The sequence below is a fragment of the Nuphar pumila genome, chromosome 15 (assembly GCF_984573655.1).
Source record: "Nuphar pumila chromosome 15, dmNupPumi1.hap1.1, whole genome shotgun sequence".
NCBI lineage: Eukaryota > Viridiplantae > Streptophyta > Magnoliopsida > Nymphaeales > Nymphaeaceae > Nuphar > Nuphar pumila.
The window spans coordinates 10,389,660-10,461,748 of NC_143263.1; the positions used below are offsets into that span (position 1 = coordinate 10,389,660).

The window sequence follows — 72,089 nt, forward strand, 5'->3', positions numbered from 1 at the left end:
CAAATATTTTCCAATATTCAAATCAAACATCATGTTTTCAAATATGCATTTTCAAAAATTGATAGCACATGCCTGATTCTTTATGCATTTAGGAAATAGAACATGATTTAGACAAGTTGAGCAAAGTTAATCATACAATTGATCCTTGGTTCAATTACCCTTGGTAAAGGTGCCAGGAACGGTTGAACCTCGTACCGACAGGCGAGTCCCATTCTTCGGAATTTTCCCGCATTTTAAAACGGAGGCGAGTTATTTTCAAAATCTTTTTCAAATGTTAGTTTGACTCGCAAAAGTAAAAAAAATTTGCGATGATAACAAGTGGTTCCTCAACCATGATAACTTGACCCAACACCATCCTGTGCCTCATCATCTGCATCTATGAGGACACAACCCAAACCCTTAAATGACCCCAAACGACGTCCAATCACTGACTTTCTATAGAATTTCAATTCGATAATCCATGTTATGTCCTCCAACATAATTGTCATCTTAATGTATTTAAAGACGGACCCCAAAACTATACAATAGAATCTACGAGACTGTGGTGGATGTTTCATGGGGTAATTTTCAAGAATTTTTGAAAATGCATCCGATCCGACAAATCCTTATGGGACTCCATCAGTGCTAAAAACCGCGAGTGTGCTTTGTCTCAGAAGAATTAGTGCATGTGGATTTAGAGAGGCTGATACGACTGCAATTACACATGCATATACTCAATAATTATAACATTTTCACTATTTGAAATGCAAGTACATAAACACACAAATAAAGAGATGACTATATATATATATATATAAACACAAAAATACTTTTTTTGTTTATGTTTTTGAAAGATGACTCGAAGATGTTTTAGACATTATGTTCATGAATGTAGACAAATACTTGTCCCTCGACACCATACTGTTGTTGTGACCTCCTACTCAAAACATGCACTCTCGCTGAAGAAGGGAGATAAAGAACTTTTTGTGCACTATTTGGCATCACGTTGCTCTCCTCTACCTCCAGACCCTCACTATGCTATACCTTCAGGCCATAATCACATCTTCTGCTTGAGGACTCTCTATAATTGCCCCAACCCCAGCTTCACCGTCGTTCACGTCTAGGCAACTACTCTCCAAATTGGAGACATTCTGAAGAACTGAGTCCATCTCCATCTCACCGCTACCGCTAAAAGTGGTAATGTCTTTATCTTGTTTAAGTTGGGTATCGAGGTTAGCAAACCTCACGGTGAGACAATGACTTAAATTGCTTTACCAATGAGTCTCTCTATCCCTTTCGCAGTACTTGTGGGCTAGTCTAAAAATTTTAGCAGTTTATTAGTTAGAACTGCATATGCCTGCAAGGATGAGCACAGATTTCTACATTGCAGATCAATATTTTTGGTAAAGAAGATCTGATAACCAATTTGTTTGTGCTAAAGCAGGATTCCTCGCTATCGGAGTGGCAAGCCTATTGTATGTGTCAAGATATGTTTATTAAACACTACATAATAGTCAAATGCTACAAGTCCTTCATGATGATTCTGCCTGTTAGGCCAATTCTGCTTAGTGTTATTTTTCTTCTTTGTGCTAACATGTGTAACTTGCATGTTTTCTCTTCTTCAGTGTCATCATAATAAAAAACTTAATTCCTATGATAATAATAATAAACTGGATAATATACATGCAAAAACCAAAAAAAAACTTGGTTGGCCTTACCGATGATAACAAGATAATATACATGCAACAAACTTTGTTTCCATCTCATAATAAAAAATGATAACAATAAGAAAAATATGTTTTTATCAGAAAAACAATAGTGAAAAACTATTTCACCGAAAACCTAGTCTTTGTTAACATTATCAGAAAAAATCTCAGTTAAGGGACACTGATGAAGTCATTGTCTATGATTTTAACCAAATATTCACAGAAGATTCACTGAAAAACTTGCTGGAGGTGGGCCAAAATTTGAGGATTTTCGATGCTGGTGAATCATTGTCGATGAGCTGCAACCGATGATGGATTTTTGCATAGTTGCTGCCTCACAAAATAGTCAACTAAATATTGTCGGAATGTCACCGAAAGGATTGTGGACCATTGGTTGGGCACCACAAGAATACTAAGTATTGCAAAAACAGGACATTCAGAAGAAAAAAGGGGTTGAGAAACAAACGATCATTTATATAAGACAAAATTTTGCAAGAAGAAGTAATTTCACAATATCAAACTTTTGTAATTTTTCATAATTTCTTAATACTTCATGCGATAATCATCAACAATTTCATAATGATCAAACTTCCACAATTTTTATGATTTTCGTTGGTGATCGCAAGAAACTCATCACGAGTATCGCAAATTATTTAGAACTTCGCAAATTTATTTGTAATATCGCAACTTTTGATGTGATTTTGTTGATGAGTTTCATCAATGTATTATTATTTTAGCATCATGACATGCAAAAATAAAAAATTTGCACCCGTGAGAGGTAAAACTGACAATAAAAAAATTGGTAACCTGCGATATTGTCCATTCGACAAATTTGATAAATTGCGGAGCATTTTAGAAAACATGCCATTTTTGCCTCACGGTACTATCATTTTTCCACAAAACAAGCATTGCACGTTAGGAGTGTCTTTAGTTGAAGGAGGTGCACAGAGACATGTTGGGTTTGATTTTATTATATTCAAATTTCATAAGAATAATAAAATGTTCCTATATTTTCTTCACTTTCTTATCGTTTAGTTATATAGCATACATCAACATAAAATAATAAAAAAAGTAAAGAATGTGGTCATGCTCAATTGCATGTAACAACTGTCGTATTTTAATTTAAAACCAAGTAAAGCATGTGAAGTCATTCTCACTTGAATGTGATATGTTATGACATGTTTATACAGACGATAGGTACTAATAGTGCGTTGAGATTATTTGAAAAATGCATTCTGAGACAAGCAGTTGAAATGCAATTTCATGCTTAGTAGTGTTGGGATCAGCTGCAATCACATTGTACAAGTGCCTCATTAAGTAGATTTTCTAGGGGAGGCAAAGGGTTCCACATCATAAAAAAAATCTTCGCAACTAGCTCAAAGAATGTAGTGTTAATTTTCTTGCAGAAGAGGAAGATAAATTCACTGTGGATTCTTCTTCACTCTCTGATAGTGTAGATCTTTTTGTCAATGTCAGGTAATCGAATTGGCCTCTTACTTGCAGAAGTATGTCTTTTATATGCTTATCTTTCTTATCATCCTTTGGCCATCATAAAAATGCTCTTTCTACCATAGATATCTCTAGAAGATATTTATCATGTTGGTGGTTGTGCATTTCAACCAGAGTTACATGAAGCGCTTATGCCTTAGGGGAAGCACGCTTCCCTGATACTCGCTTCCCTGATACGCACTTTGGAAGCACAAAATGCGGTGCTTTCAAAATGCACGGGGAAGCGAACGCTTATATCAGGAAGCACGTACCTCTTTAAAGGGGGTACGCGTAACCTATTTTACTATTTGGCCCTTTTGAAAAAAAAAGAGTTTTTTTATTAAGGGTAAAATAAGAATTTTAAAAAACTCATGAAAACAAAACTCAAAAGAGGGCGTTAGGGTTTTTTTCATGCCTCTTCCGAGTCTCTCTTCCTCCCTCTCTCTCAGGATTTTGGCCACCGACCGGCGACCTTCAGATCTTCCGGCGACCTTTTTCGACGTCCGGCGACCTCCACCGACCGGAGATGAGAATATTCAGGTACTCGTATCTCTTTTCCCTCCATCTCTTCTCTCCTCTCTTCTCTCCATCTCGCCCACGAGATGCAAATTCACCGTTCACGATTGTGAGCGTGCATCTTCTCTCCCAGTCACGCCCCGATGACTACTGCCATTACCTACAACTCCAACCTTTTCGTACCAGCTAAATCCCCCACCAGTCTCCTTCTCGATGACTGCTGCACATACTAAACGTGTGAACTCACCTGTTTTTCAATTTTTTTGCTGTGTAGGGAGTAGATACTTCTTATAATGGACCACCTTGCAGTGGTTGGAACCTTTCTGTTCTACTCCTAAAATGAAATTGGGGATTTTAAAGCCTGAATATGATTATTTGAAATAATGTTCAGGTTACGCAAGCCCCAACATGCATATAAGTAATCTCCCTGTAAAAAATTGCGGCACATTGGCTACTTAATCAATGTTCATCTTACGTTTATTTGGTCAGTCTGGCTTTCATGAATGCCTGTATTTCTTTCTGGGGTTTGGTTCTTTTCTTGGATAATCCAAGAGAAACCCACCTTCCCCATCACCGATTGCCACCTGAGGGTTTCCAACTTGTGACATTCACAAGTCGCCCTTAGCAGATGAGTGGGGCCCTTGTAGGCCTGGGGATTTGATTCTTGTCTATCATTTCTACTGTACATGGGGAGGATGCCAATCAGATAGAAACGTACTACTGTACATTAATATGAAAAAATCCTTCTCCCTGCTTGTTCAAATTTTTTTGCGATGCTTCTATAACTTTGGATGTGGCTGTGATGATAGATTTCATTTTATACTGATCTGAAATGCTTGTGGATATGAAACAATTCTTTACATTCATATCTACAGATGACGACCTATTTGTGCATGTCTGAGCCACTTTATTTAAGAGGCTATTGGGAGTTCTGGTTTCTGCATCCTATCTTTTTTTGTTTGTGATTCTGTGAAAGTTTCAAGTCTTTGGAACAGTTAGGCTCTGTTTGGGAGCTGGTGTTGGGGGAGGAGATGAGAGGGGTGATGGGAGCCAAGAAGAAAATGGGAGATGAGATTGGATTTCTCAACATCCTTATGAGGATGTAGTTGAAATTGGCAGATATCCATTCCAAACACCGTTTTCTTCGCACAAAACAGGATTCCTAAGCACCTGCAGGAGTAGGTGGTATTTATTAAATCCTCATTTACTTTATGAGAAGAGTGGGGGCAAATAGTATGTTGCAGCTAGTTGTTTAAAATTTTAAATAAATATCATTATTGCTAGAAACAGTTGGCCAATATGAATTTTGTCTTTCTTCATTGTTATGTTGCCTTTCTTTAACATTTTTCATAAATGCAAACTTTTGAAAGAACTTCCTTTTTTTTTTATATTGTCTGCTTCATCATAGTATATTATAGAATCATAGATGATAGATCTTTCACCTCCTTGCATGATGCTTATTTAAAGTGTTTTAGGCTGATTCCTATACTTTTATGATGCAGGTATATTTGTTTGTTCTTTGCTTCGTTAATGACCATCACAAACTACGATCACGACAATTATGATGACGATGATGATTTTTTTTGCAATTTGGAGCATGAATCGTCTAGTGGTGTTGGGAAAGACAATGCAAGAAAGGGCCAAGGGGTCTTTTGATTGTTCATATCAGTTTGAGGACAGAAAACAAAATTGTTTTGATGAGTAAGATGAAGAAGAATATGACTTGGATGACTACTATTTTGAAGATAACCAAGATGATGAACCACCCAGCATGAATAAAACAACAGTGCTATGACGCCATGTATTGAAACAAAAGAAGAGTGGGCAAGAAAAACAATGTGAAACTCAGGTTTTTATGTGCAGGCACTGCAAAAATATTTATCATGGGTCATATACTCGAGTTTTTGCACATCTCATGGGATCTCCAAAGGGACAAAGTATTGGGATTGCCTTTTGCCCTATAGTTGCAAAAAATGCAGAATTGGCAAGAAAAATTAAGAGGCAAGTTCGCCGAGTGGAGGTTTCATCAAGTGCATTTGAGTTTAGGAGATCAAGAATTGATAATCCGAAGAAGCCTATTACTATGACTACATCATCTAGTGGAAGCCGAAAAACAGTTGATATTCGTGATACCTTTAAAAAGGTAGAAAGAGATGATATAGATCACAAAATTATCAGATTTTTGTGTGCAAATGGCATACCTTTCAATGTGCTTCGATCACCATATTGGGAAGAGATGATATCTGCAGTTAGTAAAGTGTCTGGATATAAACCCCCATTATATGAAAAAGTGCGAACAACGTTGTATGACAGTGAGAAAGAGTGTTCACAGAGAGTTAAATGAATTTCGCGAAAAGTTTGAGGAGTTTGGAGTTTCCATTGACTCCGACGGTTGGACAAATATCAAGAACAAACACTTGATAAATATACTTGCATCAAACTGTTTTAGCTCGATGTTCTTATATGCAAGCGGTTTTTCTAATGTGCAACAGTCAGCTGCAAACATTGTCGAGTTTTTGAAGACAGGATATAAACTTGTGTGACCTTCTAATGTAGTGCAGGTGATTACAGACAATGCAGCAAATTGCAAGTTAGCAGATGAAGAATTAAAACAAACGTATAAGTATATTTTTTTGTCACCTTGTATTGTGCACACACTTAATTAGATCTTTAAGGATTTGGCACATGAGTTTCATTGGTTGGGAGAAACATATTTGTAGGGTAAAGAAATTGTGAAATATATCACAAATCATTCAAAAGCACTAGTAATCTTTAGAAGCAATGAAAAATTAAAGCAAATAAAGATTGCAAAAACAAGGTTTGCTTCACATTATACTACTTTGAAGCGCTTGCTTGATGTGAGAGAGAGTTTGATGCTCATAGTAATTTCAGCTAGATGGAGCGTGTGAAAGCAATCATGCATGAATGAAACTATAAAAAAGGGCTGTTACAACATAAACAACTATTCTTGATGAAAAATATTGGGATTCTGTATGTTTAGCATTATTTATTACAAACCCATATATAAGATGATTAAATTTTGTGATCAGGAAGGCCCTATAATTGGTGAAGTGTATAAAGGCATGGACAATATGTTGGGGGAAATCAAAGATAATCTAAAAGGACAACCAGATTTGTAAGAAAATATTCATAAGATTGTCTTAAATAGATATGATAGAATGAATGTGCCTTTCCATAGTTTAGCCCACATGCTTACTCCAAAATATTACGAGTCAGAGTATTTCAAGATCCCAACAGCAGGAGGGGTCAAACATGTTTCTCCTGGTAAAAATTTTATTCTATCTATTTAATAAAATTTAAAGTTTAATGATTTAATTATTTAATTATTTCATTTGCATTTTCTTGTTATAGTTGTTAAACATTTTTTTTCTGTAGAAAAGGATAATGATATCTTAGATGGTGCAATGCTCGCGCTTGAAGTCATATCTGTTGGAAATGAAGAGCTCTCTACACTTTATATGTCACAACTTGTAGCTTTTGCATCAAGAAGTAAAAGATTTAGCCGAAATGCAGCAAGAATAGATGCATTAAATCCTACAATGACAGTCCTTAATTGATGACATTTTTATGGTGGTGATACACTTGAGTTGAGATCATTAGCCATTAAGGTTTTATCTCAACCTATTAGCACATCTTTCTGCAGAAAGAGTGTGGAACACCTATAGTTATATTCACAATGTTAAAAGAAATAGGCTCAATGGAGATCGTGGTGATACCTTGATGTATATTCATTCCAATCTTCGATTGATTGACATGTATAATTAAAGTGTTATACTTTTGTTTTGGTATTTTCTTTTTTTCTTTTTCTATCATTGGTTATTTATTAGCATTCATATTTTATATTCTTGTTATAAAAAAATGCAACAATCGCTACAAAGAAGGACCTAGTCGAAAATGAGATATCAATCCGAAACTTTCTATTGTAGAAGAAAATACGTTGAGATTAAAATTTAAAAGACATGCATTGGAGAGATTTGGATGATAGTGCACAACAATCAAGCACTATTTTCAAATCCAAACCCAAAGATACGCAACCAAGAGCTCCATTGCCTTAAATAATCATACGTACAAATGAGGTTGAAGAGGATACAAATCAATCCAACAGAGCTAGTAGAACTAGTGTATGTATATAAAAACGACGATCAGTTTCTCAAGGCCGGATTGATCGTTTCTTTAGCAGGAGACCTAGGCAAGGTATGTTGATCTTGTGTTTTTTATTTTTACTTTTTTCTATATATGTATTTTTTATATTTTAAATTAAGTTTTTTGAACATTTTAGTTTTTTAACATATTCATTATAGGAAACGAAGGAAGAAGAAGAATACATGGTCGTGGAGGACAAGAAGGACGTGATGATGCATAAAGTTCTTGATCTATTGCTGACCTGAAGGGAAAGAGAAATATGACAGATTATTGATTGTTGACAATGAAATAAACTATTGAATTCTTAATTATTCTTTTGATAATGTAGTTGGAGTAGTCAAACTTAGAAACTTTTATGTTATTTTTTTTGTCATGTTCTTGTAATATTTTGTTGGTTTGATATGTACTTTTTATTTTGAAGCTTGCATGATGAAGTGAAGTAGTGAATTATGTTAATTTTAAGTTTACACTTTACAATTTTGAACTTTATAGTTTATAGTGTAAGACTTTATAGTTTAAAAATTTAACCATATCTCTATATAATCTTTGAGTTTATTGATTTTTTATTTTCTATATTATAGAGTTTACAAGATTTACAATAATCAAGTCATTTGATTCATTCGTTGTAAAATGTACGCTTTTTAATCAAATTTATTAGTTTTCTTAATGCATTATTTAGTGCTTGCATGCATTTCTTAAATGGTTGTAACGTGAATGTGAATTATGATCTTCTCTTGATGTATTATTTTTTAAATGCCTGAAAGTTGCAATATGATGCATTTGTTAGATAATTGCAACTTATATTATTTATTGTCTTAGATACATGTTTAATTTTGTTAATGATGACATAAATCTTATTTTTTGATAAAAAAATATATAATTATATTTTCGCTTCTCTTTCGATTCTTATTCGCTTCCCTTTCGCTTCCCACTCGAATCCTAGGTCGCCTCCTTCTTCGCTTCCTAGGTCGCTTCGGAGACACTTCTTGGTTCGCTCCTACGCCATCTCGTGCTTTTCGCTTCCTAAAATTTTAGAAGTGCCTCACTTCCCGCTTTCGCTTTTCGTATTGCTTTCCGTTCCTGCTTCCTTGACTGACAACTCTGATTTCAACATCTAATTGTAGTTTTCTCTGTTGATTTAGAGGGTCTGGAATCATCCTTTGTTAGGGATTCTCCTTCGGTACATTTTCATTCTGAATTTTTGCATTTTGCAGGCACAACTATTAGCCAAGAGGATGATGGTTCTGTCGGTGCTTCAAGTAGAAGCCAGGGTAATGAATCTTCAAGCAGCTTTCAAATGAATGGTGATGATTCAATAGTCAATGATGAGACAACTTTACGGAAAATGCTATCTGATATTCTCATCGACAATGCTAGACAAAGGAAGTGTAATACCCAACCAGGTGGGTTCAAACCCACCTGGTTTGATGAGTGTAAAGAGGTGGGACCCACCCCCTCTCCCTTTAAATGGGTAGTGGGGAGAGGGAGGGACTCCACCTCCTCTCTCCAATTAAGAGGAGAAACCCCTTCTCTTCCTCAATTTTTGGTAGTGGGAGAGAGAGGGGAAATCACTTTCTCTCTTTGTCCATTTTGCCGTGAGAGACAGAGGGGACAGAGAAAGAGAGAGAGATTGAGAGAAAGAAGGAAGAGGCAGGAGAGAAGAAGCAGCAGTAAGGAGAGCGTCACCGCTAGGTAAGTCAACTTTTCTCTCCCTTTTTAAAAACAAAACAAAGCTGGCAGCAACAGTGGTAGCCGACACCAATGGAAGAGCCCTGTCAAGGGGACAAGGGCAGGTACAGGGATCGACCCTGTCCTTGCCACCCTCAATGGGGAGGCATAGACGAGATCGCCCCTGTGTCCTTACCGTCGACAACACAGTTGTTACGCACCCAAGGAGCTGACCAAGCGAATGGTGCGCCTTTGACTTGCTAAAGAGAGCCCCCCTTTTGTAAAAAGTGTTTTTTGTCATTTTCGTTTTTTTTAAAGCAAAACTTGTAATTGTACAACCCTGCGAAGGTTCCAGAGTTCGGGATCTGAACGCGTGCGACAGTGCCCCGGGCTTTGCGCAACCCGTTTATCCAGGCACTCGAGTACTTAAGTCAGACTGATTTGACAGTCTAACATGAATGAATAAACCTTGGGATTAAGATGCATTTGCGCTTTCTCTCTCTCTCTCTCTCTCTTCTCTCCCCCTTTCCTCTCTTCTCCCACCAACCTCGGGCTTCTTCCTTTTTCTCTACAACTTTCGTCGGATGTGGTTCCTTCTGACAACCCCCTTTGTTGGGCGTGGTTCTCCCGACGAGACAACAACTGGACGTAGATCGGATAAAGCATTCGAGCGTGGCATGGCATTGGCCTTTCCTTCCTCCCTTCCCTCTCCGGTGATGGAGCAGGAGCAAGGGGCACCCTGGTCCACCTGAGCAAGCTCGAACACAGCTCAACCTTGGAAGACTGGTAGGCCTTCCTTACTCCGGTTGCCCTGTAAACCTTCGATCGCCCTCTTTCTCAAGAGATCCTCTCTTAATCCGTAATATTAGTTTACAAGCACCATGAGAGGCTTAGTAAGTTGTTCCAATGCATAAGGGTCGAGCCCAGAGTTGCCAGTCGAGGAAGCGGGTGCAGGAAGCGGGAAGCGAAGCACTTTTAAAATTTTAGGAAACGGGAAGCGAGACTTTTAAAATTTTAGGAAGCGGGAAGCGCGAGACGACTTAGGAGCGAACTGGGAAGCATCTCGGAAGCGACCTAAGAAGCAACCTAAGAAGCGAATCGGAAGCGACCTAAGAAGCGAAGAAGGAAGTGACATAGGATTCGAATGAGAAGCGAATAAGAATCGAAAGGGAAGCGAAAATGTAATTATATATTTTTATTTTATCAAAAAATAAGATTTATCTCATCATTGACAAAATAAAACATGTATCTAAGACAATAAATAATATAAGTTGCAATTATCTAACAAATGCATCATTTGCAACTTTCAAGGATTTTAAAAAAAATACATCAAGAGAAGATCATAATTCACATTTCTGTTGCAACTATTTAACAAATGCATGCAAGCACTAAATAATGCATTAAAAAAACTAATAAATTTGATTAAAAAACATACATTTTTCAATAAAAGAATTAAATGACTTGATTGTTGTAAATCTTGTGATCTCTGCAACATAGAAAATGAGAAATCAATAAACTCAAAGATTACATAAAAATATGGTTAAATTTTTAAGCTATAAAGTTCTAAACTGTAAATTATAAGCTATAAAGTTCTAAACTATAAACTTAAAATTAACACAATCCACTACTTCACTTCATTATGCAAAGTTCAAAATAAAAGTACATATCAAATCAACAAAATATTACAAGACCATGACAAAAAAAGTAACATAAGAGTTTATAAGTTGGACTACTCCAACTACATCATCAAAAGCTTAATTAAAAATTTAAGAGTTCATTCATCTGTCATCTTTCTCTTAACCTTCAAGTCAACAATGTATCGAGAACTTTCTGCATCATCACGTGCTTCTTGTCCTCCACGACCATGCCTTCTGCTCCTTCCTTCATTTCCTATAATGAATATGTTAAAAAATAAAAATGTTCAAAAACCTTAATCTAAAATATAAAAAATACATATATAGAAGAAAGTAAAAATAAAAAACACAAAATCAACATACCTTGCCTAGGTCTCCTGCTAAAGAAATGATCAATCCGACCTTGAGGAACTGATGAATGCTCTTGTATATCTGCAGTTCTACTAGCTCTGTTGGATTGATTTGTATCATCTTTAACTTCATTTGTACGTATGGTTATTGGAGGTAATTGAGCTCTTGGCTGTGCATCTTTGGATTTAAATTTGAAAATAGTGCTTGATTGTTGTGCACTATCATCCAAATCTCTCCATCGCATGTCCTCTAATCTTAATGTATTTTCTTCTACAATAGGAAGTTCTGGATTGATATCCAATTTTTGACTCGGTCCATCTTTGTAGCGATTGTTGCACATTTTATAACTAGAACATAAAATATGAATGCTAATAAACAATCAATCGAAGATTGTAATGAATATACACCAAGGTATACTTGTCAATCAAACAATCAATAGAAAAAGAGAGAAAAAATACCAAAACAAAAGTACAACACAGTTTAATTATACTTGTCAATCAATCGAAGATTGTAATGAATATACACCAAGGTATCAACACGATCTTCATTGAGCCTATTTCTTTTAACATTGTGAATATAACTATAGGTGCTTCACTCTTTTTGCAGAAGATGTGTTAATAGGTTGAGATAAAACTTTAATGGTTAATGCTCTCAACTCAGGTGTATCACCACCATAAAAATGCCATCGATTAAGCACCGACATTGTAGGATTCAATGCATCTATTCTTGCTGCATTTCGGCTGAATCTTTCACTTCTTGATGCAAAAGCCACAAGTTATGACCTATAAAGTGTAGATAGCTCTTCATTTCCAGTAGATATACTTCAAGCGCGAGCATTGCACCGTCTAAGATATCATTATCATTTTCTAAAAAAAAATGTTTAATAACTATAACAAAAAAATGCAAATGAAATAATAAAATAATTAAATCATTAAACTTTAAACTTTATTAAATAGATAAAATAAAATTTTTACTAAGAGAAACTCGTTTGACTCCTGCTGCTGCTGGGATCTTGAGATACTTCGACTCGTAATATTTTGGAGTAAGCATGTGGGCTAGACTATGCAGAGGCATATTCATTCTATCTCATCTATTTGAGACAATCTGATGAATCTTTTCATATAAATCTGCTTGTTCTTTTAAATTGTCTTTGATTTCCCTCGACATGTTGTCCATGCCTTCATACACTTCACCAATTATAGGGCCTTCTTGATCACAAAATTTAATGATCTTATATATGAGTTTTGTAATAAATAATGCTAAACATACAAAATCCCAATATTCTTCATCAAGAATAGTTGTTTATGTTGTAACAACCCTTTTTTTCATAGTTTCATCCGTGCATGATTGTTTTCACTCGCTCCATCTAGCTGAAATTACTGTGAACATCAAGTTCTCCCTCACATCAAGCAAGCGCTTCAAAGTAGTATAATGTGAAACAAACCTTGTTTTTGCAATCTTTATTTGCTCTAATTTTTCATTGCTTCTAAAGATTACTAGTGCTTTTGAATGATTTGTGATATATTTTACAATTTCTTTACCCTGCAAATATGTTTCTCCCAACCAATGAAACTCATTTGCCAAATCCTTAAAGATCTAATTAAGTGTGTGCACAATACAAGGTGACAAAAAAATATACTTATACGTTTGTTTTAATTCTTCACCTGCTAACTTGCAATTTGCTGCATTGTCTGTAATCACCTGCACTACGTTAGAAGGCCACACAAGTTTATATCCAGTTTTCAAAAACTCGACAATGTTTGCAGCTGACTGTTGCACATTAGAAAAATCGCTTGCATATAAGAACATCGAGCTAAAACAGTTTGATGCAAGTATATTTATCAAGTGTTTGTTCTTGATATTTGTCCAACCGTCGGAGTCAATGGAAACTCCAAACTCCTCAAACTTTTCGCGAAATTCTTTTAACTCTCTGTGAACACTCTTTCTCATTGTCAAACAACGTTGTTCGCACTTTTTCATATAATGGGGGTTTATATCCAGGCACTTTACTAACCGCAGATATCATCTCTTCCCAATATGGTGATTGAAGCACATTGAAAGGTATGCCATTTGCACACAAAAATCTGATAATTTTGTGATCTATATCATCTCTTTCTACCTTTTTAAAGGTATCACGAATATCAACTGTTTTTCGGCTTCCACTAGATGATGTAGTCATATTAATAGGCTTCTTCAGATTATCAATTCTTGATCTCCTCAACTCAAATGCACTTGTTGAAACCTCCACTCGGCGAACTTGCCTCTTAATTTTTATTGCCAATTCTGCATTTTTTGCAACTACAGGGCCAAAGGCAATCCCAACACTTTGTCCCTTTGGAGATCCCTTGTGATGTGCAAAAACTCGAGTATATAACCCATGATAAATATTTTTGCAGTGCCTGCAAATAAAAACCTGAGTTTTCCCTTGCTTTTCTTGCCCACTCTTCTTTTGTTTCAATACATGGCGTCATAGCACTGTTGTTTTATGCATGCTTGGTGGTTCATGATCTTGGTCATCTTCAGAGTTGTAGTCATCCAGTTCATATTCTTCTTTATCTTTCTCATCAAAAAATTTTCATTTCTGTCCTCAAATTGATATGGACAATCAGAAGACCTCTTGCCCTTTCTTGCATTGTCCTTCCAACACCACTAGACGATTCATACTACAAATTGTACAAAGAATCATCATCGTCATCATAATTATCGTGATCATAGTCTGTGATGGTCATTAATGAAGCAAAGAACATGCAAATATACCTGCATCATAAAAGTATAGGAATCATTTTAGAACACTTTATCCTTGTGTGTGACTCAATATCAATATAGTAAAATATGCATAAATCTGCACCCAAAACTCAAAATTGAGTGAGGTTTTGTGTGTTGGGTTAGTATCGTAGAAAGGAATATGTTTGTCTTATAGTTTTGACCAAACTAAAGACACAAAGTTCGAGGTATGACAAACCAACTTAAGAAGGGTATTTTTGTAATTTTAACAAACATATATAAAAAATATATGTTTGTTAATATATACATACTTGTGTGATGATTAAATTCTACTATTAGAGTTACATCAAACTCGACTACGACTAGAGTGCAGCGTTTGCATTTGAGGTAAGAGAAATTATAAGCATTTTAGTTAATAAAACATTATATGCAGACATATTTATGAATTAAACTACATGAAATCATGTTTGCTTGAGATTATAGTTGTATCCTAAAGAGTTTGCAACTACATGCTAGAAATACACTTTCCTAGTGATTAGAGAATGACTGCATGTTAATTAGTCCGAAATGCCATAAATGATTTCATGTATGTGTGACACTTCAACATGAGTTGCATGTATTAAATCATTGTATGTTGAATGAAATGCATACTTGAGTTTTGAAGAACTTAAAAATACATGCACGATAATAGAATTCTTGAGATGAGTTTTGTGTCCCATAGTACTTATAGATGTGTTACCATGACTTGAAATACCTTGCATGCTGAAAACCCCATAAATTATTGAGGAAGATGGTGGAAATGGCCACTTGATGGTCGTCAGTGTGAGAGCCACCATTGTTGGGGTCCTCAGAATTTATAAATGTAAAGAGACTACATCTTTGCATGCTTAGAGAATTGGTGAATCTTAGAACTTTAGGATTGTCCTTTGAGAATAATTGAATAAGAATATCCCTTCAGTACACTTGTCAGGAGACAGTGGAAAAGAACTCGAGTGAGAGTTCATGTGAATGCATGAGATGCATATGTCCTAAGGAATCATAGAGATTTCACTGAGAGATTTGGGATTGTAGAGTTAGATTAAGATGTAGCATGAACCATAAAAAATCTTAGGGCATGTATGACTTTAGATTACTGACTTGTCGGTTGGCTACTAGGAGTCCTGCACTACAATGAACAGAGGGAGTGGTTTATAGTCTGGCCAACACCATAAAATTGAGGTATTATACATGAGTTGCTACGCCTACAGTAGGTTATTACCAGTATACCCAATATAGATGGTGGTTGGCATCAAGAGTATGTTAACTTGTGAGAATCGAGTGAGAAACTAGAAAAAATTAAAAGACACAAACCTGTGTGTGATGTGTGATCGAGAACTAAAATAAGACTAGGGGCTTAGATCCCACTACAGTTGTAATTTGAGCTTATTTTGCTTGTAATTTAATCCTTACTGAGTTTTACGCTCACCCCTTTTTAATTATCTGGGTAACTTGTGAGACATGACTTTGTGTATGATGTTGTCAGCCTTCTGCAAGACGTAGGTGTCCTCATCTTCAGGCAAAGCAGTCTTTTCTTTTTTTATTTATTAATCTTGAAAGGCGAAACTTCATTTAAATGATGTAGCCTTTGTGGTTTATGTGGATTTGTTATTTTAAATTTAAATAATAATATTTATTTTAAAAAAGTTGGTGCCATGTTTTTCTGCACTACGGTATTTTCCTCTAAGAACTAATACCTACAAACCCAGACTCCAGAGGTCCTGAGGTGTTACAATATATGCCCTAATTGGATAATATTTTTCTTCATGTACTGCAGCTACTCTTCTTTTGTCTTCTCTTTCTTTTTTAATCTGCTCTCGCACTTTTAGACCTATTTTGAGGAGAGCCAGGTGATCTGCTCTCCTAAAATGAGCTGGACATTAGGCTATAAGGGCTCTCTTTAAGGTTAAAATGCTAAAAAGAAAGTCAATAATCAAAGTCAAACCAAACGGAGGGCAATGCCTTTAAAGTCGCATATACTCTATATAAGCCAATGTTTTAGAACCCAGTGACTTGACAATGCCCGACTGATGGCTCAGCGGACCAACTTGGTGACTCGATCTGGCCATGTTAACTTTTAAATATACTGAGTGAATTGAAATAGGTAATTACATATATAAATGTATATGATATACAATTATATAAGTATAGATACATATATATCACACATGATACCTACTAGTACAACCTGAACATCTTACAATATCTAGTTTCATTTGTTTTCTTCTTATATGGTCAAGTTTGAAAAATCAATTTTAAAATAATTAAGTACAATAAAATGTTGTTACCTAAAAACCTCTTAGGCTTTAGTCACATAGTCAGCTTGGGCTCTTTCAATATTGATGAATTGATTGATAGCTCAAACTTACCAAGTGCCACAATGGACATGAAGAACATAAAAAGCCCATTGCATTTTTTATGTTAGTGAGAATGGGCAAGATGTAAGGGTAACAAAAGACATGAATAGCAGAGGTAATGCCATTTATGGGAGTGTTTATATTTGGTACTAATGAAAGTACACAACTATTGATCTTGAAATCATATGTTCACTCTCTCTCTCTCTCTCTATATATATATATATGAGTGATATGTAGATGCTTAAATACCTACTTGATGTTGCAGAGTGTCCATCGAGTGCATGGGCGCTCGGTCTTTTTTACGCAAAAATGTGCAAAAATGGATGAAAAAGGGCATTAGCAGCACATTTACAGTGCCGCTAAAACCTTTTTCAAAATATTGTATCCCTGTAGACCATTTAGTAGTGTTTTTATGCGCCGCTAAAGCCTTATTTGGTGCAAAAAGTCATTTTTATTAAACATTTTTTACCTTTTTTCGTGCTGACCGTTCCATCACGGGCGTGCGATGGACGGTCAGCATGATTAAGCATGGGTTAAGCACCTATTCGTCGAGTACCTATACATTTTCCTATATATATATCAAGTCAATTAACTGCATAAATGTGTTTAACATAGTTGGTGCTAAGATTAAAAAATGAATCATGTTTCTTCGATGTAAAAATATGGATTTATGAGTCATGACTAGTACAAAATGAATCACGAAAATTCTGTCCAGATAATCTTGTCTAGTTGAAAATCTATATGCTGCTCACCCCTGTACATTCTAACTAGAGACCGACGAGCACACTCATGACGTGCATGCACATGCACACACAAACATGGATGGGCCTTGGTCAACAAGGGCACATATCCAAGCTATGAAGAAAATGTGTTTGCTTATGCATCTCAATTCAAACTGGATCCAGAAATATAAGTTTGGATCCAAGTTTGATCACAACAATGCAATACAGAAAGCTCGTCATAACAAATTTTGTTGTACGACTTGGTTCATGGCCAAGTAAGTTTCTCCCTTGAGAAAAACATAAATGAGTCAGACACAAGATTGGATCCATATAGGTGATATGGACATGATTATGGGCCCTGGCTCGATGTGATCTGACAAGGCAGATACGGGTCTAAAGAATACTTTCACTGGCGCGCTGATAGCATGACGCCAGAAAGGGTGTGGTTTCACTGGTGTAGGTTTGCTGAAAAGTTTTTTTACTGGTGCGATTTCGAGTTGCACCAAATATTGTAGTCCTAAAATTTTGCGGGACGTGAAATCATTTTATCTTCCTATCATTTTTCCATTTTCACCCAGAAATCTCTGCCCTCTCCCTCTCTCACGCTGCTACTCTGCTTGCTGGATGAAGCCATTCACCATAGCTACCTCTACCCGTGCCGGAGACCGACCACCTGAGCTGCTCCTACACAGCATCGGAGCGGCCCCATTTTTTTTTGAGATATGCTTAGACTTTAGGGGTGTTGTATTTTAATCCCTATTTTTGCAAATTTTGAGATGAATGCTTGCTAAATTCGATTTTTTTTTCAAGTATACTTAGATTTTAGGAGTTTTGTTTTTAAATCCATGTTTTTGTAGTTTATTCGGTGAATGTATGCTAAATCTTTTTTTTTGTGTGCTTAGATTTTAGAGGTTTTATATTTTAATCCTTATTTTTTCAATTTTTTGGATGAATCCATACTAAATCTATTTTTTTAGTGTATGCTTACACTTTAGGGATTTTGTATTTTAATCCCTATTTTTGCAATTTTTTGGATGAATGCATGCTAAATCCATTTTTTTTCCAGGTATGCTTAGTCTTTAGTGGTTTTGTATTTTAATCTCTATTTTTTGCAATTTTTGAGATGAATGCATGCTAAATCCGAATGGTTTTCAAATATACTTAGATTTTAGAGGTTTTGTATTTTAATCCATGTTTTTGTAGTTTATTGGGTGAATGCATGCTAAATGCTTCTTTTTTTTATGCTTAGATTTTAGAGATTTTATATTTTAATCCTTATTTTTTTTTTGTATGCTTAGATTTTTTGTTTTAGATTGATTTGCATTTCTTCTTCTTCTTCGGTTAAGTGTGTCTATATGTCTTTCTTTGGCATAAAGTTTGATGAATTTTGGGTTATTATAATTATTTTATCTTTGAAAATTTGATGATCAGGTTATCAATCTTTTCTTGGGTTTTCATTCTAGCAGTGTCACGGATTCCCGGCTACCAATGTCAATGGTCATAACCCTTATTGAAGTTATACTTGATAAATTTGTCCAATAAATATGTTTTTCTATTGTCTTTTCTACCCATAACCTGCCTCACATTATATCATGTTGACTGGAACAGGTCATTCATGATTCTGTGGGCGCTCTCATGGTTTCCTATAAAAGGATGAGTCTGCTCTGTGTACCTTCAACAAGGACCAGCTAATTTCTCAATTTTGGGTGTAATCTATGCAATTGAGATGGTCTGCTTGTTTTCAACTTCAGGGTTGGATGGGGCCTTATTCAATTTCAACTACCTGTGCCACAAACAACTTTTGCATACTGAGTGCAGCTAACCACATTATACGAGGTGAAGCTGTAAGTTTCAGGCTTCACAATCCCTTCCCCCTCTCTTTACCCATCTGAACAAGTTTGGCATTCTTTATGGTCAGTCAGGAATCAGAAGTACAAAATAGATATATCTCATTCAAGAACATTTATAATGATTTTCAGGATGTTATGATAGCTGGTGGCAGTAAGGGGAATATACCCCCATTGGTATCCATTCCTCCTATAAAAGATGCCCCCTAACTTCTGCATGACTTTGTTTATTTTTCCTCCATTATATTTTTTCCCCATATTTTGATCTAGATGTAATGCTATTGCTTACCTCAGCATGTTTCTGTTTCTTGGAGTAGGGGTTGGAGGTTTCATTGCATGCATAACGTCATCTCAGAGGAATGGTGACCCTGTAAGAGCATCTTGTCCATGAGACACTGTACAATCCTAGCTCTCACTTTAAGCTTTTTCATCAGTAGAACCAATACATGTTATTTTGTTGTTGATGTATTGAGTCCGCATAAGTATCTTATATTGCGATGCTCTAAAATCTATGAAAATTTCGACCAAACTTTTTTTTAAATGATATTTTAAATAATATCGAAAATCAGCGGAAGGAAACTTGGTTTGTGTTAATCGAATCAAAAGAAAACATCCTCAACATTTAACTGAACTCAAGATTCAAAATTATATTTTCTTTATCATTCAAAAAAAAGTTATCCATATATGGTCCATTTACAAAATCTGATGAACTACAAATATGTATATACAAAATGTCAAAATTCAAAACATGTGAAAGTCCCAAAACACACAACGGTCCCAAGACTAGAAGGGTCCATGATCCAGCTCCAGAGATACTCAATCATCGCTACTAAGCACACCTACCCATTGGGTATCTGAAAAAGGTAAAGTAAGAGAGACCAACCACTGTCTTAGTAAGTAACTCGACCTCTTGTCTCACAATAACGAACATAGCAAGGTCTACAAGCACACAAGACCTACCAAAGGTTTAAGGTACAATTATAAGTGTTACAAACATCTTTCTGTAAGACAACTCAACATATAAACTTATCCTTTAACTCTAGAGAAAAACACCAGAGATAGGTCACAGAGACCAAGATATACACAATCCTAAATGCATGCACATATTTTAATTGCTTTCTCCATTTTGTTTTTTCTTTTGCTTTTTATACAATGCAAATGCAATTACTTGTGTCCAAGGGGCAGTGCGTTACTGCTATCATACGTAGCTTGACCTCTATAAGGAGTCCTTGTCCCCTAAGTCGCCGTGGTTGGAAACTGGTCCACCCTCAGTGATCAAGATGGGGTATAAACCTGCCGTTGCTGAGAGCACTTCAACAACAACTCAACGTCCTATAGGGTTGTTGCTAACTCGCTCAATGAACAAGTCCATTTATAGGTCACCCTGTCTTTCAGGGCCTAACCTTTAATCTTTGTGTAACTTGTTTAAAATTTAGTTCATGTGCATTAATGCAAGTTTTTTAGGTACCCACGCTAATACTCTGAGCCTTTGCCCAATTAGCTATACATAATATTATTATGCAATATGTATTCTTTTTGTGCAAATACCCTTGCACGTATGAGGTCACTCTTGTACCCCAATATATATCATGTCATGCATACAACTATGTAGTGCTCATATAAGTACCACCACTTCGTATTGCAACCATTGTGAATATGAGCCAAACAAGACCATGCATACTTAAACCATACAATGTCATGTTGTCATGTACTTACAACTACTCTTATCAACAAGCATACTCCAATCACATGGGGACAAGGTTATCCCTCGTGGTCTTGCTGACACCTTCAACATCTTCTAGGAGGCTGCCTCTGTTGCTGCTCCTATTTTCCCCTAGACCTCCACTGCCTTTGATACGGGGCTGGCCTCTGGTCCTTCTTTTGCTGGTTCTTCTAAAAATGCTTCTTGAAGGATTTTTCGGAATCCTTCTTTGTTCCTGATGCTGATGGTGGTGAATTTGCTCTAGTCTGACTCTTCTTTGAGGACCTCCCATCCTCGTCCAGGATGTTTATTGCCTCAATCGCCTCTGGTAAAGTCTGAGGCCATCCAACAAGAACCTTGCTATGGAGCCCATCACAAAGCCCTCGAGCAAACTTTAGTACTCGAGCCTTAACTATCTGAAACATATTCGAACAATTGTGCTCTAGGTGATGAAAATGACTCGTGTACTCTAGCAAAGTAGAGCTACCTTGCTTCAGCTCCAAAAACTCTTGCGCCTTCTTATTCCAAGCAAAATCGGGAAAGTAGGTCTCTAGGAAAGCTGCTCTGAACTCCTATCAGGGGATAATGGTGACTCCAATTAAGTGAATCTCCTTGGTAGTCTTCCACCATTTCGTGGCATCATCGATCAAACGATAAGACCCAAACAAGGTGTTCTTCTCCTCAGGCATACTGAGATCCTAGATCTAGAACTCAACTCGTTCTCTATCAAAAGTACCCGAAAACGATGCAGGATCCATGTCCATGAACTTCTTATACGTCATCTCCTATGACATCTGCGTCTGTAAGGATCGAGACGGCCTCCATAACGAAATCCCTCTGACTCATCCAGTCACTCGGATATCTCGGCATCTAAAAATGCATAAATAAATCTAATTACTACAAAGATTATCGAGCTACTCACATGCATATAAATAAAAATTTGCTTATGCATCTATCATACTAACATAAATCATAAAGCATCATTATAAAGTACTATTACCAATACAGGGTCAGACGGTCGGTAGGATGTGGATCTTGAGCTTCTAGATCGGATATTGGACAATTCTAGGAACTTTTGCTTTGATATTACTAATTGCAACACTCTAAAATCTATGAAAATTTTGATAAGTTTTTATTTTTGAAATGATATTTTAAATAATATCGAAAATCAGTGGAAGGAAACTTGGTTTGTGTAAATCGAACCAAGAGAAAACGTTCTCAACATTGAACTGAACTCAAGAATCAAAACCAACTATCTTTTCTTTATCATTCAAAAGAAAGTTCATCCATAAAGAGTCCGTTTACAAAATCTAATGAACTATAAATATGCATATAAAAAATGCCAAAATTCAAAACATGTGAAAGTTCCAAAACACACAACGGTTCCAAAACTAGAAGGGTTCATGATCCAGCTCCAGAGATACTCGATCCTCGCATCCATCGCTACCAAGCACAACTACCCGTGGGTATCTGAAAAAGGAAAGTAAGCAGGGGTGAGACCAACCACTGTTTTAGTAAATAACTCGACCTCCTGTTGCACCATAGCGAACACGGCAAGGTCTAAAAGCACATAAGACCTACCAAAGGTTCAAGGTACAACTATAAGTGGTACAAACATCTCTCTGTGGAAAAACTCAACACACAAACACATCCTCTAACTCTAGAAAAAAATACCAACAATAGGTCACAATGACTAAGACATGCACATATTTTAATTACTTTCTCCATTTTGGTTTTTCTTTCGCTTTCTACACAATGAAATTGCAATTACTCGTTCCGATATTAATTACTTGTATCCAAGGGAAACCACTGCTTGGGATGCTATATGCTCATTAGTTTGCATGGGGGTGTATTTTCAAACATAGGTAATTTCAGTATTTTATTAACCCCAAGAGCACACGGTTACACCGGCACCAAAAGTCCAAAACCCTTCATTAAGGATTCCTTTCTTTGAAAAAGTTGTAGTGCACTACCGCTAGCGTACGTAGCTCAACCTCTTTCATAAGGAATCCTTGTTCCTAAGCCACCATGGTTGGGGATTGGTCCACACTTAGGGACCAAGACGTGGTACAAACCTGTTATTGCTGAGAGGACTCCATCGATAACTCAGCATCCCATGGGGTTGGTGCTAACTCGTTCAACGAGCAAGTTCATTTATAGGTCACCCCATTTTTCACGGCGTAGCCTAACTTGTTTAAAATTTAGTTCATGTGCATTAATGCTAGGTTTTTAGGTACCTACACCAGTACCCTGAGCCTTTGCCCAACCAGCTATACATAATATTATTATGCAATATGCATTCTTTTTGTGCAAATACCCTTGCACGTATGAGGTTACTGTTGTACCCAAATGTACATCATGTCATGTATACAACTATGTAGTGCCCATTATCAGTACCACCACTTTGTATTGCAACCTTGCAAATATGAGCCAAACAAGACCATGCATGCCTAAACCAAACAATGTCATGTTGTCATGTACTTACAACCACTCTTATCAGTTAAACTGCATGAACTTATATATGTGTAACCCTTCTATGCATGTATGCTATGTCATAGGGATTTGGCTAGCAGGGTGCCGCACCCACGTCGACGCGACGCGGCTACGGGTGCGTTTAACCCGACCCTGGGTACGGTCAACGCACCTAGGGTCATTTTGGTCCATTTTTTCGGACTTAAAAAAAATTGCCAAGATCAAACTACAAACACAACAAGACCGAAGCTACACCAAAATAAACAAAAAATCCTACGAGATTCCCTTTTTCCTAACGCATCAACATGGAGAAGAGGATTCCTTCTTTTCTAAAGCACCATCATAGCAAACAACTATCATTCAAGCAATCAGGTTACGTTAGCATCAACCACAAAAGAGAAAGGAAAGGATCGTCCCAAAAATGTCCACCATCTTATCAGATATTTGGCAAGATGATAGATCGATTCATAAAGAAAGAGGCTACAAGACCGAGGGAAGGAAGATCGACGGCGAACCTGACCCTTCACTTTGAGATTGATATGGGCCGATTGATCCATCGACTTCTTGTCTTCCTCCTGAGTCACGACAACTCCAGACATGGCTAAAAACCCTAGACTGCTCCTCCTTCCTTCCTTCCCTTCCCTCTGAAGCATAAAGAAAGATTTCGAAGAAGAAGACGAGTGAGGGACGACGATGAAGTAAACGAGAGAGGCAATAAAAAGGAGGAAAAATAGTGGCCCCCTTCCCCCTTTTATAGGGCGCGTCTGGTAAGGGAAAAAATAAACGGGATTTGAATTTTCGAGCGAATCCGCCAGGGGAGTGATGCCCTTTCCGCCATCTCTTCATTTGACGGCCATGATTCGAAGGTACAAATCGTGTGGTCATGAGGGCGTATCAGAAAAGGAGTAGGATCTGATAAGTATCTTTCGTGTTGAAGGGAAATCCAACTTGGACAATATCGGGTTGGTCGTGGTCCATGGACTGGCTGTCAACGGGTCAGGTTTGTGTGGGATCAGGGTTTACCCATTCTCGCGCAAATAACACTCAATGGGGTTCACGTAGGGCTGGGAACAAGCTGGGTTCAGCTTGACTGGTATAGGCTCGTGTGTGTGTGTATATATATATATTTGCCGCACCCCCGCACCCGGGTTTTTTGGAAGTGCCGCATCCCTGCACCCACACCCACACCCACACCCACATAGCATGTATGCTAACACACTTGTGCATTTCAATATAAATTAGGTCTCTCCTTGGACCATTCGACACATATCAGTGCATAAAGCTAAAAATACAGCAAACACAGGTGTACCTACCTATTCTTGGGATGATTCACAAGCTTAACAACCTTTACCTGATCTCAAAACATCAATATATTGGATTCTGCAACACATGAGTTGACTCTTCTGAGCATAGAAGTCTACTCATAGACCAAACATATCAAATACAATTCCCGTGAGTCAACTCTCCTGGTTTAGGAGTTGACTCACACGGTGCAGGAGTCAACTCTCTTTAAAAAGAGTCGACTTTCCTATTGCAGGAGGTCGACTCTTGGTTTGCAAGGGTCGAGTCTACAGGAAGCAAGAGTTGACTCTTTTGAAAAGAGTCAGCTCAAATAGAAACATGTGTTGGCTCTCCTTTTGAAGAGAGTCGACTCTTCTAAAACAAGAGTCAACTCCTCTAAACAAGAGTTGACTTGTTTGAAAATGGGTCGACTCTTGTTTTAAAAACATGGGTCGATCCTGTCTAGAAAGAGCAGTCGACACCCAAAAGTAGGGGTCGACCCTCGCGTCTGCCCAACCTTCTGTAAACAGCAAGGGTCGACTTTCCTGTTCAACAGGGGTCGACTCCTACCCTTTGCAGAATTTGGTAGCTCCTAAAAATCTATTTATGAGCTAAGAAACACAACTAAAAAGGTGATTCCACCCCCAACAACTCCAACCCAACATGTAGGGGATTAGAACAAAGGATCCAACACATATCGTTCATAAAATCTCAGGCATAAAATAGATTCTTAAACATTCATAACATAAATACGAACTTGGGCTGCATAAGCTAAAGCATATATATTTGAAACCAATTTTCAGCATAGCTTTTACCAAAAAACCTAAACATCAACACCACTAGAAGCATGTAAAACCAAGAAACATGCTCAAATATTCATTCTCACATGAAATCTGCTGCACATTTAGTTTCTAAAAATCTTTAAAACGTGGGTTTTCTTTAAAAACAACAGTCTTGATTTTAGATAAAACACTCTTGAAAACAACCGTCAAGTTAAAACAAAGTTTTAATTCATATATTGGGTACAAAATTAGATTTTCAAACATACGTTGCAATAGGAAACAGGCTGCATAAATTTTTATTTATCTAACATGTACAAAATCATATTTATAAACACTTTGGAAATAAGAGAGCTGCAAAAATTTCAATCCATAAAACTGTTACAGAAAGTCAGTTTGTGAACACTTTATGCAATACAACTAATACAGATTTGCATATACACTTTTCTCAATAGCTACAAAAACATATATCTTTGTTCTGAAAACATAACTCGAGGAAAAACTTGTCAAAACACATAGTTAAGTTGAAAATCCATGAAAAACATGACTGCAAATCAAAGATACACTAACATTGGTCCAACCAACCAATGCACAAATGCTTTGTGCTGGTTTAACCAAAACCCAAGCATAATTGTCCAAAAATCACACATATTTCACATATTTATCGCAAAATTCACTCAAGAGTCAACTGTCCCCAGCACAAGAGTAGACTTTTTGCTAAACTGCGCATAAACAATTCTCAGGAGTCGACTCTCTTGACTCAGAAGTCGACCTTCAGGCTAATTGCATTATAAATAACATAAAGGAGACGACTCTCCACTACAGGAGTCAACTCACTGCATAAAGGAGTCCACTCTTTTGGTGCAAGAGTTGACTCTTTTACAGGAATAAACTTACACAAAGGAGTCAATCATTTTGTGAAGGAGTCGACTCTTTCACAAAAGAGTAAACTCTCAAGCTAACCAGAACATGAAAATGCACAGCAATCGACCCCAGAAACGCAAAAGTCAACCCCTAAGGTATTTTCAGTTTGGTTCCACACTTCTGCAACTTCAAAAACTTGGGGTTGGAAGCACCCAATTCGCTTGAAACTCAACCCCAACACATCTAGGGGTGTATCAAAACGCTAAACACATTAGCAACTATTTTTCAATAATTTAAAAGGATTCTAAGAATGATCCTAAACATGTTATTCCACAAAAATACTTCCAAACATTCAAAGCATGTTTTTTCACAAAAATTACTACAAAACTACTTGCAGTCCTAGCATGCTCACTACCTACAAACGAGAAATTGAGTACCTACATTGAATCGCTATATCCGACAGGTATAGGTCCACTAAATGCACTGTGCGCAACTCACACACACCAACACGGACTCCCGACTACCACACACACGAACAAGAGAGCTGTCCACATCGAAACACAACCCCATAGATGGATTGAGGTACCTTCGAACACTACTCTAGCTGCATCAACTCCAACAATGGTTCAGCTCAACCACAGGGTAGTGGTGAAGCTGATGGATCGTCCACCAAAAGAGGGATAAGGTGTGAGTGTGTAGGGAGAGAGAGAGAGAGAGAACAAGAGAGAAAAAAGGAAAACTCGTCTCCTTGAGCTTAAATAAGCTCCCACAAAAACCAGGGTATGGGTTTGGGCAAAGCTGAATCTAAGTGGTCTAGATCTGGTCCCAACCACAAAGGGGCATGGGCTCCTAGTTAGCCCACTAGTTGGGTTAACTAGGCCCCCACCTAGTTGACCAAACCAAAAGGTAAACAACCCAAAAAGCAAAACACCCAAGTGGCAAGGTCCAGCTAACCCTCACAGGTTTGACCTGCTGGGGTTGGCTGAGCTGGGCGGCAACTGCATCTGCTGCCCTATCGAAAAAGACCAAAATGCCCTAAAAAAGGAAGAAGTGCTCATTTAGCCCAAATATAACCCTTTCTTCAAAACAAATCACAAGAATGTCATTGAACCAATTAAAATAATACTGAATATATCTCATGCAGTTGACTAGCCCAGTCAACTCAAAGTTGGACAACTATGTTTTTTGAGATGAAAATGCCTTTAAAACAACCAGAAAATGACCAAAATACCCCCAAAAATTGTCGATCATTCTCCAAACTCATTTTAACTATGATTTCAACGAAACAAAGACCGTTCTTCTTGAAAAAATCATAAGAATGTAATTAGACATGACAATTGCATGAAAAATCCATCTATATTGTCATTTCCAAAAACTACAAAAGTCAAGAAAAGTTGTTGGATATTACACATATTATTATTACTGGACTTGATTTTCAATGCGGAACTTCCCCACCTATCCCATATAGTGAATTGTTTTCATTTCTAGGAATGATAGAAAAAGTTGAAGTAAACTTTGTATCTTCTCTTATATCATACTTCTTTATCATTCTGATATCTTCTCTTAAACTTTGTATCTTTGTTGAAGTAAACTCATTTATGCTTGTTTATATCTTTGCTTATTCTTTTCCTACTTGACTTTTCAGTTAATTTTTGGAACATACAGCAAAGAGGAGCTAATATCTATGTTGAATTTCTTGGTGGAGCTTTCACTTGTGTTGCATATCACATGACAGGGCCACATCCTGAAGGTATGAAAAAAGAACAGTAGATAGTTGGTTCCCATACCAAAATTTTCATCTCAAATTTTGTGAACAGATTTTGAGGTTTAAACTCAACTGCTTGTTGTAACAGGCAAATGCATTTCTCTTTGCATGGAAGATGTAATCTACATAAATGCACATGCCACTTCCACACAAGCCGGTGACTTGAAAGAGTTCAGAGCTATGACAAATCTCATTAGGCTTGTTACCCATGAATAGGGGCAAAACCAGAGGGGCAGGCTGGGTGCAAAATGTTCTATTGTTATGCCTTTTTCCCTACGTTTTGTGGTTTTCTTTGAAACATCAACTAATGTTTTTGTGACTGCAACCTGAATAAATTTTGTTCCTACTTTGTGCTCTTATGGAACTGAAGTTTAGATTTGATTTCATTTATTTTTTATCACAGATTTTAAGTATTCAAGAAACATATAATATAAAAAAAATGAGATGTTAGAAATGCTGCAACTGCAAAAAGAAATGAGCTTGTGGAAGATTTAAGAGAGATGAAAATGCTTCTCTGTTCTACCTATTCATTCAGTAAATGTAGTGAGTTGAAATGAAAAGTCTTCACTTTTTTAATTTGTTTTTGGCTAAATTTAAGGCACAAACTTATTCTAATAACTCGTGTTGAGGTTCTTTTGCCCCTTGTCCTTTTCCATTGCCTCCTTAAAAATTGAAATATATTTAAAATTCAAGACTGAAAATTTGTGATGGATATTTTGCCAGGATTGTGTTTTGAGTTATATGTTGAACAAGATCTTTGTTTTTCCTGATTTATCATGTGTTTTATTTTAGACATATCACCAACTTCCCATCTTCTATTTTACAATAAGAACTTCTATACTATTGTATTCCTAGTTCAAGAAGCAAATATTGTTCTCTTTCACACCTTCTCATTGTGCAGTGTTTTCCATATCATTACTTTGTTATTAACATACTTAATTTTCTGCTTTTGCCTTTTCTTTTTGTATAAGCGTTGATCCTGCTTAACAATTTTCTTTTGTGTTGTTTATGCTTCAATATTTCCTTTTTCTCAACTTGGTAACTTGTAAGCAAGAACCTCATGTTCAAAAAGCTTAAACATACTTTAGACATAGTCAACCTCATGCTGCTTAATTTTTTTTTTCATCTCGAGTATTGATTTTTGTTGTCACTTATCTTTAGTTGCCATTAGTTGGGGAGGAAACCTCCTTGTGCCATATGTGAATCCATTAAGGTGATATTGCTTTTCTTTGGCTTATTTACTTTTTTGGACCTTTGCTAATGTTGATTTTTTCCATTTTCTAGTTTATTGTTATTTTACAATGCTTGTCTAGATCAAGGTTTGTCACTCTATCACCCATTGCCTAATCAAGTTTTATCACTCTTTTTCACATAAGAGTATAGAGAGAGTGGGTGGTGGCAGCATGTCCAATGAAATCCAACATGTTGTGGAAAAGGTGAATGTTTCCAATGTATTTGATGTGTGGCTATATGTTTAGCTTTCCACATCCTGTAATTATTTGACGGGATCAATGTTATTAAAAACGCGCCTCAAGGCGCAAAAAGCGCGCCTCGCCTCAAGGCGAGGGCCTTTGTGCCTTGAGGCGCTGGTATAAAGCGTAAAAGCCTTGAGGCGTACGCCTCACACGCCTTGAGGCGTACGCCTCACACGCCTTGAGGCGTACGCCTCACACGCCTTGAGGCGTACGCCTCACACGCCTTGAGGCGTACGCCTCACACGCCTTGAGGCGTACGCCTCACACGCCTTGAGGCGTACGCCTCACACGCCTTGAGGCGTACGCCTCACACGCCTTGAGGCGTACGCCTCACACGCCTTGAGGCGTACGCCTCACACGCCTTGAGGCGTACGCCTCACACGCCTTGAGGCGTACGCCTCACACGCCTTGAGGCGTACGCCTCACACGCCTTGAGGCGTACGCCTCACACGCCTTGAGGCGTACGCCTCAGGGCGAAATGCGCCTCAATGTGAGGCATATGCGCCTCTTTTTGTTGGTCAAATAGGGGTCAAAGCCCCCATTTGACCAAAAATTAGATGCTATTAAATCAGGGCCCGACCGGGGCTCCTAATTTCTCATTTTGTTTTGCCATTTCTCTCTCGTCTCTTGCCGTTTCTCTCTCGTCTCTCGCTCATCTCTCTCTCACATGCAGTCCCTCACTCGTCTCTCGTAGTCCCTCACTCGCCTCTCTCACAGTCCCTCACTCGTCTCCCACTTCTCGTCTCGGTGTCTCCCACGGTGGAGCCCACAATCCCATTTTTTATGCCGCTTATGACCTGATGATGCTCTAGGACACCAAGAATCCGGCTGCCATGGATTTTCCGGCGAGGCGAAGGTGAGCAGCAGAGCTCCAGGAAGAAAATGGGCCGGATTCCAGGCCTTCAAAGAAGAAGAGGAGGAAGAAGAAGATCAGGGCTCTCATGGATCGATCCAAGAAGTACCGATGCAATCCTTGCCACAAGGTGTTCTCTTCCCACCAAGCTCTTGAGGGCCACAGAGCCAGCCACAGGAAGACCAAAGAAGAGCTCCTCAACGCAGAAGCTGCAGAGAAGGAGGTCGTTGAACCTCTCTATGAGCTTCCCTCGCCGGATTCGACGCCGACGAGCTGCCGGCCCACCAGTGTAAGATTGTCACAAGTCCTTCTCATCTGGACAGGAGCTCGGTGGGCACAAGAGGTGCCATTGGAACGAAGACAGGGCTGCCGCAGCCATCATGTTGGAGGCTGCCCACTGCTCGTCCATGGCCACCATCAGTACTGAACAGAAGAGAATTCCGATCTTGCCGGGTTTCAACCTTAATGAGGTGGCGCCACTGGAAGAAGCTGGTCTTGATGCTCTATACAGTATGATCGATGTGGTTCCTGCAGCTGCAAAGCTGCTCAGAGTCGATGCTGCGACTGACAATGCCGTGTTTCTAATTCATGATCCATCTGCTTGAGTTTTTACAGTGTTTCTGGTGCACAAATCTACTGAATATGAATCGGTCCAGACCTGGGGAGCTCGGATTTTGGTGTCTGGTTTCTTTCTTCTAACAGAGTAAAGCAATTTTGGGGTGCCTGGAGATGGCTTGAGCTTGAAGCAGGAGAAAACAGTGGAAATGTTGGTGTTTCCCTCACTGTTTTTTTTCCTTATTTTTTCTTTTCTTTACTGTTTAGTTCTTTTCATTTTCTCTGCTGCAGCAAAGCACAGGTATGAAGGATAACAATTTGTTTTATGGTCCTGAAAGTCACTGTGAACACCTTTTTTTTCTGTACAGTTGTTAGTTCTTATTCCCAGGACTTGCAAGCTTTATTGGTAAATACTGCTAAGTCTTCGGTATTGAATTTCATGGGCCTACCAATGTTAGTTTTCGGGTTTTTACTTTTCTTTTGAAGTGCTACTTTTCCTTGTTGACTGATGCACTTATTTGTCATGTTCTGCATTGCAGTTATAAGTCTCTCCCTTCTTGGCCTCCTCCTTCTCGCCGGAAGCAGCCGCTACGCCGGCAGCCCTTGCCAGACCCCAGGTAACCCCGCCCCCCTTCATTCTTTTTCCTTCGTGTCTGCCTCCCTCTCTTCAATCTCTCCATACGGCAGGTATCAAGGATTAAAGCTGTTTCTGACTGTTACCTTATATGCAATCAAGTTTCTAGGGAATCATTTTTTTTTGTCATTTTTGTACATGTCCTCTTACAGTTCTGTATTGATGATTTTTTTGTATGCTGCTGCTGCTGTCTATCTAGAAGAGCAGATGGGCGTTAGATGCAATCTGAATACTTGGCTGTGGTTGACATTGCTTTGTTATGCTTTGATTGTAGACACTCTTATTTTTTGGCTGTTTGTTTTTAAGTGCAACTATGTTATTTTTGTTGATACATTCTTTTGATCTCATATATTTGGTTACTTATAATGGATGTGACTTGTAAGAGCAGAAAATGCATCAAATTTTGTGTAGTGTGTAGCTTTTACTCAATAAAGAAGCTTATAGATGTGTAGGGGGCTGGCTTTATGCCACTGACTTGCACCATTTCAAATATAGCGTGACTAAACTGTTTGATATTCTCATTTTACAATAGTTTCCTGATATTCCTTTCTGTGCAGATGATGGTGGTGGCATGGATCCGGATAAAATGAGGCAATGCATGCCACTTGGATATTCAGTAAAGAGCAGGTTAGCAAATACAATTGGGCAATGTGAGCTATTATTTTTTCTGTATTACTCATACTATGAGTACTGTTAAAAGAGGAATGTTCTTAGACAGCATTTCTGGATGTAGACTACTTATCTATCTGTTATCCAATGGAGCATATAGCATTGACTATAGAGTGATGAACTATTTTCATTTGATGAATGCTCGTATAGAGAGATACTTACATTTTTTAATATGCATTTTGTTGTTAATGTTAATTTTTTATTGAATAAATGCTCATATTTTATTTCTTAGATACTTACATAGATCAAGTTGTTGCATTAATGTTACTTTTACATGTTAATCTCATATTTTTTCCATATTTATTTGAGATTTTTTATTTCTTGTTGGTTGTTGCTTCATCAATAAATATTTATTTATAATTTTAGATAATTTTTATATTTTTTTTAAGTTAATTTTTTTTTGAGGCCTACGCTTTGCGCCTCGAGGCTTACGCCTCGCCTCAGATTTTGGTGTAGCGCCTCGCTACGCCTCAACACTTTTCACAATACTGGACGGGATATACCAATGTTGTCAGTATCGGTAGTGGCCCTGTACCATTTGGCCAATGATTCCGGTGAATCAGCCGATAGTGATACTCAAGTGAATCATTTTGAATCGGCCAAAACATAATTTACAAATATTATGTGTCAATCATAATCTGACACCTGTTAAAGCCATTAAAATAATATTAAAGAAATAATTTTAAGTATTTTTTATATTTATTAAAAAATGTCCGATTCAGGGGTGAAGGATATCGATTTTCTGCCCATACGATACACACTGATACTGACATGGGGATATACACATTTTGACTTAAAATGGTTTATATGGGCAAGGCCAAGCTACTCCCATATAAGGGCACCACTAGTGAATGGTAGAAGAGGTAAAACTAGCCATCTTGTTTGACTGATTGATGTGTACTTTTTTAAATGGGATTTCTCTTTGGTTACTTAGAATTTCTTATACTCAATGGCACTTGGATAATCTCAATTTATCCATGCACATATTTTGGCAATTGAATGACTTATCTCATCTGCAGTAGGCACTTGGATCAATTGAATAACTTATCTCATTTGGAGTAGGTTTCTAGACAGGGAACACCTAAGAAGTTGATCAATTTCATTGGATTACACAACTGCTGAGAAAAAGACTTGATTAAAATAACAACTTTGATTGGAATCAAATACAATAAAGTGGCCAGGAGGTGCTCACACTGGAATTATTTCACTATTGATCATGTTTGCCTGGTTCTCCAATTCACAAATTGCATTTTGGTATCTCTTGTGGTGATCTTGTGGGAAGCACAAGTGATATCTTGCTATTATTGAGTTGGATTAAACCACACTTAGGATTTTCTCCAATTTTCTGGTTGTGGAAGTATATCTATAATTGTTTTGTGGGGTCTTGATGCTAGCCCAACATTGTGCTTTATATCTATAGTGTATGATGCCTAATTCCCATCATAAGCGCAACCAATATACAACAGTTTTGTCAAATCTTTAACTTTTTTATATAATAGCTATTTTGAAAAAATTTATATCTGTAGTGTCATAGTTGCTTTGTTTAGCTAATGATAAAACTTTTAGAATATTATGCTTCTTATATCTTTTATGGAGCTGAGGGAAAACTGTAGAATCTAGGGACTTTTTAGTGTAGATTAATATAGACTAATCAAGGGACTTTTCTGTGGCAATCCTTCTTATCATGTTTCTTTGAGATTATATGCATTTCTACACTATTTGTGGTTTTTTTCATGCTTAGAAGTTAGAACACAATTCTGAGAAAAATTCAGGCTTGTTTTCCGTTAACTTGGACTGAGTTGTATGAGGTCCATGAGTTCACTGACATCGATTTGAACCCAAAGCGTGTGTGAAGTATCTAAGCCTTGTCCCACATGAGCATGTTAATGTACATCTGAACTGGCAAAATTATTTTTTTGTAGGTGATGGTTGTTTCAGTTTGCATCATACAATGTGTGAATTGTTGGAAGGATGTTGCCCACATTCAGAACATGCAGTTGAGAACATGGTATATTGTTAATCTTTGCAAGTTTACTATATATTATGTCTCAGTTCTTTATCATCGTTTTGCAAACATGCATATTGCCCCAAAGCCCATGTCCGATAACTGCGTCATTTTAGTAGCATTGGCTAGTTAGTGTGTGCGCTGTTGAAATCAGCTGAAAGAGTCTGAAGGTAATTACAATGAAACATTAAATATTTATGTATTTGGTTTACAATTTTACATTTAGAAAAAACTGGACTTTTTTTTGTCTTTAGGTATTAGCACATTCTCTTTGCTTTCAAACCGTCCATAAGGGAACTATCCTTACCTGTATAACATTGTCTAGGTTTCTGCATGTTTCTTAGGTGTTAATGTTGTTAAACAATAGTGAGGAGTTGCAGAACCAACTCTAGTAACAGGACTTGGCCTTCGATGTGGTTAACATCAAATTTGGTTGCTACTGGTGTTGTGTGTGGAGAACCTGGCAGCTTGATCATTGTCTTAGCTAAAATTTTTTAATCGTCTTTCAGGTTTCTCATTTACAGTTCTAGTCGGAGAAAGCCTTGAGAGAGTTATTTTTTGTTTGTGGTGTCTGTTGATGATAGATGACGTGAGAGCAGAACAGGGTGTGGCAAGCTTTTAGAGATCATTTCTGTAATGGGTTATGGGGGCCTTGAAGGAAGTAAATTTGTGTGCAACAAAGTATTTAGAATTTCTAGCAACTTTAGAGCTCAAATATTGAGAAACATATTTGGGTGTGTAAACAGAGCTTGTACTATCTTTCCATGTGTTTTATGTATATGCGATTATTTCGAAATGCTCAAGTTCTTCAATGTTGGATTTTTTATTTTTGTTTGTCTGTCTATGTTGTTGGTTGTCATATTGTTATCATGCCAAGTGTTTTTAGTTTTTATATGATTTCATTGAAATGCTCAAGGGGTTCTACCATGGTTGGTATTTTTCTTTGTATTTGATTGTTTTCGCTGTCTCATCAAGGGGATCTACCACGTTGTTAATTGTTCAATAAGTGTTCTCATGTTTTTATACGACTTATTTGGAATGCTGAACAGTTTCCATCCATGTGGCACCAATGCTCCTTGGTGTACATTTGGTGAAAATGCATTTTTATATATTTTTTCTTGATGAGTAGTGGTGACAGCCTTAGCCGTCACCAATTTTTTATTTTTTTTTACTTACCAATATTTTCAGTGACGGCCATGGCCATTACTGTTTATAGTTTTGTGACGGAACTAACAGTGATGCCATTTTCTTTTATGACTTAGGGCCGTCACTATTTTGTGACGGAACTAACAGTGATGCCATTTTCTTTTATGACTTAGGGCCGTCACTATTGCTGAGTTATGGTGTAGTGACGGAAGCTTGTGAGAGTTTCGATCATGGACCCTGGTTGTGGAGCGCCACAAAAGGACAGATTATAGATCAACAATTGCATAATTTGTTGGCCTACAAGGAGATGATCCAATTAAGCCCTAAAACGACAAACTTTGTGGAGTTCTCTGTTCCTTAAATAAGCAAACCTAGACCAAGAACTGAGAGTTTCTACGTCTAAGAAAGCAAGTCCACTTTAATCTTTCTCACCGGAGCTTCATACACCTGAATAAGTGGATTGACTTATGGTGTTCAAGCTGAAGAATGTCTAGAACCTAGGATGTGCATCAGGGGCCAAGCCACGTTAAGGGGAGGGTGGGCACGTGTCCACCCTGACCCACAGAAACCCCACAAAGGGGTATGGGTCAGGGTGGGTGGTGCCAATGCTAAGCCATAGGAAACATGGGTAGTGCCCACCCTGATCGGGTTAGGGTGGGCTATGGTTACTGACCCAAAGGGAGTCGATGGGCCCGACCCTCCCCTTTCCTAAATTGATCCCCATCTCCCCTCATCCCCATCTCTCTCTCTCTCTCTCTCTCTCTCCTCCCTGCAACCCCACCATGGCCCCCTCTCTGCCCTCCCTACGATCCCACCTTGGCCCCCACTCTGCCACCCCTGCAACCCCACTATGGCACCCTCTCTGCAGCTCTGCCGTTGCCAGTGACCCCATAGTCGGGCTCCCACACTCTCCCAATTCACACTGGCCTCGATATCTCTGCCCTCCCTATGACCCCACCTGTGGGCATGTGGGTTGTGCTCCCTTTTCGCAGCTCCGCCCCTGCCCATGACCCCATAGTCACCCCCACTCCACTTTCTCTCTCTTTCTCTCTCGATTTACTTTCGCCCTCTGCGGCTCCACCCTCCCCGTGACCCCACCTATGGCCCCCTCTTTGTGGTTTTGCCTCTGCCTGCAACCGACCCCCCACCCTCTCTCTATATGTTGCTCCACCCTGCCTCGAAGGCCAGACCCTACAACGGCACATCCATTTGGTGCATCCCTTATGCCACTGCCGCAACACGCACAGGACAAGGCATACTTTCTTTATTGTGATTACGGCATAAATGCATAATTGATTAGGGTTTGGATTAGCAATTAGATTTGGGGTTTTTTGTATTTTTTTTTCAATTAACATTTAGGTTTTTGATGAGATGGATATTAATTAGTTATTTTTTAATATTTTAATCAACATTATACATGATTCACTTGATTTTAGTTAGAAATTTGAGGGTTTTATTATTATTTTTTTCAATTATTTTATGTATGAAAACTATGAATGATGTTTGTTAGGATTGAGGATTTCATTTAGTTTTTTTAAATAGCATAAATATTTAATTATATTTTAAAACTTTTTTGTATTTTTTCTGAATAACATTTAAATTTTTATTTTATTTTTTAAATAAGATGAATATTTAATTTATGTATTTTTATATTTTTAATTAACATTATAAATAATTCTACATGCTTGAGTAACATAAATGCATAATTGATGATATAAGAATTAGGGTTTTGATTTTGTATTTATTTAAATGACATGAATTTTGGATTATGCTTTTAGGGTGTTATGTATTTTTTCTTTTTAATACTTGTCTTTGGTTAGAACTTAGAATTTCAGGTTCTTTTTTTTTTTCAATTAGCATAGATGAAATTTTTTGTTTTTTTCAATTAGTATTTATTTATTTGAATTATTCAGTTCTTATTCACTTATTAAATATTTTTTACTTGTTAGTAATCATTAGTATATAATTTTTTTAGAAGTTATTTGAAAAACTTTGATTGGTTAATGATGTCCTTTATAGATTTTTTGAAATATTAACTAATTAATTGACTATTTATTTGTAGGTTTGTGTTTCTTTATCACGTCTTGCTGAATGCATTTCAAGACCGAAGCTTGAGATTAATCACAACATTATTAATGAAAGATACTTTCTTTGAATAATTGAGTTGTTTGTCTTTGAATGATATATGTTTGTGTTTGAAAGAATTTATTAGAAAAAAATAAATTTATATTTTTGAATAAATTGATGGGCAAGTTATAAAGTTATATGTTTGAATGCTTGATGTGCATATTAGAACGTGTTTTGAATGAATTTACATTTGTGTTTAAAAGTAAAAAAAAATGTATTTGTGTTTTAACTTTGAATGTTTAAAGAAATTTATAACCAATGAATAAATTTATATTTTTTAATGAATTGATGGGCAAGTTAAAATGTGTTTGAATGAATTTATGAATGTTGAAATAAAGACCTTAAGTTAGAATGGGTTCTTTGGATGTTGGTACGCTTACTTGAACTATGTTATATAATCTATAGTTTGAGATACTAGTTTAGTTGTTCGGTACTTCAATTTTTTGTTAATAAATGACTAGATGTAGCTTAGTCGTAACTTAGCATGACGTTACTTGATTTATTTAGTGATTTTAAAAAAAATCATGTCATTTTTTAGCTTTTTTGTATTTAGTTAATTAATAATACATAATTTTTATACAAAATCAAAAGTTAACAAAACCCGGACGAGTCATCGAGTTGACCGCCTGAGTCACGAGTCACTAGTGGATGAGCTGATTCCCGAGTCACTGTGCATTTGTGCCCACCCTAGCTTAAATTCTTAGCTCTACCCCTAGTTTGCATCCCCCTCAATATTTACTTTAAGCCAAGTTCTTACCCAATTTTGTAACCTCAAAAATAAAAAGAAATTCACATTCTCAAAGAAGACATTGGGTGTGTTTGGATACCTTGGAGGACAATTCTCATGGAAAGATGAATTCCCAATGTCTAAATTTCCCTTGTTTGTGTTCATTGATTTTCTAGAGAACTCTCATGTTCATTTTTGGCTACAACATAAGATTTGTGTAAGAGTTCTTGTTCTTCGGCTTGTGTAACATTTAAGAATCCTACATGAGTATCTTATGCCGATATTTAATTGGCTCGAAATATAATGGACCCAAATCTGATGTGACATGATATGGAGTGTGCATATAGGATAGAATCCAGACTGAGAGTTGGATCTAACTTTTGGTTAAACATTTGCAACTTTTTAAAGTTTTAACATGGTGTCTTCACAAATAAATAGTAAATTAAGAAATTGCATTTTATGACAGTACACGGATCTATAATTGGATTTGAATATTATGGACCCAACTTTAAGGAGACATGCATGGTTCAGAGTGTTTGCATTATATTGAATTCAGATCAGGATTTGGATCTACATCTTCATTTGATTGGATTCGGTGTCTTGATGAATGCACTAAATTAGTTGAATCAGTAATAGAGTATCCATATTGGACCGAACTTGGATCCAGTTTCAGGTCTGAACATGATTTCCTCTACGTTGTGGTGATGCAGAGGCAAGTCACGCGCCAAGGAATTCGAGGGTTTCTCCATATTGCATGTGGGAGAAGGAATTAGGGTTCTCACCTAGGGAGGTGGGAATTCTAACAGAGAATTTAGGTAAATTAGAATTTCTTTTCCCAAACATAAAACAGGACACAAATACGAGAATCTGACATGGCCAACAAGCACGAGTAATGTGAATTCTTTTTCCCGACCTAAAACCAAACGGACCCTTCAAGGCAAAAAGCTGGCAGCTTTTCATAGTGAAAGTGTTAGTAAGAGTTGAAATCATCATTTCAAAGAGCACCTAGCACTTCTTTTTATGAAATTCATAGTTCTAAATATGCATAGTAATTTTATAGTTGGAAAAAGTACAAATGAAATCCAAGGTAAAAGACCAAGTCAACACTGTAATATTTTATCCAAAATCTTCCATAAGGTAAGTAACCATGGTATGCACATTCAATATTCCACAGGACGAATTTTCAGCCATCCAAACACAACCTAAAAAAACAAGAAAGGAGTGCTTGAAATCATAAAATTTGTTCCTTAGACAATAAAATGGAACCCAAAAAGACGGAGAAGACAACTTTGCAAGTAGAGGGTGTCAACGGGTCGGGTTTGGTTGGGACCCAGATGAAACTAGACCCAAACTTGATTTGAGACCGAATCTTGATCCATTTGGACCCACCATAAGAGAAACAATACCAGGATCTTATAATTATTAAATGAACCAGACCCGGACCATACCTGGTAAATTCACATTTTTTAAACTTTTTACATTGAAAAATTACATATCTTTGGGTTGGGCTCAGGTCTGGTCTGAAAGTTCACAAACCATACCCGGCTCCATATATTAATCAGACCCTTCAGGTCCAATTCATATACTATTTGAACCTTGTTATTTATCACAAACCGGGACCCTATAGGGTTTGGTATATGTCATGTCTGGGTCAAACCCGACCCATTGACATACCTATTTGCAAGTCATCATACAAATGTACGGATCCCCATAGTTTTGAAAACAAAAGAAGGATTTTTACATGAAAAAAATTAGAAAATGGGTTATAGAAATAGGATCTGAATTTGAGAGTTTGTGTGGTTTGTTCTTCAAGGTTGCACCCCTTTTTTTCTTTGTTGAGCATGGATCAATCGAATCAGGAGCTCTAGATCTTTGTTTTGGGACGGTGGCTTGCAAGTGTTCTTACCTCATATGTGAATCCTTTAAGAAAAGTGAGCTCGGTGTCGAGAGCCACAAAGGCTAAAAAAACATGAAAACAAAAAAAATATACGAGCCTTAGAGCTTTCAACACTTATAAAAACACAATAAATAAATGAAATGAGCAATAAAGGGAATTGAATCTCACCTGCGATCTTAGGTAGTCATTCCAACATTGTTGACAAGCACATGGGAGTATGGGTAACACTTTGGCTATGTGCAGGCTCCGAAAAGAGGGTGAGATAATAGATTTGGATTCGAGGTTAGGCAAGGTGGGCTCGACTAGGTTAGGTCGGTTAGGCTAGATATGTAAAAACTTTGGCAGAGTAAGGTTAGAGCTAAGACATGGATTTCAAATATAAAAATAAGGGGGTGACTCCCTATTTATAGTTTTTTTAGTAAATTTTGATATGTTTCTTGTGTATTCGGGATATGTCATTCCGGACTAGGGTTCAAATCATAATGGCCGATTCTTAATAAGCAGATGAAGGGTTGAGATTCGTCTAAGGCAATAGATATAATGATGGATTTTTGTAAAGAGGTTTTGAATACGAAATATTATGTTCCAAGTTTAGGAAGGTAGGATAGGATCATATCAGCAATACTTTTTCTGAAACCAATGAGAAATGCTGACGACAATTGTTGTTGACGATAATTTGTTGCTAATGACAAATGTGATTTGTTGCTAGCGGCAGGTGCTGATGACAATTGATTGAGTGACCTAGTCCTGATGATAAATAAATGTGTTGTCCAAACAACAATTCAAGGATACTGATGAGAATTAATGAAATTGCTGACTATAATAATTGGCATTAGCAGCTGAAAACTTGTTTTGCCTATAACTGTTATGATGTTAGATTGACTTGATTTTTGGTTTGTTGGAAAGCTGAAAATATCCTTTTTTTTTAATTTTTCTTTAGTCAAAAAACCTAAAAAGTTGTTTTAAGAAAGAAAATTTGAATTGAAATTAACCTTGTTTTGGAGTAGGTTGAAAGATATGAATTTTGGGTATGAAAAATAGGTAAAAAATGAGGTGTCTACAAATGAAAGAAAACCCCAAGGTAAATCATGTACAGTACCTTACATCAATACATGTGGTGCAATGACTTTTCATGTATGGGCTAAGGATCTAGCTTACTTTGGTTTCTATGCATGTTAGTCGTGGGATTTTCCTAGAAATTAAGTAATGGAAGTTGATAATAATAGAGTAAAAGGGAAAGCCTATATGCCCACAAGAGCGCCGGACACTTGGCTAAGTGGGTTGGCTTATGACCATAACTCGGGCATCTCCTTGATAAAAAGAAAAAGAGAAAAAAAATGCCAATATACTGAAAATTATACTTAGTTAGTAGATTAAAATGTTTAATTCTCATTTAGCGACTAGGCAGGAGTCTACAAATATCACCAACGGGGGGCTCCGCTTGTTTGGTAGAAGCTGTTAGTGCATGTCACCTTGTGTTGGGACGTTGCGAGTTCAAATCCCAATGGTATGATGTATAATTGGTGGGGTCTGCCTAAACCCAGCTTGCCTATAAAAAGAAAAGTCATAAATATTATTCCCAACTTGTAATAAGTATGGAGCCAAATATAAGCTAGCTAAAATGCTCGTCTTAATATCATCTTTCATTACCTCTCCTCTTCCTCGTTATTTTGGTTGGGTTTAATGCTTCCTTTTAGCTACTCATATAATTGCTTAGAAAATCAGACTTGTAAGTCTATTGAAGTCCTTGAAATCATGTTATGCAGTCTCTTGGTATAATTATTCCCCATCTTAGCTCAGGCTAGGGCTGGAAAACGAGATGAGCTGCTCATGGTTCGATTAGTGCTCAGTTTGTAAAGAACTTTCAAACTCATAAAATAAGTTTGGAAGCTGAATATGAACAAGCATTCCTTTTGCTTGTACAGGCCTTTTAAGTATCAATAAATGTATTTTAAGATATTTTATTCGTATAATATAGTGAAAAATAAGTAATCAAAGTGTTTGGCTTGCATGTAGTAGGTTTAAAGTTCAAATCCTTTTGCTTTCCAGTTTTGAAACAATGTACATATTTTTGTAAACAACACTGCTTGAACTTGGCTTAATTGATCTAGAGCTGAAATCCTATTAGTTACTACTTTTGCACACCGTATTTTTTTTTAAACGAGCCAGCTCGAATTAATCTATTTTAACTCGGGCTTGGATCATAGTGACAGATGTTTTTTTCTGCAAAATCTTGTTTTTCTAAAACTTGCGAGAAATTGAATTTTTTCATAATTATAGCATTTTTTGGCAAAATCTCGGCAATAAAAAAATTTAAAAATTATAATAAATATTTTTATAAGAAAATATTAATAAAAACTATTTAAAAATAAAAATACATGGTTTTTTACCATAAATAACCGTTTAAAATGTAAAGATTGCATTTAAATTGCAGTATTTATGATTTTTCATAAATCTCATGATATTTTGAAAATCTCACGAGAAATTGCCGTTTTAAACTTTCAGGCAATTTCTCACGAAATTTTCATAAATCTCACGATATTTGTCAGTATGGCTTGGATTGACTTGCTAGAAAACCTAACCAGGCTTGAACACTTCACATTTGGTTCGTTCCGCTTATTTACCAGCCATAGCTCTTACTAGTTTTTAGTATGCATTTTGCCTTAAAGATTGAACACTGCAGCTCTTAGTCTAGAAGAGCTGATATCAGGTGCAATGTGATTGCACACTTTAAACGTGCTGCTGCACCTCATCACCCAACATCTGCTGTTGGGCCCCACAGCTGATAGGTTGTATCCCTAAGATGGTGGGTGATCAAGTGCGGCAGCACACTAAGAATATGCAATCACATTGCACCTGATCCTCCTTTGTCCTAGAAGGGTCAAAAGCTGCAGATCAGTGAAAAATTTAATTGATGCATTTATAATTAATTTCATGAAAATCTATTTTCATTTTTTGATTGCTTTCTCTTAAAAAAACAATCTATTTTCACTTTTAATGCCTTTACCACTGTAGTTGCTTTAGTTTCTCTATCTAACTTCAAAGATTACGATTAAATCACTATGAACAGAAGCAGTGATTAAACGGTGATACGCTTTGCACGTCAGAGGCGAAGAAAAGAATAAAGTGTCAACGTGGTTCAGCAATTCCCATCTCCAAAAGAAAATGATGCCCAATATTTTATTAATTCTACGAGGCCTACAACCTCTCTGTCATGATTATTGCAATCAATTATCTAATTACAGAAAATATTCTTGATTTGTATGGAAATCTTGCATTACATTAAAAATCCTATAAAATAATTTTTTTTGTCCTTTTGGTATCTTCTCACCCTTTTTCTTTTTGTCCCCCCACTTTTGTATGCTAAGAAAGCTACCCAATAGTGAAAAAGTACAAATAATACTAAAATTTAATTTCATACAATAATGGTATAAAACAGAGGGTCCTAATAGCATATACTTAAAAGTTTTCTATTTACTAAATAAGAAACATGATCATGGCACATAATGCTAGAATTCAGCAAAATAAAGTGATCTCATTAGTTATGATTTCAGTAAGAGCAAGTTCTTCTCGTGTTATCCACCCCATGATAATATTAAGCTCAAATGGTTATACACAGGCTGTTGGAAGCCACCAGCTATAGGTTGGATCAAAGTTTTCATTTTCAGCACATGTATTCAAAGATGGATCATGGGAATTACAGTTCGGAACCATGCTGGCTGATTTCATATAATTGGATGGATAGTTGGTAACAAGAAAGCCTATCTTAGATAGTGGGCTGGTTGTATAAATTTTCATGGAAAGATGTATATGCCATTAACAAGTCCTTACAGGACCTCAGTCTCAACTCGGGAGGAAGAACTGGTAATAGGCACAAAACCATCCATTCTGGTTCATCTTGTGGTTCGAAGCTTTACAAAAGTTTGCAAGTTGTAACTGTGTTTGGATTCCTAAAATAAGCAATCTCTTCTTGCTAGAAGGTTGGTCAAATTAGGAATCAGGTGTAGATAGGATTTGGAAGGACATGGTTTTCCTTGTTATCAGATTTGTAATTATTTTTTGGCTTGTAACTGGTAGGGGTCTGCCTAACCCCAACTTTCTTATCAAAGGAAAAAAATGCGAAATGATTGAGTTGACCCTAAACAAAGGGAGGCAAAAGCAATTTGGCATCATCCATCAAGCAAACATGGTTGAATTGTTTATTGAAAAATTACAAAAAACACTCTTCACTTTTGACATGTATTTATGAGTGATGCATAGGTGCTCACTCGTTAGGTCACTCATGTTGAGCGTTCATAGTGCAGTGTGATGGATGCTCAGCATCCTTTTTGTACTAAAAAACTTTTACTGGCATTATTTTAGCGCTAGTAAAAGACTAAAAGTGTCAGTTAAGACTTTTAGTTGCACCATTTTAGCACCAATAATGGTTTTTTTGTGCAAAATAACACTGTGCGATGGACGCTTAGCGTGAGTGACCTACGTTTGAGCGGGCAGGTTATATGCCCCCCCCACAACACACACTGTAGCTACAGTGCATGTTCCGGGGTCCCGACTGAGCGCCGCGTGACGCTCATCTGGGTGTACGGGCACGCCGTACACCCCTGTACATCCCGCAGGTGGGTGTGCGGTGTGCCCATACACCCGACTGAGTGCCACACGACGTTCAGTCGGGACCCCGAAACACGCAACACCCTCTCTACGTTTGAGCACCTAAGGAGTGAGCAGCTACCAATTTTCGTGTGTTTGTAAATAGGTCAAAAGTTAGGCATGATTTAATTTTTTTTTGTTTATTACCATAAAAATTTGGCATTTGACTGAGAAACCTGTCAGGCTGGAAAGTCCATCTAGACATGGTTCTCATGACCGAAGACTTAAAACCCTAAGGCAACCCCCTCGCTCACCAAGAAGCCTGCTGCTTTCAGCCTTGCGACAAGGGATGCACATGCCTAATATCGAACTGGAGACATCCTTCACCTTGAATGTCTTGAGTAAATCCACCTAACCAGGTGTGCAGAACTCTTGTGAGCAAAATGGTGGCAATTGATTGTGTGGAGTAGATACTAGATGTTTTCTTTTGTTAAAATTTACATAATGTACTTATATCTAAATTAAAGAAATAGTTGCGTTAAGCTAACGGGAATAGATGTTATATCCACCTTTAGTAGTTATATTATATGGCCTTTATGCACCTGAAAATGCTCTAGGTTAGACTATAGCATAGGTCTAAGCATGAATAGCGCCCAAATGCTAATAGGAATTTAAACACAAATGCTATGTAACATCAAGGCCAAGGATTGTGTTTCCACCACTCAATTTGATCAGTTGGTTCAGGCAAACCAATCAAAGCATATGAGCAATAGCCTAATGATGAATTTGCTAGCTAGGAAAGTGGAATAAGTGTTTTTTTTTATAATCCAACCCCATCATCGACCGCACATTGGCTGACCTCCGATTGGTAAAACTCTTCCCGCCCACCAGAGAATCACCCAGCTTCAGCCTTGCGGCATGGGAAGCCACCGGTGGGTTTCGAACTTGTGACAAGTGGAATTGGTTGATTACCCATTAATTTCTTATGGTATCAGCTGCCCGTTCAGATACCCTCAAGTTTACAAGTTTTCTATTTCATTATTGGATGGAAATAAGAAGAAAAAAATATTCTTTTTGCATAATAAATAAAGAAATAAAAACTAACAAAGAGACAGCACTTGTCACATTTTGATGGCCAAGCTGAGTGATAGTACCTGAATGTGATTCTTTAGATAAGACAGTAAAATTCTAGAGGATCTTTCAAACAATCCATGTTCTTATACTTATTCATGTGCATAAATGTGTGTGTGTGTGTGTGTGTGTGAATGCCACTAATACCATCTTGCTTCATGGACGGGGGCTCCGCTTGTCTGGTTGGAGCAGCTAGGGCACGTCCCCTTGTATTGGGACGTTGCAAGTTCAAATCTCAATGGTATCGTTGTATAACTTAACTGGTAGAGGTCTGCCTAACCCCAGCTTGCCTTTCAAAAAAAAAATTTACCAGCTTGCTTCCTCATTCTCCTTGACGTAATTATAAAAGTGGGACCTAGTAACCATTTTTAATCTCTCTCTAAAAAAGTAACCATTTCTAACATCATAGTTGATCTATACTCTCTTAATACTCGTAAAAGGATTTTATTTTTTGTGAAAGGCAATCTGGGTTAGGCAGACCCCTACCAGTTATACAACTATACCACTGGGTTTTGAACCTGCATAGTCCCAACACAAGGTGACGTGCACTAGCTGCTCCTACCAGACAACCGGAGCCCCGGTTTGTTCGTAAAAGATTTAATAACAGCAAACAAGTGCACAATTATCACTTCAATGATTAACCAAGTGACTTAGATGATTGAGATTGCTCCGAACGACATGATTGTTTTGTGTTAATTGAAGGAAACCTTATCGAAAAAGCATTTAGGTATATATGATAAATTTGAGAAATCACAATGCCTTGTGAGGTTAGCTTTATGTATTCTTTTCTATCTAGAGCTACAATTTTCGATCACTTTACACTCCACATTGCGTTTGACTGCCTCCTTGCAAGTCTTCAATGATTTTACTCTTTTCTGCCTCCTTGCAAGTCTTCAATGATTTTTACTCTTTTCTTAATTCCTTCCACATGTATCATGTCAACCTTTCTTTGAGTCTAAAGTGAAAATTAAAAGGCATAAATGACTGACAAACATAATATACATTGCTGATATATGTAGGCTACTGATGTAAGTTATACATGGTTTTAGTCAATAATAATAATAATGATACTAACAATAATAATAAAGCCTAAAACAGCAGTTATTCCTAAGAACCCAAATGAGAGAGAGAGAGAGAGCCGAAAGAGGATCAACATTATCACACATGAAGATCAACAAAATGTTGAACCCAACAAAATAGAAAACAAAACTAAAATATAGAAAAACAAAAGCAAAAGGAAAAGAAACTACAGCCAGCTAGCAACAAACAACAAAGCCAAGCGCAACCAGGATCCTCTGGAAAAGAAGGAACCACCGATGAGTGAACGTTGTTCAGACGGAAGGAGAGGTCTCTAAGATGCATACGTAGAATCGTCGTATACATCAACCAAGATTTTATGGACAAGATTAGAGAGAGAGAGAGAGAGAGAGAGAGAGAGAGAGAGAGAGAGAGATAAGCTTACATAGAAGGCTCCTATTCCAGAGCATTACTATTAGCTTACATGTACAAAAGCTTATTAGAATGATCCATAGAAGGCTCCTATTCCATGTCTTCAAAATAATCATGCATGCTAATAAACTTTCTGAAAATAAATGGTTATTCCTCTTAAGCCTAATTGCGTCTATGAGAAGATGACCAATCCCCTATTTCTCATCAATGCCTGTGGGATTGAAGGCGGTCATCCCTACTCCAAGCAATATTGCATCAAGGCCTATGAGGGAAGTCCATTTTTGCTTTCAAGAAAGAGACAAAGCTGCTGCACCCGAGCATATTTTTTTCCACAACTGTGGAAAATAGACAAGTCCATTTTAGACACAACATTTCTATGATGATCTCTAGATCGAAGGATTTATGTCTCAAGAATTTTAGCCATTTTTTTCTTGTTTTAGTCGGTTAAAATTAGAGAATCAATGTTGCTGCTTCCGTATGAAATTACTGAAAGAACGTCAACAATATTGAAAAGGTCGATTGTTAGTCTCTTGTCCACCAAGAGGTGGAGTACTTTATTTATAACGTCAAAAACGATAACATAGTTTACAATACAACGTACAATTATGGATTATCGTTTTTGATAGTCCTTAAGAAAAACGATTTACATCAGTTTACACTTTCTAGAATTCTTCTAGATTATCGTTACACTTTCTAGAGTTCTTCTAGATTATAGATCGGTTGGCTCATGAGACTCCGGATTGGGCTGGATTCTTTGTAGCTGGATTTGAGTTTATCGTATTTGGTTTCTTGAGAGAGTCTTGCTCAGCATTGTCCTTATCAATTACTAATTCTATTTGTTATCATCATAGAAGTGAGAAATTAACAGAAAATAACTATTTCCCACAGTTATCAAGAAGCAAGGTGGATAAGAGAAGTGATGCGCAAAGCAGAGGCTGGGAAGCGCGTGCCAAAAAATAGTATATGAAGCAGGATTTGTTTTGGAAGTTGTGTAAGAATATGAGAAGCGAAAAAAGAAACATGAAGAAAATAAGGGGCAAACAAAGGAAAAATGAAAAATATAAATATTAACATGAAAAATACAAAAAACAAAGGGGAGGTGAAGGGCAAGTGAGCCAGAAATGAATGGCAAATGAAAGGTATGAGAGAAGGAAGCGACTTCAGACGTGAGTCTTCCCACAATTTGGAAGCGAGTTTCTGTGAGGTGCTTCTTGCTTTGGAACCATGATCTCCCACCTAGGAAGGCGCTTTTAGTGACTGATTTCCATACAGCCTGAAACTATTCTGTATTCAAGGGACGATTTTGATGATTTTTTTTAAAGAGATTTTGATGTGATGATAATATTTGCTACTATTGATGGGAAAACCCATTTGATTTTGATGTTATATATTGAAAAACATTATCGAACCTATCCTATGCATAGTGGGTAACAATGATAGGCCTTGTTTTGCAACTACACTCACCTTTGTCCAAGGCCAAACTTAAAGTCACCGCACAGATTTTATGCCATCTCCCATTATCTACCTTAAGTCTATTAATCAACTCATTCTTCTAGTGTTTTTAGTTTGCTTCAATTTGTATTAGACTACCACTTTGACTATATATATATAATATATATATATATATATATATATATATATATATATATATATATATATATATATATATATATATATATATATATATATGACACATTGAGTTAGGTCTCAAGTTTCTTTAGTAAAAATTGGAATACTTGTAATATTTTGGATATAGTCTGGGATTATCTTCCTATGGTAACCTAGAACTCTATTTTCTTGTAGCATCCTTTAGAGCAAAAGCGTTTACATCATACAACAGTTCTGAATGGCTACCATTACCTTAAAAAATGATAGTCCGATTGGACAACTACCAGCCACATAATCTATATTATATGTTCTCCATTTCAGCATCCTACCAGTCATATTATCATTAAGCCCATTCTGTCATGGAAAAAAACAGAAAGCTCCTTTCATTTGGAAATGGAATTTATCATATAATATATTCTAACTTGTCCGATCGAGCAATTCTGTTTATTAAATCTAATTGCAAGATTATGTTGTATCAAAATACTACAAACATGTATCAAAACTTCAATAACAACTGAACTTGTAATCCTTATTTGTACCATATCTTAATTGCATTGCTCTTTTATCCCCAAATCTCTGGTGTACAAAATGTTTCATTATTTTCTAGTTCGAGTGCTGCTTCAACTTGTTTCCCCTTGATCCAATCGTAACCAATCATGTTAACAATTTTGCTCAATAAGCTCTCCATTTATTCTATACTGAAGCCCAAATATGTGATCTACAGGATTGCAATATAATAAGGTGCCCTACAATGTACAAATTTAGATGCTTCGAAGTCTATGAGCTCAAATATATGACATGGACGTGTATGATGAATTATCCAAAATTTGTCTAGGACAATAACTTACACAGAAAGCCTCTTATAGCTACAACAAGATTCTGGTAATCATATGGCAGGGTAGCTAAGAATGCCTTGGGAGTTAAAGAAGTGTACATTGAGTGTAAAGTTTCCTATATAACAGCAAGAATAATTTAGTAGTAAAATACTAATATAGTACTACAATGCTAGAAGCCATAATTGCAAGTGTAGTTAAGAATGCTGGTCTAATGTTTATGGATATCACAACCTAACCAAAGGAAACTTGATTAGTATGGTGAGCTAAAGGAGAAACTTCTTTCAAGTGTTCTTGCACTCTGCCTGAACTTCTGATAAACTAAAGATATTCAGTATGCATCGATCAATCATCGAGCATCCTTATGCTGCTAATTATGATTTAATTCTCAACCCAAGTAGAGGAACCTTGACTCAAATGTCCATCAATCCAAACAATGAGATCTATGCTTGGTCCTGATAAATTCTTGCAACACTTATCAATTCAAATAGCAATCATTTACATTTAATTATAGTCATCAATTAGAAATTTGAATGACAAGGATTGTGTATCTGCTTAATATCCAACTTCAGGGGTTCTATTACATTCGAGATAACACCATACAGTGGAAACGTACGAACTACCTTATCTCAACTTCTCAGTCCCTAAGGATTAGATATTCACAACCTCATAGCTTCAAACAACCAAGTAGAGTTTACAAATTACACATTCTACAGCAAAAGCAGTTGCATAACTCAAGCACGATCTAGCATGCTGTTTTCCAGTTAAGCAACATACAGGATAACAAAACGAATCGTATAAGAAGGAAAGAAGACGTAATGTAATTGGAAGGATTTCAAGAAACATTTATTTTTTATATGAAACAATCATGACCACATAGAACCCTTCAAATGTAGGATAGATGGTAGGTATGTCCATAGAATCAACTAAAAATATATGCCCAACACATTTTGCTGCCAGGAGTAAAACGGAATAATGACACTTATACGCATCATAGAAAAGTTCACCATATCAATTATACACCCTTGAAAAGCACAGCAAGAGTGGAAATTTTACATTACACAAAACATCCTGTCAGTGGTGGCATCGCATTATATATGAGAGCAAAAGCACTCACATATCAACTAAATAAAATATGAATATGGACATCCATGAAACACAAGAGGGAACAAGATGCCCATTTAGTGAATATTGAAATCAGAAGGGGAACAAGAGGCCTAAAAGGAAAAAGGAAAGCAGAAGAAAAGAGCAGACCAGTAAAAATGGTATAAAAAGAAAGGAGGAATCATGCAGCTATCAATATAGAGTGCCGTGCACACAGGTTTTTTTTTGCATTCATGCAAGACAAAGACCCTTTTCAACCGTGGTTGAAAAATGACAAGAAGCAGATCCAATCATGTAACAAAAGAGGACATCCATGGTCTACCGCAAAAACTACCACCTAATAATTTTCCATCCCACCATCATAAAAGCTAGCAAAGAAGAGGATGCTGAGAGTCACAATGGAGAGCTACTGCCTCACCTTTAAAAATCTTCAATTTCTGGGAAACATCGAATGGAGAAAGAAGGGTTAACTCTAGCTTGGACATATATAGAAAGTGGATGATCTCATTCCCAACTAAAGAGATAAGGAGAATCTATATCACAATCCTCGTAACAATAACAATAATAATATAATACTCTAGAGAGAGAGAGAGAGAGAGACTTCTCTCTACTGCAGATACCAAGATTGATAATTCGGTGCATAATCATGATCTCAAGGAAAATTGGGTGTCGGTGGAACACATTACAATCACAGTAAAGGAAAAAAACTTGTTAAACAAAAAAAAATCATTCAATAGAGAAAAAAAAATTATATATTGGGGAGATTTGGGTCTGGGGTTTTTGAGCAACCTCGTAGTCACTACAGGCCTTCTTTGGGTGCCTGACATGATTCAGAAGAATTCCTAAGGCTGCTAAAAATTAAGTTCAAGCGTGAGAGGAGTACTTTCAGTATGTGGTGAGTCCTCATGTTTGTTTACTCCCATTCCACAACCAAAAAGGTAACAAGAGATTTAAATTCTGACAATAAAAACAGCTACAGAAAGTTGTCTAAAACTCATGAGAATAGAGAGACCCCGGAATCTGATTACAGTACCTCTCACCATCGTTCCCGGATTCACCATCATATTTACAGCCCAAATCTGCACCACCAAGATGGAGATAGACCATCTGGCCTTCCATGCCAGGCACGGCACCGGCACCTCCGGCACTATTGCATTCATCCCGGGAGAGGACTAACGCAGCAGACTGCACCAGCTCCAAGCAGAGCCGCAGTTTGTTAGGCTCAATGTGGGGGAGGCAAGGGACCGCACCCTTGAACAAGAAGTCGGAAGTGAGCGACCGGAGGATGTCGATCGGTGTCGCGCTGTCGGCTGCCCGGACGTTCGGATCGGCATGGTGGTCCAGCAGCACGGCCACCATGTCCGGGTTCACCATCTCTGCGGCAACGTGGAGCGGCGTCTTCCGGCTGGGCTCAGCCCGGTGGTTGACATCGGCGGCACCAAGCTCGAGCAGGGCCTTCACCACCTCCCGGCTGCAATTTGCGACAGCATAGTGGAGGGCGAGGGCTTCATCCAGGTTCAGGCCTTCTCCCATGACCATGAGCTTCACGAGCTCGACATCGGAGGAGTCGAGTGCACGCTGCATCCGCCGGATCTTCTGCGGCTTGTCGTCGCCGGTCGTGGCAGTGGGGGAGGAGGAGGAGGTGGCGCCACCCATGTCATGGAGGAGGGAGCGGCGGGAGAGCGTGGCATTGAGGCGGAGCTCCTCAATTTTGGAGACGAAGTCTATGGGAAGGTGCTTGGAGAGGATCTCTGAGGGTAGGCCTGAGTTTGCTACGAGGTGGGAGCAGGTGGACCAAAGGTGGTGCATCTCCTGCTTCCTCGACGCCATCAGCACCTTCATCACGTCCTCGACGGAGGCCTTTTCAACCATGGCCGCTAGCTGTTTCTGCAATTCAACCAAGAAAACAGTTTCTGCTTCTCTCTTTCTTGTTTGCTTTTTCTTTTTCAAGCATTTAACATGCCTATGCAGAAAGAAAAAAGGAAGATAACAGCGAGTAATATGGAGTACGACGAGTCAACATTTATTGGCTTTTTCTTTTTTCTTTCCACAACTGCTATTTGTCTTGGTTTGGAAAGAAGAGGTTGGTTTTTGAAGAAAACGCCTTACCCACATTCATTAAATTAAAGATATGCAATAGAGTTCTCATGTAGTGAACCCAATTTGGAGAGAGCAAAAATACATCAGCATTATGCATGTAAAGAGAGAGAATTAAAAGTACTTTTCTGTTATAAGGAGAATGTACAGCAAAACTTTTCTTCACTGCAAGGCTTATGGTCTAAAGAAGAAAAGATTGTGATAGAAAATGCAATATTTCAGGCTTAAAGACGGTACTGCTAGACTAAAATTAGAACCCCATGTCTCGAATTCCCATAAGCGTCTTCTCAGTAGTAGAAAAATAACTTCGAACCCAAGTTTCAGCTACCAGAAACAATTTCTTTTAACTAACAAAGAAAAACAAATAATCAAAGGGTTAAAGAAAACTGCCAAATAAACAAAAGACACTTAAGAGAAAACACACCCGATAAATCAAAGGAAAAAAAAATCAATAGTGTCAACTCTCAATACGCAATCACAGAAAGCCTTTCTAGCCATGAGTGCGCCCATAAGATGATACCAACAATACCCATCACAAAGATCACAACACATCTCTCTCCCCACCCATCAGATTTGCTACAAACCAAAACACTTCCCTCCTCTTCAGAAACAAAAATCACAAAACAAGAAAAAAGAAACCCATTAATTTCTCCTCTCCACCCTCCCAACTCCAATTCCCTCTATGTTGAAACACCAAGAACTGTATAAAAAACCCAACTATTCTTCTTCCGTTCCTTTCATTACCCCACCATCTACAATAAACAAATATACAAAACCACGCCCACCAAAAAAAAAAAGAAAAAGAAAAAGAAATCAAAAGAAGTTAAAAACTTCAATAAGAGCATATAACACCAAAAATACAAACAGGCACCACCATCATCACAGGAGCCCCCAAGCAACCAACCAACCTGAGTGAGAATCGTCAACTGTTCGACGCCAAAGTACTGAGAGGCGGAGAGGGTGTCGAGGGCGAGGTCTATGGCGGAGGTGCAATGGGTGTGCCAGCACCCACGGTCGGTGCAATTGGGCCTGGGCTCGTGCTTCTGCGGCACGATGGACACCTGTCCGCTGTAGAGGAACTGCAGCAGCAGCAGGAACACCTCATAGCCGACGGAGTTGACGGGGATGACCTGATTAGCACCACCCACCCTCCCCGGCTGCTGCTGCCCCCGCACCATAACCTCCGCCTCCGGCGCGCAGAAGAACTTCCTGAAGAAGAGGCTCCTCGCCGCAAGGATGCACCGGTGCGCGTGCACCAGCCGGCCCTCCACGCTGAACGTCACATCGCTGAACGCCTGCCCGTTGATCAGCAGGTTCAGGTAGTCCAGTGACAGGGACTTCATCGACTCTTCGAAGCTCATCTCTCTCTCTCTCCGTCCTTCCCCCGACCTTTCTTTACTTCTGTAAATTGAGATATAGATGGATGGACAGATGGTTTTCTCAGTGTTGTTTACTTTATTTTTGGGGGCTTTCTTTTCGGTTTGGATTTTTTTCACAGTTAGGATGTCATCTGAGAGACCGTGAGAGGGGCTTTGGGGGTCGGAGAGAAAAGCAAGACATTCACTCCTTCATGGATGGATGATGGGATGCCTTTTCATTTTATTATCTTTTTTTTTTATATAAGTCATTATTCAATTGTGTTAATGTCAGGGAGAGGAAAGAGATTAGAAACTCTTGTTGCTGCAATGGGCGGTGAAGGTATTAAAGAATTATATAATTCAAGGAACTGAATGATTTGGTGGTGGCAATTTATGGGATAGCACACGGTTCTTGCATGAAATGACTTCTTTGTCCTGCTGGTAATCTAATTGGGGTAAGTGCACAGTGGGAGGAAAGCGACCATTTTTTTTAGATAATACCCTGTGATAAGACTTGCTTTCTAGTGTAATGATTATGTTGTTGAGTGATTCACTAATGTATATTTAATGGGTGATCAAGATTTGTTTAGTTGGGGCCTGTGGAAAGTGAGCCGCCTTGTCTCCAAACATTAAGGTTGGTTTAGATTGTTTTATTTGGGGTTTCTTCTGTTTACTGCTTATTTAATGACTTCACCAAACCCAGCTCTACCTCTGGGAGGAGCAGCTCAGTCTTCCAGCTGCTATCCTCCACTCTTATAAAAAAAAGTTTGAAAGATGCACGGAGTCATTGGCTCGAGTGCTCAAGCAAAGAATTTGAGCGCCCCATCAACACTGATTTCACCAAAAAAAGAAGAAAACTATCTGATTTGATCCAATTAAGACCGATTTATTCTGTTTTTTTTTTTCAGAAAACTAATTCAGTTAATGAACCGATTTTAACAACATTCTAGTGAGTGAGCATACAATTAGAATTAATTTGCAAGGATCACGCATCAATTTGAAATAGTACTTAATTGTGAGTGCAACCAACAAAACATAAAGACAATTTTGTTTCTTTCCTACTACATTTATTGCATGCATAGTCAGAGATGGTATTGTGGTAAATTTGGCAAGGGTTGAGGCCAGATTGTATTTTTTCTGGTTTTTTTTTGCATGCTGCCCACAAAAGGCACAATGAAAACTTTCTCTTTTTTCCCCCAATAGTGTACGTCCTGCACCTTGGGTCTCTCTTCAGCAGAGAGTACCGTGTTGTCGGCTGGATCGTGGGGATACGTGCAGGGGTGAGGTGATGGACTGATGGAGGGGAAGGGGGGCCCCTTTAGATGAGCCAGACGTAGGGGTTCCACACACGTGTGGCTGAGAGGATGGGGCACCCCCCAACCCCTGCCTTCTGAATATATTAACTGTAATTGGTATAAAACATTATTGTTAATATCAATATTTATAATGCAATGAAATACAAAGAAAATGTTAAAGGTCATCATGTCTATATCCATTAGATTGACACATCACTGACTGTCTTATGATTTGAAACACACGATATGACGTTTGACTAGTCATTCTTGCAGATCCTTCGCCCCACTATTCGGCATGTATCTGCCAACCTCTGCCATTCTACTATTTAAAGTATGCAAGTTATGTATGTATATACATTTATTTGTATTATATGTATGCATACAAATAATGTTAAATATGTACATATATGTGCAGTATACCATATTGGTAGCCCCACAGGATTCGGGTTGACAGATTAAGGCTGCATTAGACACATTTATCCACAGGACGAATGGGCTTGACCAGGTTCAACTCTGCCTGGGTCAGGGTGCTCTTTGGTTTTTCATGGGGTACTTCTAGATGGAATTCTATTTCAGAGAGTTCAGTAATGGCACTAGGATTGTCCCATTTTTGTTCAGGCATTGGTTGGCTTGGACTATGACTCAGCAGTGGGTTGGTCTTTTTTCTTGGTCAACTCTTAGTCACAGGAACAACGGGTCAAGTTGGTTCGGTCGGGAGCCCAAGATTAGTTCATGTAAGTGAACGAGCTGAGGTGAGTTAAGTGGTTCCAATCGTGTCCTCATGATCGAACTCACATTGACCCATGTAATCCTCTTATGTTAACACAGTCAGCACCAAGCCCAACCTATCGGAAATAGAGTCTGTAGTCAGTCAACATGGTTGATGTGGGTGCCTGAGCTATAGCAAGACTTGTTGGTTATTATCCATGCCACATAAATGGGATGGGATAAATTTTTTTTTTTAGAGGGAAATGGGATGGTATAAATTTAACCACTGGGTAATGTATAAATTGACACTCAAGCCCAGATAACAAGGGCAGCCCCTCACTTTTCCAAAGTAAATTTAAACATTAAGAGGTTATCTACTCTCAAGAAGCCAAGAGTAAAAAAAAAAATTAAAACCTCCTTCAAAGTAATAACGGATTTACCATGAATTAGGCCATTTTACTTCTTATATAATTTAAAAAAAAAAATCCTTGAAAACATGTCATTAAGGGCACATTTGAAAGTGAGAAATATGTAGAAAAGTGACACGAGATGAAAAATCCGTATGTTTTTTTTGACCCTTCAAAACGAGAGACTTTTTCTTTAAGAGAGCTTTTCTAAAAAGTACACTTTTGATAAGAAATATTTCTCCATGGGGAAGGTGGAGGAATGTTTCCTACCAAGAGAAAATCATGAGGTCCACTCCCCACCACCCACCATCACCACTGCCTCCTCAAGTTCACTGTCGTCCGATCACTGCAGATACACCATTAGGCAGCAGAACGCCCTCTCCCACAACATCAAGTCCTAACTCCTTCCTCCTCCCTCCTCTTCTCTTCTCAGCCACGCCCCCCTGTTCTCTTCTCAGCCACCCTCTCCTCCTCTTCATGCACACAAACAAGTGAAATTTTTTCATTTTAGAAAAATTATCATGTCAAAACTTTTCATAGACAAAATTTTCTCTTCCTTTGAGTATGTTTCTCACTTCCAAACATGCCCCAAAGGTGTAATATCCATCTAAGACATGTTCTATATTGAAGGCCTTCATCTAGCACCATAAAACTCTGTCTATGTCCTTCAATTTAGGGCAGCTTTTGTAGCATGTACTATGTACCCTACAAAAGGTTTTGTTTTCAAAGGTTTTTCGTTTTTTCTTTGGGTAACCTGCATGACAATCAGTAAAGAAGATCACTAGGTGCAGTACTAGGAAGTTGTTTTGGATACTGAGACAGTTTTCTCATGATAGTTTCTGCAACTATTCCAAGAGGACCAAAACAAAAATCCATCCGGTTTCAAGTTGTCTTATATGAACAGAAATACTGTGAGAAAAAGACTGGCGGGATGAAGCAAATGTAAACATATCAGTTTCACATAAGCTTAATTAATTCATGACTTGTTGGTAAAGACTAGCTGAATTACTTCATGACCTGACATCTCAGGCTTGGGTGCAGGTCCAATTAGGAACATTCCCAGTCCTACCAATCAATAGGATTGTGAGGTATTTTATCCATATATAGGGATTCAAATATGTAGATCATAGATAATGGACTTGGTAACAGATGCCCCAAATAGGAGAGGATACAGGTCAACCCACAGGCTTGGGTCAGGATCCAGCCCAGGTGAACTAGTTGCATCTGAAGAGTATGAAAGATGGTGAAGTCAACATGTCCCAAAAGGGTGGAAATAAACTACTAATTTAGTTGACAAATATCACTTATGTGCCAATCTTGATCAATCAATTTGAGTGATGCAAAGCCATCAGTACTTCATGGAATGGGTGATTAGGCCAAGCATGAAATGACTAAGGACTCAATCACCTTATTACATATATCTGTATATCTGCAATTTTAACAGCACATGAGGGCTCCACCTTCCTGGTTAGCGGCGACTATAGTCTGTCACCTGACATGAAGTTTCGATAGTTCAAAAACCATAGGAGGTGCTCCTTGCTGCATGTCAAAGCTATATATATATATATATATATATATATATATATATATATATATATATATATATATATATATATATATATATATATATATATATATATATATATATATATATATATATTGGTACTGGACAATTTATGGTGGTACATACTTGATTTACATAGATCTAACCTCCAGAACATGTTTAATATGTTCTATTTATTATTTTCATGTGTTAAAGTTGACTCCAGTGTGATTTTTTATCATTTGTAAACCACTTTTATTTTCATGAATTGCAAGCCATTGATTTTCACCTTGTCAAAAAATAGGATCTTATGGTGTATTAAACATGATGTCAAACACTTCTATGCAATTATATTTATCATTTGGTGGCTATATCTATGCAACATATATATTTTCTCTCTCTCTCTCTCTCTCTCTCTCTCTTATATATATAGGTAATTATTGGCTATTAATAAAGGTAAGAAAATAATGAGTAGATCTTTTCTTAAAAGATTTCTAATTTTTTGTAGATCGAATGTTACAGATGTGATCTACCTGGTTTGTTTAGTGTGAAACTTGTTTTGAATCATGTGATTATGATAAGCAATTAAGTTTTTAAAGGGTCCAAAAATCAACGGCCCACAATGTGCCAAAATTTCATAACTCAAATCATCACATTTTTCATCATAAAAGTACGATCCAAGGCTTGGTCCTTAGCAAACAAACCATGCTAAACAATTATACTTGGTGTCTAATTGAAATCTCATGATCCTAGTCTTTTTAACTCAATCTAACATCGAGTACATATATACAATCTTTGTAAACAATCCATGCTGAACACATCTATATGGATAGATATTTTCTTTCCTTTAGGAGAGTATATGGTTAGATTAAGTCAATACAACTTTCACCTATGATTTTTATCTCATTAGTTCTTTACCTTCACTAGTAACAAATATTTTTCACATATATATACACAAGTATCAGTGAATGCCTCTGATATCGGATGACCCTCGGTTGCATGGCGGTGCCTTGTGTGCCAAAATAATATGGCTTTAATGGTGGTCTTGTCGACGGCCGCTAAAGTACTGTTTCAGCGGCACAATTTCGTCTGATTTGTGTTGGACATTTTGAGTGTTTGATGATACACCCTTCTCTCTCTCTCTCTCTCTCTATATATATATATATATATATATATATATATATATATATATATATATATATATATATATATATATATATATATATAACAAGGTGTAAATTGCCCACTAGAGAGTTTGAACTGAAAAGCATTCGTGCATCTGCCAAGGACTACACGGCAGACACCCAAAGAAATGATAGTGCACCAAGATAACTCTTTTTTACCATAACGGGTTAAAAAGGTAAAATTTGTAAGGGGGCTTTTCGGTCTAGCCGCGGACAGTGGTAAAGGAGCTGAAAGGAGGAATTCGAAGCGACCATGAAGAATTTGCAGCGTTTCCATCATCGTGGAAACATAATATAGGCATTTTCACTCAGCGGTGGAGTCCGGATAGGGTGCAATATGATTGCACAAAAAATTGTGCATTAAGCACCCCATCACCCTCAATCTTGAGGACAGGGCCTGTCAGGTGTGGGACCCAAGACCATGGAGGGTGATGGGATACTTAATGCACAATTTTTTGTGCAATCATATTGCACCTGATCTTTTCACTCATCGGTAGTGCTGCTGCTAAAAGCAATTATTGGTCACCAGTGGTGGGATTGTTTGTTCTGTTCTCCAGTGCTTCACAAATTGCCTCCATGCTGCCAAATGTCTCTAACTTTGTTTCCAAATATTACTGCCTCTGATAAAAAAAACTAATGAAACCGTAAAAGGCACAAAATATCAGGCCTCCTTTTTTTTCAAGAGGACAAAATATCAGTCTCTCTCTCTCTCTCTCTCTCTCTCGTGTGGAAATTGGATTGCATGATTGCTATGTTGAGTTTGAAAAGCAAGCCCTGTAAAAGTCTGCCACACGCTTCCTAAAACCTCTTTGTACACGTGAAACACACACAAATGCACACCATGTACATGCACATTTTGCTAAATAATTGGTTCTTCCTAGAGGTAGAAGGGTGTGTGTTCCTAATTTTGATTTATTTCATTTTTATCTTTTTTTTTTTAAACTAGTCGTACTAATGTGATCTACATAATTTGCTTTAGTAAAAATCATCTTTTGGACCATAAATTAGGACAGGTAATTGGGCATAAAGAACATAAAAAAATCAATGGCGCACAAATTTTCTTGGGATTGTATCGGTTTTTGAGGACCCTGCACAAAATAAAATCACTAGTTTTTCAAAAAAATGGTGTTATTTTTGGCAATTTATTGTTTTTCTTTTGCCAAGTAATCATATCAAAAGTGTCCATCTTATCAGTGATATTGATTTAGTGTAGCATCACTAATCATCAGCAGGCAGTTTTAGAGGGACCTTTTCCAATTTGTGCACAATTAAGCACTTGGAATCATTTTTAAAAAACAAGTTTAAGCATATAACAATAAAAAATCTCAAATATGATGGTGGCAGCCCAAGCCAGCTCCAACTAAGCTGTCCCTTTTGCGGTGGCAAAATTGCATTTGACATTGAAAAATTCACTTGCAGAAAAGAGAGAGACACAGAGAGAGAGAGAGAGAGCATAAAAGTCTGAAATACATTCATATTTCTGCAATACTTCTACAAATTAAGAACCAAGCTTTCAATTATAACGAAATGATTGAACGTAATTGAGGACACACTAAGCTGGGAATCTTAGACAGTCATCGTCTTTAAGGAGACATATCAAGGGAATAAAATATACCACCTTTTGCGTACTTCCACGAAACGCTTTGAAATCTGAAAAGCATAATTGTTTCTTAAATTGAAATTAATACATTCATTTCTAGTGGCAGAGTTGCCTTGGCATATCACATTCATGATTGGCTCATCTCTAACAAAAAAAAAAAAACATTTTTTTTCCTTTTTAGTGTGGTAAGTGGTAACAATCCATTCTCATGTCACTGTTCTTAAAACATGAAGTTTTAGTCATTGACATGAATTCTTGCCAAATTATGGAAATCACAAGTTGATAAGACCTCAATGTTTTTTTTTATGACAATGATCCCTCGCCGAAAACTGGGTCACTTAATGAGCTTGCCTCCTTGCGAGGTAAGTTGATAAGACTTCAATGTCTTTTCTTTTGAAAGGCAAGCTGCGTGTTAGGCAGACCCCACCAGTTACTATTCAACGTACCACTGGGGTTTGAACCTGCAACGTCCCACCACAAGGAGACATTAACAAGGAAGAAGTGTCACGTAGCTGGTGTTCTTTTTTATTATTACACAAAGAAACTGCATCCAAGATTGAAGACCTAACCACGTTGTTCTTAGCCTACTGTACCTATCATTGCCATTCCAGGCATAAAACTCCATGAGTGCACCTCTTCCTTGGGAGCCTCTGCTTCCCACCCATGAGCTTGAAATCATATGAGCAACCCCTTGGGATCTACCTCACAGCTAAATTGGTGAAAAACTTGTCTGGTAGGAGCAGCTAGTGCACGCTGCCTTGTGTTGGGACATTGCAGGTTCAAAACCCAATGGTATAGTTGTATAACCGGTAGGGGTCGGCCGAACCTATCTTGTAATGGAAAATATACCCTCCAAGGCGTCTGGGGCTCATCATGCACCACATTCGATGATGGTGCTCTCCAACACATCATCCCATACTTTATGGATGCATGGCATCCAAGGGATTCGAGGCTGAGACTTAGATATTGATGAAGGTTTATTGGCTTAAAGGTGGGAGTTGATATGACTAGACCTTGATCACCTTTGGTGATAGATCTTCGAGTGCATATGCTTTTGTGTAAAGGGCATTTCACCCTTAAAGTAAAAAAATTCCAATCTAATAATGACAAACAATAATACAAGATACCAATAATAAGAAGAAAGAGGAAGAGGGTGAGGCAGGCAACATTAATATTCTATCCCAAGAAAATACAAAAGCAGGACTTCAAATTATTATTTTTAACTATTACTCACATTTTTAACCTGATTAGGCCATTTGCGAACAAGGAGGCAACTCCATTATGCAATTTTTACCCAAACCTTAATATGATGCAAAACTCACTTGAATGGCGTGTTAGGTTAATTGCTACTGATGTAGGGACTGTTAGGTTGTGGAACACATCTTAAGGGTAGGTTTATCCTTGACATGTTGACAATAAATATGGCCTAAGTAATGCATTCATAACGATTGGGAATCATGTGCTTTTTTACTTGGTATTTTGCAGTATTATCAAATCGAATCGAATTGTCCTAAATCAGCCCCTTTTAAATTCGATTATGTGGCCGACTCAGGCTCCCTATTGAATTGGCCGACTCAGTTATGATTCAGTTGTATCCGGTTGAATTGGCAACAGCCCCCAATTGGGAACAATGTGTGTGTGTTTTTTTTAACTAATTTAACCTGGTAGACGATCAGCATGGTAGATTTATTGGGAATTGACCTTTGGATCATGTTTTTTCGATGAAAAAATATATTTTTATGAGTTTGTAAACACATTGGATTCCTGTGATTCAAAAGTTAGTTCCTTTTAAAAGAAGGGTGTAGATCACATCCATGGAGTCAGTTCCACAAAAAACAACAAAAAATAAAACAATTAAAGTTTTTGAAGTCATTTATACATACAAATGATTGCGGCAAACTTTAATCAAATATATATAGATAGAGAGAGAAACAGATATGTATCTTCCAGACCATTTATCTCGCAGACCACCCCAAAACCCTTTGGAAAACATACTTGCATGTGTTTTTTGTTTAATCTAAAACCCATAGATGTGATCTCCATGTTTTATTTAATAGAATATATATATATATATATATATATATATATATATATATATATATATGTATATATATATATATATATATACAAATTTAGACTTTTGTACATTCAATCTAAGTAGAAACCATTCTTTTTTACTTTTTTGCAATTTTTTTGTGATTTAACCTTACATGGTTTGTTTAGTAGAAAATAGGTCTTGGATCGTGTATTCGCAACCAATAAACACATTTTTTGAGGGCTTAAAAAATCAACAGCCTATAAAGTGTCCAAATTTTAGGAATAAAAAAATCATATTTCTATGTCAAAAAAATATGATTCAAGGTGCATTTCCTAGCAAAAAAGACATGTTGAACACACCTATGAGATCAAATTGAAAGGATACAACTTTGCAGATATGATTTTTCAACTAGATTGCACGTACTGTAGACAGCAACAAGTATATATATATATATATATATATATATATATATATATATATATATATATATATATATATATATATATATATATATCATGTGCTTAAATAAACAAAATTTTTTATTTGATTCCACTGACTGCCAAGATTTTTTTATTCGATTCAGAAACCGACTCTGACAACCAGAAGATTGCACCAATTGGATCAATTTTGCTATTTAGGCCTACCATTGATTTGACTCTACCTAGGGTGGTGTGTAGGAAAATGAAAGGGGAAAGTTTTGCGAATGATTTTATTAGGCAAGAAAGGAATTGGGCTCAAGTGGACAAAGAACTTTTTTGTGGGTGGGGTGATCCCTGGCCACCCATGAGGGACAAGAGCCCAAGGGTGAGTCCATCCTGTGGGCACTCACCCCCCCTTGATCCCTAACCTTTTCCATTGCGGGGCACAATCTCCTCGGTGCACAAGCAAATGTGGGCTCCCCTTTACTTTTTTTTTTGATTCCGCTGGGCCCCACCCATGTTGCTTGTGCCAACACCCTTGTCTCGTGAATACAACCACATTTCTCTCTCATATCTTACCCTTTCAACGAAATATGCACCCCATTCAAAGTAGGTTCCTCTCCTTTTCCTACTGTCTACAATAATTGCCATAAAGTCCATTTCAAAACTCCTAATCAAGGGCAATGAATTGGGACCTGTAAATGCTCAAACTCGTACTCGACAAGGTCAAAGCCCAGCTGGTCACTTTAAACACTCGTCCCACATGAAAATTCACCTAACTTGGCCCGATACCAAATCCCTCTACAATCATAATATGCATTGGATTGTGTGGGCTACAAGTAACTATTGAGCAAAAAGTCATACTTTTTAGTTTTTTTTTAATTAAAACTTATGGATGTCATTTGCAATGTTTGTTTAGTGAGAAATGAGTTTTCAATCATATGATTGTGACACATAAGTAGGTTTTTTTAAGGGCTTAAGAAGTGAACCGTCTATAATGCACTCAAATTTCATGACTTCAAAAATCATATTTTTGAATCGAAATAACATGATCCAAGGTTTGATCCTTAGCAAAAAACCTTCTTCAAGGGATCAATGTGGTCAAATTAGGTTGATAAAACTTGAACCTATGATTTATAACTCAATAGTTTCATATAATTTGGTACCTTCTAAAGCACCATATATATATACAACCTGATCTTGATTTCTTGGTATGCCTAGATGATTAGCAAGTTAGTTTCCCTTGAAATCTTCTTATTCATTAAGCCTCCAAATTGAAACAAAGGAGAGAAGGGTGTCCAATGACGGATGTGGTGGGAGAAACTCGTTCATTTTCAATTGGCTTGAAGCAATGGGATCCTAGTGAGGGTTTATCATCTATGGCTAGAAGTTGATCTGATGTTGTTGGAGGGGGATCATATCGTTATGCCAGTCAAAAATTGAGTCTTGAGACTAGAGAAGATAAAGGAAAAAAAATAATGTTCCTCTCGGGGCCAAGGTATTCTAAAATGATGCAACACTTTACGTGGATGCAAATGATTGGATTTATGGAAGGTGAAATGTAATATCTGGTATTTTTTTTAATGTTTGTAATATCGATAAATTTGCAATATAGATAATTTTTTCATGCAATTGACATGTTTAGTTGTGTTATTATGATTTTTTTGAGAAGAATGGTCATTATTTCATCAAAATTAAAGTTGTAATGAGTTCGGAGCATGCCTGACAAGTTTTAGAGGAATTTTGGTGAATTTTGAGTTATTCTAGGAGCATTTTTGTCTTGGAAGACATAGTTGTCCAACCTAGTGTTGACCAAGTCAGTCAACTGCATGGGAGACACATCCAAAATTTTTCTATTTAGTGAGATTGGTATTTCAATAGTTTTGAGTTTTAAAAAAGGCTAGAAATGGGCTCATTGGGCCAAAGAATTTTTTTTAGGGGCAATTCAATCTTTGCGGATGAGACAACAGTTGCAGCTGCCGCCCAGCTTAGCCAACCTCATCAGGTTAGACCTGCCATGGTCAGCTAGACCCATGCCAAGTGGCAGACTCTTATTTTGGTTGTTTTCTTTTTATTTAGACCAACTAGGTTGGGACCTAGTTAACCCAGCTAGTGGGCTAATTAGGAGTCCATGCTCCTAGCTGGTTGGGATCTCGTTAGAACCCAATTGGATCTGGATTCAGTGTGCCAGATCCATACCCATTTATGTTGAAAATTGTATTTGAACCCCTCTCAGGCCATTGCATCTCTCTCTTTTCTCTCTCTTGGCTAACTCTCTTACTTCACTCTTACACTCACTCTCTTCTTCTCCCTACACTATCACCTCATCCTCCCTTGGTGGATGACCCACCTGCTTCACCATCATCTTGTGGTCGAGCTGCACCAACATAGAAGTGTTGCTGTAGTTGGAACGACGTGCAAAGGTATCCTACTTCGCATGAAGGCGCGGTTTGGAGTGGACGATTTCCCTAGCTTGTAGGTTGCAGTTGGAGGAAACTTGTATTGTGTGTAGGAGCTGCATATAGAGTGTTGGTGGTGCATGTTGTGCACTTTTGTGGTATTATTTCTGTCAGATATAGCGTTGCAAAGTAAGTGCTCGATACTCCATTTCATAGATAGTGAGTATGCTAGGACTACATGTAGTTGTGTTGTGATGTTTGTTTAATATCATGTTTCAAATGTTTTCATATGTTGAAAAAAATTGATTGTTAGTGATGTTTGTGGTTGTTGATATGGAGAATCGATTTGAGACACCTCTAGATGTGTTTGGTTGATTTTCATTCAAGTTAAATGCTTCAAACCCTGAGATTTCAGAGTTTTGAAAGTGTAGAGCCAAACTAAAATGTCTTAGGGGTAGACTCCTTCAGTTATGGGGTCGGCTTATGTGCATTTTCAGGTTATTGTTGACTCAAGGGTCAACTCCTATAGATCACAACACAACTATAGTGTAACTCTCTGTTTGGTATTGTGTGAGGCAGAAGAGTCGACTCCTAGGATCCAAGAGTCGACTCCTGCAATTTTGCAGAGATGACACTTGAATGCAAGAGTTGCCCCTTGCAGTGCAAGTTGACTCTTGCACCTCTAGAGTTGACAACTACAACACAAGAGTCGAATCCTGATTGTAGTTTATGCTTGTTTAGCTCAAGTGTCATCTCTTATGCTCAGGAGAGTTGACTTCTGAGTGGGTTATGTGAGGTATATAATGGACGGTATGCGATTTTGAATTGTCTAGCTTAGGATTTGGTGGAACCAGCCTATAACAGTCGTGCATATGTTGGTTGGACCTATGTTTGTTGTATCTTTGATCTTCACTCATATTTTTCATGAATTTTCAATTAAACCATGTACTTTTTCTGGTGTCTTTGCTCAAGATAAGTTTTAAGAACAAAAATGTGTCTTTATTGATGTGGTAAATCATGGATATGCAAATCTGAATTAGTTTATATTGCAAAGAATGTTTGTAATCTAATTTTTGTACCTGTTATATAAACTAAAACTTTTATAGTTCTTTACCCTTAGAAAAGTGTTTAAAATCGAATATTTGTACTTGTTAAATGAACCAAAGTTTATGTAGTTCTTCTTTGTTAAAAAAGTGTTTAAAAAACTGATTTATGTACCTATTATATGAATAAAAATCATGTAGTTCTTTCACATTACAAAGTGTGTTAAAAACCAGAAATTTTATGATTTAACATGTGGATATTTTCAAGTGTGTTTCTTCTAAATCTAGACTATTAGTTTTTGAGAAAAAATTAGGTTTTCAAAGATGATATTTTAGAAACTGTGTGTACAACCGATTCTATGTGAAGAATGTATGATTTAACATGTTTCTTGAATTTACATGCTTTCAACTATGTTAATGTGCTAGCTATTTGATAGAGCTATGTTGGAATTGATAAGTTAAGCACAAAATCTGTAGTTGAGAGCTTAGAAAAGATGAATCTTGGGTTGTAAAAATATATATATATATATATATATATATATATATATATATATTAGCTTATGCAGTTCAAGTTCATATTCATGATATGATTGCCTAAAATTGTTATAAACTTGGCATTTTTATGAACCATGTATGTTGTGATTGTTCATTTTAACTCCTAGCATGTTGGAATGAAGTTTGATGGTGGTAGAGCCACCATTTGGTGAAATATCGTAGCTCAAAATGATTTTTTGGTGGAGCTACCCTAATCTATAAAGTGTAGGAGTCAACCCCTGTTGAACAGGAGTCTACCCCTACTGCTTGGTAGAGGTTAGGAAGACCTGAGGGTCGGGTCGATTCCTGTTTACTGGGGTCGACTCCTCTATCTAGACAATGTCGACTCTTGCTTTTGAAAAGGGTTGACTCTTATTTTGAATAGTCGAGCCCTTTCAAAAGAGTCAGCCATGTTTTTAAAAGAGTTGACTCCTACTCCCTGCAGAGTTTACTCTTGTAGATTGAGAGTTGACCCCTACAGCAGGAGAGTTGACTCCTTTTGAGAAGAGTTGACCTCTGCACCTTATAAGTCGACTCTTGAAATAGGAGAGTCGACTACTGTGAGTTGTTTAAGAGCTGGTTGACCCAAGAGTCAACTTTTGTATATGGTTTAAGTACTGTTTGGCTTAAAGGTCAACTCCTTTGTTCAGAAAAGTTGACTCTTATGTTTCAAATTTTGATGTTTTGAGCTCGAGTAAGGGCTATTGAGCTTGGAGTTCTAGTGAATCACCTCGAGAATAGGCTGGGAGACCTGTGTGTGTTGTATTTGTGCTTTTGATGCATGAGTATGCATCTGGTAGAAGAAGGAACCCATGCAAGGAAAGTCTAGTGGGCATGCACATCTCTTAGGGGATGAGGAACCATTGAATATGGTTCTTGGGTTGGGTGAAGGATCCATAATAATTTTTGGACTGGGTTGGGGATCCAATAAGACACTAAGGCCAAAGCAAAGTTACTGAAAGCTTCTTAGGTAGGTGGGAAGCGTGCTTCTCAGAAACTTGCTTTGGAAGCACGATACTCCTCTCTTTCGAAATTTCATGGGAATTTCGATTCTCCCACACTTCTTCTATGCTTCTAACACACATGGTATATGTTTCCTATATGCTTTTATCATGTTTCTTTTCATGTTTTCATGTATTTTATCTCTCTTTCACTCACTTTCCATGTGCTATCTCTAAATTGGTAACCATCATTGTTAGATTTTAAGAATAATCAATTTTATTGCTTCTTGTTTGATTCTTATGGAATTTAACTCTTTTACTGAAAAATCATGAAATATAAGAATAATCAATTTTATTTTAGGTTTTATTTGATTCTTATTTGATTTTTATTCAGTTACCATATTGCTTCATTTTTTATTTATATTTTGCTTTCAAATTGATACTTAGCTTCCCGCTTCATATAAATTTCAAAATTCCTCGCTTCTCGCTTTCGCTTCTCATATCATTTTCCACTTCCGCTTCCTAGTTTGGCAACCTTGGGCCAAAGGGTAGGATGAAAAAGAAAAGGTCTCACGAGCAGTCCCACACAAGCAAAGTAACACCAACTCTTCAAGTAGAGTCTAAGGTGGGGAGTCAATCCCCACTTTTGCAAGACCCTAATGAACATGGTTAACCTGGTTACTCATGTGTTGGTCCCAATGGGCATCTTCTTAGAGGGTATGCCTTCTAAAGAAAGGAAGGTTGTTGATATCATGACATAGGGTGCCATGGGTTAGAGTGTAAATTCCAATGATGTTTATGGGGCAACTGTTGCTAGTCGTCGGTCCTAACACCAACTGTTGATGTGCAATGAAGCTCATAACTTGGAATATAAGAGGGTTGGGACGGGCTTGGCTCGTCGAGAGATCCTTCCTCAAATGAACAAGTGTAAAGCTGACATTTTCATCTTGTTGGAGACGAAGATTACTAGTGAGCCCCTGCCTAAAGTTCGTACAAATTTCCCTCACTGTGAATGCCTTAGCAATTTTGAATGTTGTTATACTTGTTGGGTTCTCTGTTTTTTGAATCTAAAACCCGCTGATGTTGAATTTGTCAGTGCAATGGATCAAGCTATATCAATGTTAGTGACATTTAGAGGGGATAAGATTTTGGTGTCTATAGTATATACTCACAACTATTACATTCGCTGACAACTTTCTTTTTACCATATTAGACAATATCAGTGAGATCTGCCATGGGTGGTTAGTGGCGATTGGAATGTCATCAGGTTTTCCCTGGATTATTTAGCCATGCAGGAATTCAATGATTTTATTATCAATTGTCATATGATGTAACTTCATAATGATGCTGTCAGGAATAACAACTAGCAGGGTCGTTTTTTCAAGGCATTCAAGATTGATCGCATCTTTGTCAATGCACAGTGGATGTTTCGTTTTCATGATTCGTCTATGGAGTTCATTCTGTGTTTGATCTGGGACTATTTGGGCTTAAGTATTAATTCTTCTTCAGTTCGTCAGAAGTGTAAATCTTCTTTTAAATTTTTTAAAATATGGGCACTACTTCCAGAACGTTCACAAATTATTGAGCAGTCATGGCAAGACCCAGTGTGGGGGATTCCTGTGTTTATTGTCACAGCAAAGCTGGATGAAGTTAAACGGAGACTTAAAATTTGGAATGCAGGGCAAATGGGTGATGTGGAAGAGCGTAAAAGGAAGCTTGAAGATGATCTGATAGATGTCCAGTGGTTGGTGGATGAGGGCGAGGATTCAGCTGTAGACATGTAATATCTTGAGGGAGGAGCTCCAGAGGTCTCTCAAACAGGAGGAATGTTTTTTGAGACAAAAATATATTTGACAGAGAACTAAATAATTCGATTTTTTCAACCCAAATTCAAGCAAAATCTGCAGAGGAATGTGTCGCTATTCTCTGTGAGGATGGCGCTTTTGAGGTCATGTAGGAAGAGTTGGGCGAAGGATTAGGAAGCTATAGATTTTTTTGTCTCTATTCTCCAAGTTGGTTGGAGAGGACGACTTTGAGGGCATCACTTATCCCACTGTGACTGATTTGGAGAATGATATGTTGGATGTGTTAGCATAAATTGGATTGCGGAGCCACTTACCAGACGTGGCCTTGGACGATCTGAATGGTGCTTTGATGGAAGTGGGTGGTTGGCATTCTCCTCAACCTATCTGCACCCACGTTGAGCCCAGACCGTCAAGTCGAAAGTGAGCAGGACCCTTGAACCCAAAGAGAGTGATCGCACACGAATGTGACACTCAACAACCACGTATGACCTCATGGTATAGTCCTCATCAAGAATCTCTCTTATTTATAAAGAGATCTGAAGGAGGCCCATAATGGGTCTATAATGTGTTTATAACGAGTACTAGTGAAGGTCTCTAATGATCATGAATGAACAGACCTCATAGCTGTCTTGTAACCCCCCAAAACCCAAAAGCCTCTACCATGCACATCCCTTGATGTGCCCATATCAATATGGGTCACATTCAAGTTGGATCTGATCCGATCCAAAATCCAACAGGATGCTCCAATTTTAGGAGAGGAAATCAAACAAGCTATGTTCAAATTGAAGGCGGATGGGTGCTATGGGGCCAGACGATTTTACTATCCATTTTTTCCAAAAATATCGGCATCTTATTAATTTAGATGATTTTCTTGTTGTTAAGTCTCTTTTCGTTACAGTTTTGATTTTACAGAGAATCAATGCTACTCACATATCCCTTATCCTGAAGATGAAGATTGATGGTGCCTACAAATCGAAAGACTTTCGATCCATTAGTCTATGCAATGTCATTTACAATTATCATTACCAAGGTCATGGTGACCCTGATGCGGAGCATCCACCCAAGAATTATATCTGAGAACCAACGAGTTTTTCTCAAAGGGAAGATCGATTCAAGAGAGTATCCTGATTGCACATGAGAAGATGCATTCTTTAGAGGCCAGCAAGAAGAAGACGATTTTATTCAACACATATCTCATTAAAGCTTATGACAGGATTGACTGGGGGCTTTCTTCGGAGGTCCTTGATGTTCTTAGAGTTTAGTGGATTAATCACATTATGACGTGCATTTCTGCAAAAGAAAAAAAAAACTGTAGATATATTCTATATGGTTGGTTTGGTAAAAAACATGTTTAGAACATTCGATCACAATGTATAAATAGTTTTTCATAAAGGCTTCAAAATTCATAGTAGTTTTTCATAAAGGCTTCAAAATTCATTGGTCTACAATGTGTACAAATTTCATGAATGAAAAAACCATGTTTTTAGGTCCAAACCAGTTTATCAAAACTGCATTTCCAATTTTGGAGTTAAATTGATGAAATAAAGCCGGTATCTACGAGGTTTAGTTAGAGAGTGTGATACTCTATACTATAGCTAATATTAGTTACTACATATATATGAAAAGTATTGGTTTATACATTCATATACGATGATGGTACTAGGCGATGAGAGAGAGAGAGGTACTGTTATGGACAGTAATTGTTTGTACTTTTGTTTGGGTGGGGGTGGTGGGAATTGGATTCTGATGTGACAGAAGCTGCATAACAGTTGAGCATGTGAAGACCCCCACCAGTACCCCCCTGACCCCCAAAAATGATGACGGGCAAAGCAGAGCTTTGACCATTCTTGAATTATCAGCCAA

At 37.4% G+C, this 72,089-nt stretch overlaps 1 protein-coding gene and 1 long non-coding RNA gene across 2 annotated transcripts; one reads left to right on the forward strand and one right to left on the reverse strand.

Annotated features, from left to right (window-relative positions):
* Window positions 1-3,575: 3,575 nt before the first annotated feature.
* On the forward strand, window positions 3,576-35,042 carry LOC149814453 (uncharacterized). The gene is made up of 10 exons (XR_016427880.1): window positions 3,576-3,713; window positions 18,954-19,189; window positions 19,325-19,369; window positions 19,510-19,589; window positions 27,936-28,040; window positions 28,144-29,491; window positions 30,204-31,555; window positions 32,130-32,199; window positions 34,164-34,249; window positions 34,831-35,042. It is a non-coding gene; the product is annotated as an uncharacterized LOC149814453 (long non-coding RNA).
* A 16,752-nt stretch (window positions 35,043-51,794) lies between these two features.
* LOC149814454 (BTB/POZ domain and ankyrin repeat-containing protein NBCL-like) lies at window positions 51,795-55,005 on the reverse strand. Its single transcript, XM_089988730.1, has 2 exons — window positions 53,861-55,005; window positions 51,795-52,742 (listed from the first exon to the last, which is right to left on the reverse strand). The coding sequence occupies exons 1-2, from the start codon at window positions 54,311-54,313 to the stop codon at window positions 51,843-51,845; spliced, it is 1,353 nt and encodes a 450-aa protein (XP_089844856.1). The 5' UTR covers window positions 54,314-55,005; the 3' UTR covers window positions 51,795-51,842.
* Between the last annotated feature and the right edge of the window lie 17,084 nt (window positions 55,006-72,089).

Coding starts and splice junctions, on each gene's coding strand:
- LOC149814454 (XM_089988730.1), bottom strand. CDS start 54,313: ATGAGCTTCGAAGAGTCGATGAAGTCCCTGTCACTGGACTACCTGAAC. Junction 52,743..53,860: donor AGTTGACGATTCTCACTCAG/GTTGGTTGGTTG, acceptor GTTGAATTGCAG/AAACAGCTAGCGGCCATGGT.